The sequence below is a fragment of the Megascapheus bottae genome, chromosome 17, assembly GCF_031878675.1.
Source record: "Megascapheus bottae isolate mThoBot1 chromosome 17, mThoBot2.hap1, whole genome shotgun sequence".
Taxonomy (NCBI): Eukaryota; Metazoa; Chordata; class Mammalia; order Rodentia; family Geomyidae; genus Megascapheus; species Megascapheus bottae.
Window position 1 is genome coordinate 36601970 of NC_143525.1, and position 70948 is coordinate 36672917.

At 44.7% G+C, this 70948-nt stretch overlaps 1 protein-coding gene across 2 annotated transcripts; it reads right to left on the minus strand.

The window, feature by feature from the left end:
• Positions 1 to 215: 215 nt before the first annotated feature.
• Fam117a (family with sequence similarity 117 member A) lies at positions 216 to 52185 on the minus strand. 2 transcript variants are annotated; one of them, XM_090350958.1, is made up of 8 exons: positions 51981 to 52185; positions 21388 to 21557; positions 10831 to 10926; positions 8471 to 8581; positions 7939 to 8058; positions 6462 to 6636; positions 4673 to 4823; positions 216 to 1412 (listed from the first exon to the last, which is right to left on the minus strand). In XM_090350958.1, exons 1-8 carry the CDS (start codon positions 52174 to 52176, stop codon positions 1112 to 1114), a joined length of 1320 nt encoding a protein of 439 aa, XP_090207084.1. In that variant the 5' UTR covers positions 52177 to 52185; the 3' UTR covers positions 216 to 1111. The 2 variants fall into 2 exon arrangements, with proteins under 2 accessions (XP_090207084.1, XP_090207085.1); XM_090350959.1 differs by lacking the exon at positions 10831 to 10926.
• Positions 52186 to 70948: the final 18763 nt, after the last annotated feature.

Genomic DNA, 70948 nt, shown 5'->3' on the forward strand with positions numbered 1-70948 from the left:
CCTGAGTTCAATTCCGCAAGTCTACATACACAGAAAAGGCTGAAAGTGGTGCTGTGGCTTAAGCGACAGAGTGCTAGCCTTGAGAAAGCTCAAGGAGAGTACCCAGGCCCTGGGTTCAAGCCCCAGGACTGGCAAAAAAAAAATAGTACAATATTAAACAATCAATATGATACTGTCCATCTCTACTCCATTCCTCCCCTATATTAAACAGAATCTCAAACTGCTGGGAATACTTATTTATTTGGTCTATTAACACCAAGATCTGCAAAAACAAAACAAAACAAGAAAACGAGAACATTAACATTCTTCTTCAATTTTGTGTAAGCTCTGCAATATGGAAAATATACAAACTTCAAACAGCTGCAAAAATAGTGTCTTTGGGAGAAAATAGAGTTTCTACATCAATACAAGAAAAATAGGCATTTTTCTAATCCAGCCCAGCCCTGGGATGGGTAGGTGGAGGGTTCAGGGCCAGCAGGTCACCTATAGGAACACTGGCTCTCCCTCTCCTTCTACCACACACTCAGGAGCTGGGCTGCTGCTTAAGACAATCTTTAGTCAGGGTGAGATGAAATGCCACTTGGGAAAACAGTTGATTCCCCACACTGCCAGCAGCTGAATTGGTCAAGTGTTATGGCCCTTTAGGGCCGCTTTGGTCAGTCTCCAAGAGAAGGAGGCGTGAGGGTGGGCACCTATCTTCTGGTCTGCTCTTCTGTGTCTCTAGAGGTGGAGTAGGAAGACATCTGTGCATCCCCTCTCCCTCAGTCACAGCTCCATGCCAACAAGAGCCTCCTCTAAGTCAACTGCACTCACCCCGGGAGGGGAGACTCAGGACCTGGGTGAGTTTCACCGAGTGAGGGACGTGGCTGGTACACAGGTGCTGAGTTGTGAGTCGCCCAGGTGCTAATGGAGAAAGCAAGTCCCCTCACATTTAGAGAGGCCCATATCCATCAGAAACAGGACGTGGGGCTTTGACACAATAGACAAAAGTGCTCGAAGGTCAAGAGGGAAGGGCCTTCCCATCCCTCAACTCAGGGAGCTAACGAAAGGCCTGCCACCAAGGCACTGGTCTCCATAGTAGAGTATGTGTTAAGTGTGGAGGGGGGTCCCCTCAGACTACCAAGGAACTCTGGAATAGCACGGACTCTTCTGATGGCGGGTTGTGCTGCCATGGCTCAAATGGCAGTGGGGAGGCCTTGGAAGCCTCTGGATCCTTCCGAGGTGGTGCCCTGGGGCTGGCAGGAGGAAGAGGAGATCCTGGATTTGAGGGGCAGTTGCGGAAGATGAAGCCCATGCTGGGGAAGAGGGGCTTCATCAGACTGACAGGGCAGAAGGCTGAACCGGTCGGATTGAAGTGAACTTTGTTCTTGTCAGGACAGGAAGTCAGAGAGGCCAGGTCAGGACCTGGGGACCTGGAGAATGAAGAAACACACATGTACACATGGAGAAACAGCCAGTGAGAAACGGCAGGAGATATCATTTCAGCAGGGGAGTTGGGTCTCTGCTCAAACAGATGGCAACTTGACCAATGCATAAAGGCTATAGGCTTTAGGGTCCTCAGATCTTTGTTATCATGTTTGTGCAGCACTGGGGATAGTACTGCATATCTACTTTGCTCATGTTAGGCAAGTATTCTCCACCGAGCCACTTCTCTAGCCTGTTTACTCTTAGTAGGACTAAACCTCAAGAAATACCAGACAGCTAGAAACTGGAGGGATAGCTCCCCAATAGTGTGATTTCTAGACGAAGAAACCAAGGGATTCTTTCGTTTGAAAGATATTATCAGGGAAATGTGTCAGGAGCAGACTATTTGCCAAAAAGCAGAGATCCAAGTTCAATAGCTTTCTTAAATCTGTAGTCTGAGGTGTGGCTCTCAGCTTTTGCCATTCTGACATTTTGAGCTAGATAATTCCTAGTTGCAGGGGTGAGGTAGGAGATGTACTACTGTGTGGATCATGGGATATTTAACAGCATTTCTGATCTCTACCCACTAGATGTGAGTAGTACCAGAATGCCCCAGGCTGTGATAATGTTCATGGGCTAGAGGTCTAACTTAGTGGTGAAGCTTGCATGTGTTTCCATTCCCAGTACCACAGGGGGGGGGGGGGAAGTAGAGGAGGACTCTTGACATTGTTATTGCCTCCTGGGGGTAGAGGGGGACAAAAATGTCTCCCTCTGAAACTTACTGGCTACAAGAATCTAGTTCTTGAACTCATTTGAAAGAAGTGACTGTGAAATATTTTGCTGGAAAGAAAAGTAGCAACAACCATCAGGATGGCAGTTAGACCCTCTCTGAAGACCTAGGTTTTAACTTACCATGTGATCTTGGCCATATCTGTAACCTTTACAGAGGAATGGGCTCTGCTCTTCTCATTATTTGGGGAAAATGGAAGGATGGAAAGAAGTTAAGTTTGCAAATTCCTGAGTGAGGAATCCTGATGATAAACTAGAAGAGTGTGTATTCCTAGAGAGAAGAATCCTGAGGAGTTGCTGGCTGTAAGACTTCTGGCAAGAAGACAAACGGTGGAAAAGATGGCAGATCTCTGTCACTAATGGTCATTGTTGAATGATTATTATAGGCACAGAAATATATACTTGGTATGTAGACTGACACATGGACTTTGATTTCAATCCTAGAAATCCATAGTTTCAAGACCCAGGCAAAGCAAGGTGTCAGGTACAGTAAGAGAAGTGGTGGCAAACAGTGGCAGACTCATGTGCTGGGATGTGAGCAAAGGCCTGAGAGTACAGACACTCTGCAAGGTATCCTGACTCTTTGGGGCCAGGAGTGTGGCCTAGTGGTAGAGTGCTTGCCTAGCATGCAGAAAGCCCTAGGTTCGATTCCTGGGTACCACATACACAGAAAAGCCGGAAATGGGGCTGTGACTCAAGTGGTAGAGTGCTAGCCTGGAGCAAAAAGTGTTCAAGGACAGTGCCCAGGCCCTGAGTTCAAGCCCCAGGACTGGCAAAAATAATAAATAAATAAATAAAAGCATCCCAGTTTGACCAGATGCCACTGCCGCTGCCGGTGGCTCATGTCTTTAATCCTAGCTATTCAGGAGGCTGAGATCTGAGGATCTCAGTTCAAAGCCAGGAAAGTTGTAGCTCTTATCTCCAATTAACCAACAGAAAACTGGAAGTGATACCCTGGTTTGTAGAGGTAGAGCGCTAGCCTTGAGCAAAAGAGCTCAGGGACAACTCCCAAGCCTGAGGGTTCAAGCCCCACAACTGAAAAAAGAAAAGAAAAAAAACAGTCCTACTTTGTGGAGGGGTGGGGAATGGACAGGAGAAGAGATGTTCTGGGTGTGTGACCGATCAAGAGAACACAGAGCAATACTCAGAGAAGACGAAGGCAAACAGTGGGACCCTAAGTAGCTTGACAGCTTCCCTGAGAAATCCAGGCCATCTTAAGAGATGGTAGTAGCTATGACAAAGGAATTGCTACATACAAGAACTTCCCAACAGGTAAAATGCAGAGACCTCGGGAACTGCACACTTCCACACATAGATCATGTTAACAAATAACTGACGGACCTGGTGGTCTGACATATGGATCACAAAGCTGCAGGCGTCACTTTAAGACCACTTTTGACATCAAGAGCCTGCGAAAGAATCGGGGTAAGCAACAACCCAATTTCTGCCAGCATTTACAACGTGGACTGAGGGAAAGCGCAAAGAGCCCAGTCTGCTTGAGCTACAAAAGCTGGTCTCTTCCTGCATAGCACTCCCGAGACCCAGGGGTCTGAAGCATACCAGGGGCAAGGATAGTACAGTCCTGCTAGCAATGGTTTTCTTCAGAACTCCTTCCTTCTGGGTTTCCTCTCCCTCATTTGAGATACAAATGGTGCTCTTAATGCCCCAAACACTCCCACACCATGACTAAACTTCCTGACTGCCATCAAAACCACAACTTCCAGTGTGAATCTGCCCAGGCCAATCTGGAGCTGCAGGAGAAAACCAGAGTTCTTAGGCCTTCTGAGGGAGACAGTGTGGGCCTGGAAAGGTCACTTTTAGTCCTTTGCTAAGGGGAAGGAACTGGAAAGAGATCCAGCAGAATGGCTTCTGAACTACCCAATCAGGTATGAGAATATTCTTTAGTCCCTACTTGTAAGGACTGGAAATTTCTGTCTGGGAGAGACAGAAACAGATATCTGAGGTTAGCAGACACAGAAAGATCTCTCTCTCTCTCTCCCTCTCTCTCTCTCTCTCTCTCTCTCTCTCTCTCTCTCTCTCTCTCTCTCTCTCTCTCTTTCTCTCTTCCTCCCTCCCTCCCTTCTTCTCTCCCTCCCTCCTTCCCTCTCTCCCTCCTCCCCTCTCTCATTATGGTCTAGCAAATCCTCATACCTTCCCCCAGGGATGGGATAAAAAAAAAATAGAAGAAACAAAGGGCTTAGGTTTCAGATAGCTTTCTTTTCCAGCTCCTGCTGTGTTTGTGGCTGCCATGTGGGCAGAGAGCAGGTTTCTATGGAGATAATGATAAGCAAAGATTTAAGTGCTCAGAGTAGGTAATGTCAACAAGTTTGATCATGGAAAAAATGGTAATACTCATAATCTGATGTTGACCACACCTCTAGAGATAGGAGACACACCACAACTGGAGAAGGGTCTGTCAGGTGGGATGACATGGGGCTGGCCCTCCATTCCCTCCCACACCTCCATTTGATGTACTCACGTGGCCTCCTCAAATACACGCACTCTCTCACAGCCTTCTGGGGGCTCCCGTTTGAAGACATAGCTGTGATTGGGCCGAGGGGAGGCAGCAAAGGCAAGGACTGGAGACCGGCTGCCCTCTTCAAGGAAGGTTGGGTGGCCCAGAGAGGAGGCTGTAGACAAAGCAAGACTGAGTCCAGTGAACAGGAAGGAAAGGCCTCTGTTTTTCTCAGCTCAGGCCTTGGGTATAAAAGGGGCCAAGTGGCTCTATTAATCCGGTTGGTTTCTTAAAAAACCCCTCTTACTAGCCAGGTGCCAGTGGCTCACGCCTGTAATCTTAGCTACTCAGGAGGCTGAGATCTGAGGATCACAGTTCAAAGCCAACCTGATCAGAAATATCCATGAGACTCTTATCTCTAATAAACTGCTCAGAAAAAGTTGGAAGTGGCACTGTGGCTCAAATGGTAGAGTATTAGCCCTGAGCACAGAGAGGCTCAGGGACGGTGCCAGGCCCTGAGTTCAAGTCCCAGAATTAACAAAAAGAGCAAACAAACAAACCAGGTAAGGGGGCTGTGTGCTGGTGGTTCACACCTGTAATTCTAGTTATTCAGGTGGCTGAGATCTGAGAATTGTGGTTTGAGGCAGGAAAGTGAGACTCTTATCTCCAATTAGCCACCAGAAAACTAGAAGTGGAGATGTGGCACAAAATGGTAGAGGGCTAGCTCAGGAACAGTGGCCAGGCCCTAAGTCCCACAACTGAGATAAAAGAAAAAGAAAAAGAAAGCAAAGCCAAGGGCTGGGGATATGGCTTAGTGTTAAGAATATTTGCTAAGCATATATGAAGCCCTGGGTTCCTCTCAAAGCACTCTCCCTCCAGGAAACCAAAACCAAAACCAAACAAAAACACTTGATGGGAAGAGACTTCATAGCAATTCTACATTCCAGGAGGCAGATGGGGATTGGACCTCAAGACTTACAGGGACCCTTCCTACTATCCTTCTGAAACTGTCATGCCCTGCCTGCCAGAATACCCCAGCTTCTTTCTGGTCACAGTCTGGAAAATCTAGCCCTGCTCTCGGAGAATGCTCCTGTATCAGCGCCAAGAAGCAACCTGACTCAACCTCCCTCAGAGGATGAAATTCCTCTCACTTTCCATACCAGGAATGTACTTTGCCTAGGTTGTAAATATTGACTTTATCTGTATTTATTGCACACTTACTCCTCCTTACACTACGTTCTATTTATCTGCAAGTATCGTTAGGTCATGCCTTTGGCCTTGTGATAGGCTGGGAACCTCACATCAGACAGCGTGGATAACAGGGATCCCTGTCGTAACCTGTCTGGGAAGAACCGGGGTACAGGGAGAAGCAGAGATTTGAAGTTGGAAAGTTCAAGTGTCAGCTTGGGTCAGTCTGAGGAATGCTGGACAAGACACACGTTCTCCTGCTTTATATCATTTACAATGGCCTTGAGGCCCCTTGCTAGGAATTGAGTAGAGGGGACATCTGAATGGAAATGTCCTGGCTTTCCATGTTAGTCATAACACCAGGATAGAGGGATTGCTTTTCTAGATTCTACTGAAGATTAAGTAAAAGTATAGGTGCAGAGACGTTATAAGCCACAAATCAGAATGTGCTGTAAAGCACCATTATTATTTTTGGCACAGTGGGCAAAGGGTAGGTGACTCACAGATAAGTCTAGTTGGCTTGGAAGTCACAATGCTGGCCTGAGGCTGGGGAGGGAGGAAGGGAGAGTGAAGCACCCCCTTTATCCTGAAGCTAGCCCCCTGCCACCTCAGCTCCTCAGCTTACCTTTGTCACTGGGGAAGGATGCCAGCTCCTCAAGGCTAGCCTGCCCAGAAGGCTGAGGGGATGCCAGGACCATGGAGGGAGAACTGGCAAGGTTGCCTGGCTCCAGGAGAGGATGATCATAGCTGCCTCTCTGCAGAGGAGCGGGTGCCCGGTGTCCATCAGGGACTTCAAGGATCTAGCAGGGAGGAGGGGAGACAATCAGTCTAGGCCTTCTCAGGTCTGTGGCACTGCAGTTAACCCCAAGGTACTCCCCGTGCCTTTCCTGTCAGCCTGTATTCATAATCAACAATGACCACAGAACACCATTTCCTAAGACATTTTTCTCTCTGGCTTTCTTCACTCTAGGAGATACATACCTGTTCCTCCCATCACACTTTATTCCTTTCATTCATAACAGGCATAATCATTTGTTCATGTGTAGAGTGTGATCAGTGTGTCACCTCACCAGGCTGTGAGCCTCACGAGGGCAGGGACTCTTGTGTGCTGTACTCTGCAACAAAACACTGAGTGACAAATGCAGAGGGACATTCTAGAGGCAAAGTGCCAGGATACAGTACCTGCTGTGAGCCATTGCAGGCAAGCAGCAGATAGTGGTTCATGCATGTGTTTGTATGTATATTTGAAATTTTGCATGAATTCAATTTAAAAATCAACCAGGGGGAAATCATGCATGGGAACATGTGGTCATTAGAGTTATATTAATTCTGGATCAAGGTGTAGTGGTTCATGACTATGCCTTCAGCTACTTGACCGGAGTGTGGTTTGAGGTCAGCTTGGGCAAAAAGCCAGTGAGACACTTGCCTATTATGAGTTTTTGTTTTTGAGACATTCACCTAAACAAACAAGTTGAACATGGCGGTACACGCTTGTATTCTTAACACTGCACGAAGCAGAAGTAGGAGAATAGTCTAAGGCTGGCCCTATCTGAAAAGTATGAGAGTTTATCTGAAAAGTCACTAAAGAGAAAAAGGCTGGGCACATGTCTCAGTGGTAGAGCACCTGTCCTAGCAAGCACAAAGCTGAATTCATGCTCTAATACCACACACACACACTACTGCTCAGCTAAGCTAGGCAGCTCATGCCTGAAATCCTAGCTGAGGAGGCTAACATCTGAAGATCAAAGTTTAAAGTCAACATGGGCAGGAAAGTCCATGAGAAAAGAGCCAGAAACAGGGCTGTGGCTCAAGTGGTAGCACATCAGCCTTGAGCAAAAAAGTTAAAAAGAATAGCACTCAGGCTCTGAGTTCAAACCCCACTATCAGCACACATACCAAAAAATACTGTTCAACTGGCATTCTTCAATTGTACTGTATCAGTATGAAAATGAGCCTGAGACTGCAGGAAAAAGTAGCATGTAATTCTGTCCCAGAGGGGGTGGGGAGGTTTCCATGGCAACTGTCCATGAAGGACAGAAAACTGTCACCAGGTAGAGATGGCATGAGCTCCTTAAGAGTACCCTGGGCATGGCCACACTCACTCTCAGCAGCTCCTCTTCACCCTGCTCCTTCACAAACACCTCCTCCAACTCTTGGTTGAGTCCTTCCAGGCTCTTATGCAGACAGGGGCTAAGTCGCAGGACGGGGGATCCTGAGGACATCTGTGGAGAGGCAAAGGAAAGAATTTCATGAAACCCTACCATGTCCTATCCAGTTCTTGGTTCTGACCAGGGGATGATGGCCACGCCCACTCAGAATTTCAGGACAGCTTACCATAGGCCCATCCTAGTGAGCTTTCTCTGGAAACTAGGGCTTTCAGAGGTCAGTCACTGCTTCACTTACACAGAGATGAGGGCGGGGGGGCGCGATGGCAGAGATTCAGAATGGCAAGATCAGGTAAGTCCATTTTTGAACTAAAATCTCATCTGGCCACCTATTTGGCCACCAAAGCACACACTATGGTAGGGCTCAGTGTTGTAAGAGCAAAGAAAATTCCATTCAGCAGGGAGCCTGCACTGGAGGAGCCAGTCAAAAGTAATACCCAGAAGGGAGCCAGTCAAAGGTAATACCCACCCTCACTGTTCCTCGCACAGCATGGTCCCCTTGGATGGGGGATCCCCGTTCCTTCTCCCTCCCACTGCGGCTCAGCTTCGTCCTCTGCAGTTGTTGCTTCAATTTGGTGATCTGGCAGTGGAGAGAAAGAGACAAGAAACAGAGGGGAGAGGAGGTGAAGCAGAGCAGAAAGGCCTTGAGCCCTGCCTCTCAGATATGGCCCCCCAACAACTGGCTGGTGATGATACATAAAAAGAACATGGAGGGACGCGAGTTTGGCCTAGTGGTAGAGTGCTTGCCTAGCATGCATGAAGACCTGGGTTTGATTCCTTGGTACTACTATATAGAAAAAAGCCAGAAGTAGTGCTGAGGCTCAAGTGGTAGAGCCCTAGCCTTGAGAAAAGTCCAAGGACAGCACTCAGGCCCTGAGCACAAGCCCAGGACTGGCCAAAAAAAAAAAAAAACATGGAGCCAGGTGTGGTGGCTCCATGGCCTGTAATCCTAGCTACTCAGGAGGCTGAGATCTGAGGATCGAGCTTCAAAGCCAGCCCAGGCACAAAAGGACCTGAGCCTCTTATCTCCAATTAACCTTTAGAAAATGGGAAGTGGGACTTGGCTCAAAGGTAGGGCGGTAGCCTTGAGCACTTTAGCTCAAGGACAGCGGCCAGGCAGAGTTCAAGCCCCATGACCCCCTCCCCTCCCCCCAAAAAAGAACATGCAAGTTAATTTTCTAGAAGACACCAGCAGTATTAAAACCTGTGAGGATCAGATCCTCAGGCACGATGGATAACTAGACTATTTGATTGTTTCTTGAGGTACTACCTGTCCCCAAGATGGATCTGTCTCCATCCAAGTAAAAGTACACAATGTTGGAACCATTTTGTCTGTCCCAGATTACAAAGAAGTAGAATGTTATGCTGTTAAGAGCAAAAGAAATTAGTGTTTGTGAATGCCAAGAGCAGTCCATTCCTTAAAGGTCATTCTTGACTATTTCAAAGATCCTGAGACCAGGAAAAGCTGAAATATAGCCTCCCATTTTACGGTAGACCATACAATGAATACCACATTTTGACTTGACCCTGTAACAATTAGAGAATACCATTAACAATTCCAAATATTATCACTGTTCCATTTATAATTTTGGACCTTCTTGCTATCTGCTGGCAAATGCTCAGCGATGCAAAATTACATAAATGGGAACAAAAAATGGAATTCAGAAACTAAGAGCTGCTGTGCATAGCTGCAAAATATGCAATAATAGCCAAGGATAAAGTGCTTTTCGAATTGCCACTGGGACTCACTCGTATCTTGACTCTATCTTTAGTGTGAATAAGTTGTTTGCTGTTCCTGACACTGAAAATGTTAAATATTTATAAATTTCATGTTATCATTAAACTTCGAGTGCATTTACTTCAATTTCCTCACTGTTCTCAGAAATGAGGAGGGTGAAGACAACTTCCTTTTCTGCAGGAGTTGAGGATAAGTCCCGGCAAGTAGACCTTGTTTAAGTTACCTTGTAACATGTGAGCAAATGCTAGTTTGGGAGCCAGGGAATTCCAGCCTACATTGTTCTTCTTTCTACTCAACTTCAGTATCTTGGTCCATTCTGAAGCAGCAGGAGGACCAAGGACAAAGTGTTTAGGAACACAGGATTGATTACTTTTGTCTTCCATTGAAAAGAATGCTGGGGCTGGATGTCAATGTCTCACATCTATAGTTCAAAGCCAGACAGGACAGGAAAGTCTATGAGACTCTTACCTCTACTAAAACGAAGAAGAAAGAAGAAAGAAGAAAGAAAAAGAAGAAGAAGAAGAAGAAGAGAAGGAGGAAAAGGAGGAGGAGGAGGAGGAAGGGGAAGGGGAGAGGGAGGGGAGGAGGAGGAGGAAGGGAGGAGGAGGGGGGAAGAGGGGGGGAGGAGGAGGAGGAGGAGCAGAAGTAGAGCTGTGGCTCAAGTGGTAAAGTTCTAGCTTTGAGCAAAAGAAACTTAGGGATAGTGCCCAAGCCCTGAGTTCAAACCCCAGAACCAAGTCAAAAACAAACAATCCCAAAAACCAAAAATGTAAATGAGTCTGGGGGCTCTTGGTTCACAGGAAATTGTTTCCTGTCTTCCTTTAGTCTTTGAACCCCTTATCTGGATCCAAGCAAGGTGAGAATGACACAGGAAGGCATCAGAACGACAGGCTCAGCCTTTCACTAGCAGGAGGCTTTGGGTCTGAAACCAAGGTTATTGGGAGGATGGGATTCAGTGACTCTCCTGAGGATAAGAGTGAGTGCAGGCAAAGGAGGTGAGAAATGTGGCTGCCCTCTGGGGCACAGAACTGTGGTGCCAAGGGACAAAGAAGAGGCAGCTATCCTGACCAGATAGTCAAGAGGGTAGTTACCTCTTTTCGATGGTCTGTGCTGCCCCAGGATGCTGAGCGCTTGTGGGTAGAGGAGCTGATGGGTTCACATTCCGGCTCTTGCCAGGACAGGGGTGTCTGCAGGAGAAACAGTAAGAGAGAGTAAGAGAGAGAGAGAGAGAGAGAGAGAGAGAGAGAGAGAGAGAGAGAGAGAGGAGAGGGAGAGGGAGAGGGAGAGGGAGAGGGAGAGGGAGAGAGGGAGGGAGGGAGGGAGGGAGGGAGGGAGGGAGGGAGGGAGGGAGAGAGAGAGAGAGAGAGAGAGAGAGAGAGAGAGAGAGAGAGAGAGAGAGAGAGAGAGAGAGAGAGCAGCTTTGCAACAGGCCTGGGAAGCGGACATGCTTTCCTGTGTTGCGGGTGTGGCCTGTGAAGTCCTCTTGCACCTGCTCATCAACCTGCTGAACACGCCCAGCCTGTAGTATGCCCTCCAGGCTGAATCACCCCAGCCTGCATCCTCCAGGAAGCCTTTCTGATGTGGCCTAATAGAGCTGCCCTCCTCTTTTCTCTTTTATGGCTTTCATATAAGTTTTATAGTCAGACTTAGTCCAGATGCTCCCTAAGGATGGGCCAAGTATTATCTTTCCTCAATCAACCAGCTGTAAACCAGCACAGCATAAGGAACTCTACATCTTTCTCTCTTATACCCCATGTGTGCAGCACAGGCCTAGGAGCCTGGAAATCTTAGGAAAACAAGACAGGAGGCTCCAACTTCATCCTTTTCTACATACAGTATGACTGCAGGAACCTCAAAGTCTCCAGAATGAGCAGGGAAGAGACATTTCTAGAAAGGAGGGAGCCAGAATTCTGCCCTCTGAGTTCTAACCCTTTGGCCTGACTATCTGATGATAGCCACTCCTTATCCTCATGCTCCCCTTTCTCCACCCACTATTTCTTCTCCTTCTCCTCCCCAGCCTTCCTAGCCCCCAAAAGAGCTTTCCATGTACCACTTCCCTCCTCAACTGCATGAAAACAAGGGGCCCAAGATGAAGTCAGGGGTGGAGGGCTTACTGCCGGAGCACCCCCACCACCACCAAGGGAGAAAGTCATTAGCTCCAAGCATGAAGTCAAAGAGGCCCACATCCCTCCCTACTACCAAATCCTACTTCATTCCAAGAGGGGCCCAAGGGGCCGTTGCAATGTGACTGGTTCCTCTTTAAGTTCTGTGCACATGCTGCCAGAAACACGAAGGCCTGGGAATCATCTCCTTCAAGAGGTCTGCTGACCTCCCCCAAGAGGCTGCTGTACACAGAAAGGAGGGGGGGATCAGGAAAACACAACTACTCACCACCCAACAGCTGCTGAGAGGAGCTTGTGGGCTATCTAAGCTGATTGTGAGAGCAGGCTGCTGTGTACGACAGCTGTGTGGAGCGGAGCCACTGCAGGCCGAACCCCTGGCTCTTCCTGCCCCCAGCTGTCCATCTTTATAGCCTAACTGTACAACACAGCCAGTGTGGGATGATGTTCCTAGCCTCTGTGCCCTGATGCTGGCATCACCAGGGAACATATCCTGAGATGCATCCCCTTATCATTCTTCCTTTAGGAAAAGGGCAGCCAGCATGTTCCTGCAGCCTGAAGTATGGGCACATACCCCTACTCCTCAGGGGACACTGTCTCTCACAGTCTCTGGAAACCGAGCAGCCGGTGTTCTTTCAAAGGCAAACATCAGAGTCTCAGAAGAGGCTGCTACCTTTCATGCTGAAGGGGAGGAGAAGGCCAATCTCTCCCTTCAGTTACTAGGACCTGACCAACACACAACCATCTTCCCTTCCCAGGATACTAAAGCCAAACCCATAGATCACCATTTCTACTAGTGAAGCTCTAAGGACCATGGAGCCTGCCATCCTGGAAAGGTGGCAGAAGCCAGGGGAGGATGGCAAAAACAAAATGATGATGTCATTTCCCTTCATTCAGTGAGGTGGGGAAGAAACAGCTGACTGAGGCTGTCACTGGCTACTAATGCACATCTCTTCACATTCTTCCATTTCTTTCTTTTAGTATATGTGAGCAGGTGGAAGGAGACCTGTTGGCTGGCGTGGGAGTTTAGGAAAAATATGAAAATCAGAGCATCCCAGGCCACATCCTCTATCAATACATTTTACTCCACTTCTATTTGGCAACATTTTCCACTATGCATCAATCTGAATAGATGTTCTCTACAGCTATTATTTCTTTGTTAATTTTTTTCTCTTCTTTTCTGTGTGCTGGCACTAGGGCTTGAAGTCAAGGTTTCACACTCTTGTTGGGTGTTTTTGCTCATAGCTAGGGTTCTACTATTTGAGTCAAGCCTCCAGTTCTGGTCTTTTTTTCCCCCTGATTAATCAGAGATGACTTGATTGTCTGCTTGAGCTGGCTTTGGACTTTGATTCTCAGATCTCAACCTCCTCAGTAGCTAAGATTATAGGCATGATTCAATACCCAACAATCACTGTTTAGTCTCAACACCCACCCCCTACCTATAGGTATTACCATCCCCGGTGCTTTGTCTTGACCAGACAAATCCATCTCCTTTTCTGCCCTCACCCTTGGCTCCAAGCCTGGGGTGAGGGCTTGGAGCCATCTAAGATGCTATGCTCTTTTTCTATCCCCAACCTTGTCAACGGGGACGTCTGCCATAAGTTGGCTGCTTTGTGTTGGGTGCTGGCTGCTCCATCTCCTTTGCCCTTTGGGCTCAGCATTCATACACTGAGTATCTATTGAATGTATAGTGTGTGCCAGCTGTAATTCCAGAAGCTGGAAACACAACAGTGCATAGAACAACCAAAGGCCTCGACTACTGAAGTTTGTTGTGGACAGTGATAAATGTAAAAGCTTAAACACAATCGATAGATAAGATAGAAAAGGATAGAAATGCTGAGCAGTGGGAATGCAATCAGAAATGCCAGGAAGTCCTCATTGGATAAAACCAGGAAGCAGGTGACGAGTGAGCCAGATGGACCTGAGAGGTAGAGCCACACAGTCAGGAAACAAAGAGCAAATGCAAAGACCCTGCAGCAAGTCCTGTGTGTCGGGGGATCATGACAGATGAGTAGAGGGAAACTGGGCAATAGTAGTGGGAGAGGTCAGTAGGCGGGAAAGGTTAAAATGTAAGTAGTAGGGGGCCAGGAGTTTGGCCTAGTGGTAGAGTGCATGAAGATCTGGGTTCGATTCCTCAGTACCACATACATGCAGAAACCCAGAAGTGGTGCTGTGGCCCAAGTGGTAGAGTGCTAGCCTTGAGAAAGCCCAAGGATAATGCTCAGACCCTGAGTTCAAGTCCCAGAACTGGCAAAAAGAAAATGTGTGTATATATATATATATTTATATACATATGTAGTGTCAAAATGTTTGGTATTTATTTTTGTGCCAGTCCTAGGCCTTGAACTCAGGGCCAGGATGTTGTCCCTGAGAGAATTTTTTTGCTCAAGGCTAGTGCTCTATCACTTAAGCTACAGCTCTACTTCCACTGTTTTTTGTTATTTGTTTTTTGTTTGTTTTTGGCAGCTAATTGGAGATAAGAGTTTCATACTTTTGTGCCTGGCTGGCTTTGAACCACAATCCTCAGTCCTCAACCTGCTAAGTAGTTAGGATTACAGGCATGAGCCACCAGTACCCTGCATGGGTGATTTTTTAATTTCTCTTTTATGTTTTACAGGATTTTGCAATCACTAGTGTTTTGTATCCCCATAAACAATAATATTGGTTCTCTTAACTGTAAAATAATATATATCTACTGTAAAATATCAAACGAAACAAAGACAGGAGACAAAAGAAAATGTAATTGGTATATGAAATTGTGGAGCAGTTGTGTTTTCTCCAATTATATTCTGTTAATCCTCTTAATGGGATTAAAAAAAAGGGGGGGAAGAAAATGAAAAAAGGATGCCCCCCCCCACCAGAGATATTGGAAGACTGTAAATATTACCTTATATGGCCAAGTTTTTGCAAATGTGAATCAAGATCTTCAGATGGGAGAATTACTCTGGGATTATCTGGTTGGGACCTAAATGCCATTCTATGTGTGCTTGTGATAGAGGGCCAGGCAGAGGGAAAAAGATAAAGCAGGGTGACCACAGATGAGCGTACTGCAGTGATGTGGCCACAGGATACCAGCAGCCACTGGAATCTGGAAGAGACGAGGAGCAGGCCTTCACAAGAGCAAATGAACTGGGTGTGGTGCTACATACTACAACCCCAACACTTAGGAGGCGGAGAGAGGGGGGGGGAGTTGGAGGCAGAGAGAGAGAGAGAAAGAAAGAGAGAGAGAGAGAGAGAGTCCAACCCAGACTACATAGGGAGACTACCTCAACAAATAAAGAGGTGGGCCGGGAGTTTGGCCTAGTGGTAGAGTGCTTGCCTAGCATGCACAAAGACCAGGGTTCGATTCCTGGGTACCATATACATAGAAAAAAAAGCCAGAAATGGTACTGTGGCTCAAGTGGTGGAGCACTAGCCTTGGGAAAAGTCCAAGGACAGTGCTCAGGCCCTGAGTTCAAGTCCCATGACTGGCAAAAATAAAAAAAACTAAGGAGGTTCCTGAGAGCACAGTTCTACCAATTACTTGTTCTTGGCATGGAAACTGAATTTCAATTATGATCTATAGAACCTTGAAGAGAAAAAACAAAAAAACTTCTGTTGTTTTAAACTGGTAAATCACAAGGTAATTTGTTAAATCAGCCTTAGGAATATAAGATAGCAGGTTGGCCTGAGATTGAAGCTGTTTACATTCTGGCAAGCATGTGCATAAGTGTGGGCTTTAGCTTTAACTGCACTGGGTGTGTTAAGAATGTCCCCCTTGAGCTAGTGACTCATATCTATCATCTTAACCATTCAGAGGCTAAGATCCCAAGGATCACAATTCAAAGTCAATGCGGGTAGAAATATCTATGCGATTCTCTCCAAAATAACCAGTGAGGAGCAAGGCTGGAAGAATGACAACCAAATTGGTAGAGTACCAGCTAAGCAAGTAAGTTGATGAGTATAAGGCTCCAAGTTCAAACCCTAGTGCAAAAAAAAAAAAAAAAAAGTACCTCTTTCATTTTAGGTAGTCCTTGTTGGACAAGATCGTTCTTTATTTCATTCATTCATTCTTTTTTGTTGTTATTGGTGTTATTGGTCATGGGGCTTGAACTCAGGGCCTAGATGCTGTCCCTGAGCTCTTTTGCTCAAGACTAGCACTCTATCACTTTAAGCCACAGCACCACTTCAGATTTTCTGGTGGTTAATAGGAGGTAAGAGTCTCATAGACTTTCCTGTCCGGGCTGGCTTTGAGATAGGATCCTTAGATCTCAACCTCCTGCATAGCTAGGACTATAGGCATGAGCCATCAGTGTCTGGCTTGTGACTCCCCTTTTCCGAGTTTCACAACAGAGGTCCGAATCAAGATCTCCTTGGCGTACAGTAAGCCACAACTAAGATCTCCCTTCCAGGCAATCACCCTGACAGTCAAGCCAGGCTTCATGGTATCACTGTAAATGATTATTCTAGAAAACCAAGCTGCGGAGAGCTTGTGTTCAGAGGAACAAAAGCTCAGTTTGCTAAGGGACTCTCACTGGAACAGCCAGGTTTATTTCACATCCTGGCCAGAAGGAACAGCTGAGAGAAAAGCAGCACTGCTTACTGACTGTGAGTGGCAGCAGCCAGCTGCGTAGTGGATGCTCTCACAGTGTGCCAAAGCGGACATGGTTATACCGAGAAAGCCTTGCCTGGAATAGAGTTCCAAGAGAAGAACTTGCAGAAGGATAACTGGGCCTGCAGGAGCAGGGTACCTGCTCAAAGAGTAGCCCTAATATAGTGAGAAGAAGGGCAGGATGGACCTGAAAACCTTCCACCCAGGAATGTCTGTCTCAGTTTCCAATCCATCTAAGTTTCTATCTGGATTTATTTATTTGTTTATTTATTTATGCTAGTCCTGGGGCTTGAACTCAGGGCCTGGGCACTGTTCTTGGGCTTTCTCAAGGCTAGAGCTCTACTACTTAAGACACAGTACCACTTCTGGCTTTATGTGTGTGGTACTAAGGAATTGAACCCATATTCGTGCATGCTAGGCAAGCACTCTGCCACTAGGCCAAACTCCCAGCCTCTATCTGGACTCTTGTGACCAGCAGCAGGAAGAGTCCTTATCCTCACTGTTGTCAGTACAGAAGCTCCCTGTGCAGAGCTGGGCTGGGCCCTGGGACCATAACCTCCATACCTGTGTGGAAGCAAAGGGCAGCATGATGCCTGGCCTGGAAGAGACGTTACTGACTATGTGAGGAACTGAAATGCAGTCCCTTAGGACTCTAGACAAACAGTAAGGCAGGAAAACACTGGCAGGAGGGGGAGATCTGCCAGCACTGAGAATCTGGGCTGCAATTGGCCAAGACTACCATTTCTGGCCCTATAATGGCTAGGAAATTCTTCAGATTTTCCATCATCACCCCATTTTCAAATATTTGCTGGTGTTGTCAAACCATATATTCAACAACTGGCTCTGGTCATCACTGGAAAACAGGCGGTGTGCCCAGGCCCCTTCACCCACCATAAAGAAAAACATGTCTTTTTGTTTGTTTATTTATTTGTTTTAAGGTCTGTGATGGTAACACTGAATTATATGTGATTACTGAATGTTAGGACACTAGCCTGAGAACAGGGAAGGATCCCTAGCAAGCAAGAAGAGATAGGAAGATCTTCCAAACCAGCAGGCCTGCTTTTGCCTCTGGCTTTCAGGGTGTTCCAGGAGATTTGAATAACCAAACCAACATCCACCACAGGGGCTTCCCCCTCTCACCTGGAGAACGTAGAGAAAACAAGGCTTGAAAGGAGCAGAGGACTGATACCACAGGGTATGAGCAGCATAGAACCAGCAGGGGAACTTCGCTCAAACAGTCCTCCCAGCTGTGGTGAGCCCACTTCCTCCCTCCAGAAATGTACAAGACTCAAATGTTTTGCACAGCAAGAAGAGAGAAGGGTGACCACAGCCACCAGTATGTGTTACCATCGCTAGCCTTGGCCTGGGCCCAGGCACTAGGAGGGGCCAACCCAAAATGTTTAGTGGCCAACTCTATGGAACTAACTGACCTGGGGGAAGGGTGGGCCACAGAGAGAAAAATGTATCTGTATAAGCTCAGGAATCCAGCAAACATCCTCCCGGTTACCAAGGTACCTCCAACAGATAATGGTGATACCATTCAGGGCTCTTCTTAGCCCCTTTGACCACCTGCTCTCTGTCGGCCTCTTGCTGAGACCAGACTCTTTCCTGTACCCACTTTGCAGACTTCCAGGACACCTTTCCCATTGCTCCTCCTGCCTCAGTCACCACCCATGGTGACTCCTCCTTTCTATAACAGCCAGTTCTCAAATAAGAACCATCCACACCCTTCCTGTTCCCCTTGTCTCAAGTATGTGGGTAATCTAGCTCCCCACATCAAATCATAAAAGTGCCTGAAGACTACCCACTATCCCAGACTCACATCTTTAAACATGAGTCAGAGAGGAATTTTGGGATTTGGGGAACACTGCAACAGACTCAAGAATGGAAAGATTTTACCTCCATCTTCTGTCCCATAGAGAAGTCTCTAGTACACAGCAAGCCAGCTCTCTGATGGTGGGTTGGCTGTGCTTGCTACCCAGGTCTGAAACTGGTTTGGAGTGAGCAGGACACTTACTCTCTCTAGGGAGGCTGGAGGAAGTACTGCTTCACCTTTACCAGACTTACGGATGCTAACGCCATTGCATGGTAGGCCTCTGGGAGTACCAGAGTTAATGTGGACTCTGGCTGCAGGCTTTGGGTGGCAGGAATCAGGGCACATGAAAAGTAGTAATGAGTGCCTGCCAGTTGCAGTAGATAAAGCAAATAATAAACCACTCTACTGCTGTGCCTGAAAGAAAAGAGGCACAAGACAGAGGAAGCAGTAGGAATAGCCCACTCATGCAAATAGAGAAAAACTGGGTAGAGGTCTGCAATCCATCCATGTTTACATCCTGTAGTTTTCAGTAGGCTGAGGCTATAGCTCAGTGATAGAGCCCTTGTGCAACACCCTGGATTCTCTCATTAAAAAACAAAATCTTTCAAGGATTTGCACAGATGCTCCCCCTTTCTTCATATTCCCTCCATCTCCCTAGTAAACGCTCTCCTTCATCTCCATCATTCCTGGGTAACAGCTCAAAAAGGAAGGAACATGTTACTTAAGAAGCTAGCAGGAGAGCCTCAGGCCTTCTCAGTGTAACACCAGAGCTGAAGAAGGTGGCTTGTGCCAGGCCGGAGCCTCGAGCAGGAATTTGAACAAAGCCCAAACCTAGAAGCAGAAACTTCCCAGAAGACCAGGCATGAAAGATGGGCAGAGCACATATTTTGGTTTGGATGCCTACACTGATCAGAATTCACCCACCTCCTGACTGCAGCCACAATATTGACAGGTTGCTAAGAGTTCCTCGAGGGCTGGAGTCTATCCCAAGGAAAGAGGAAAGCTGGATGGCTGGGCCTTGCCAGACCCATAGAGGCGCATTGCTGACCTCCGTCTTGCTGTGGCAAGAAGCCCAGACTTGTTATATAAAAGATCTGGCCTGCAGCTGGAGCCTGAGCAAAAACACACAGCCTAGAGGCTATGCCTCTCCACCCGGCCAGGGAATGTCAGAGGCCAACCCTGCCTTGGGTTGACAGAGATCTAACAGAGGAGAGGGATAGGGGGCTTCCTTGAAGTCTGCAGCAGGAAATGATAGAGATAGAGATAAGCTACCTGCTTTGGCCAGAATGGCCACCTCAAGCTCTGTACCTCCAGGAAGCTCTCTTAGAGCAGGTACATCATCTAGCCTAAGCAGTCCCTCCAAAAGTTACACCAAAAGTGGCCTGTGCTCCCAAGGCTTAGAAGAGAGAAGCAAAGCATTCTATTTTCCTGGTCTGCCAAAGGATAAAGAGAACTCAGCACTGGGGCTCCCAGAAAGTAAGCCCCGCTCCATCGGCTACCAGCAGTGTGCTCTCCCTTTATCTATTCACAGAGCTAATGACAGCCCTCAATGTTGACTTGTTTTAAACTTATTGATTCAAGGTGGGGCATTCCCAGGAGAATCCTGCTCCTCTTAATTCTGTCAGATATTTGGTCCCATCTGATCCTTTGGCTGTCTTCATAGAACTGGAATCTAAGCTCAGAGGCCAAATCTTGTCCTCACTTCCTTATTCTTCATTCCAATACTCCAAGACCAGGCATAGGCATTCAAACACTCATTAATAACATTTGAAAATGGATTTCATTTTTAAAAAAAGAAAGGAAGGGGGCTAGGAGTTTGGCCTAGTGGTTAAAGTGCTTGCCTAGCATGCACGAAGACCTGGGTTCGATTCCTTGGTACCACATACTTAGAAAAAGCCAGAAGTGGTGCTGAGGCTCAAGTGGTAGAGTTCTAGCCTTGAGAAAGTCCAAGGACAGTGCTCAGGCCCTGAGCTCAAGCCCAGGACTGAAAAAAAAAAAAAAAAAAAAAAAAAGGAAGGAAGGAAGAGAAGAGGAAGCAGAGTGAATTGCCATAGGAAACACATCACCTGCCTTCCCATGACCTCAAAGTGGGCAGGGCAGGCACACTCCACTTAGTGTTCAATTATTACTCAGAATAGAGGGCTGATGGCTATGCCCAATATTCTTTCTTCTGTCTCCATCTGTCCAAGCACAATGTCAGAATCAGCTTCAACTGCATCTGAAGGGAGCCTTGACTCTTACCAACTCAACTGCTAAGAATGTTCAAATCCTGAATCAGATTAAGAAACCTTTTCATGTAATTCCACAAATAAGATGACTTCTTGTTTAGCCTCATACTATCTTACCCCCAAACTAACACATGCACAAGATTCCTTCCAGGCTCAGAATTAAATGAGCTGGGCATTGGTGGCTCCTGCCTGTGATCCTAGTTACTCAGGAGGCTGAGATCTGAGGATTACAGTTCAGTTCAGCCTGGGTCGGAATAGCCCATGAGATCCTGATCTTTAACCACCAGAAAACTAGAAGTGGCTCAAAGTGGTAGAGAGCTAGTCTCGAGCAAAAGAAGCTCAAGGACAGTACCCAGGCCCTGAGTTCAAGCCCCATGACCACCCCCTCTCCAAAATGCTTAAATGAGAAGACCAAGCTAAGCAAACATACTAAAGAGAAAGAAGAACATGGTCTCCACAGGACACACAGGGTACCCTGGAACCCTAGAGAGGGCTGTTGGCAAGGCATTATCTAAAGCTTCCCACTCCTGTTTCTCTATTGGGGTCTATCCTGGGTCAGCACACTCACTGGCCATTTCCTCCAGCTGTGTAGGGAATACAAACTCAAATGAATGTGGGCTTTAGTTTAATTTTAGCAAGGAAAGTCAGCTGTTGATTACCCACACATGAGCCTTGAATGCCAAACCGATGCCGTTCCTCCACACTGGGCAGGTGGAAGGCAAACTCACTTTCATCTAAGTTGACGAAGAAAAGGAAGCTGATAAACAGCAGGTGACAAAAGCCTCTATGTACAACCAAAATCCAGGACAGGCCATTTTGATAACAGAGTTGACGGGTGGGCTGAAGACCTCCCGGCCATCCCTCCCAATCCCAGTACTAGAGGACTGCATTACCTGGGTGGCCTTGTCATTGGTACAGCAGGTGAAGGCCCCATCGGTATCCCGCGGCCACTGGCCCAGAAGGTAGGAAGTGAGGATGGTGTCCAGAGAGAATGTTCGTCGGACCTGGGGTGGCTGAGGCCTATACACTGACTTTTCTGGGGCCACCGAACATGGGACACTGGCTGAAAGAGAGCAGAGCCCGCACGCCTTCACGTCAACATAGAGGAAGGAGATACAGCAGCCAGCTTTCTCTCTTCTGGGAAGCCTCTGGCTGCCACATCTTCACTCCCTCCTGAGAGAATTTGAAGCAGCCTATAAAACACATACAGTCTTAAAAGTTTTCCTGGCTTAACTTTATCATTAGGAATAACTCAAGGTGTTTCAGTTTGGATTTACTTCCTTTATGTGTGTTTCTATCTTTATCCTATTCCTGGTATATGAAAAACTGGAACTCCTAAGTCTGTGCAGTTTCCTGAGAACAGCACTATTTCCCATCATGAAAAAGGGAACTTCTTGTGCATGGACAAAACTCAAACTTTCTTCCCTTTTATCTTCTGCCCTTTTCCCTCCCACCAGCTCCATGGCAGGGCTCCTACATACAAATCCCACTCAATCAACTGAAGGATGTTTTTGTATTTCCTTCAGGCCTAGTTCACTTCAGGGAGCCTGGGTGACTGGGATGAGATAACTGTGTAACTACTTTCACTCTCCAGGACTGAGGGAACCAGTTTAGGAAAACATTTAAGTGCCTTCTATCTAAATGAGACAAAAATAATGCCATTGTAAGTCCGTTCATTTACACAGTTGGTAAAGCTTAAGGGCTCTGGATCATCTGCAAGTTTCAGTGGTCCAGGGTTAACTCCATCTTCCACAACAATATTCAAAACATTTCACTAATATAAGGTCTCTAAAGGTTCTCTCCTTTAAACGGTACAAATACTTTCACATCTATAGTAATCCCTTGATAATCTATGTGTACATTAAGCACAGCAAAATGGATTGGGAACTGTGGGTATAAATACACTTGAAGGACTTTATATTAAAAAGACACCAACAGATTGACAGTCCCGCAAAAAGTTAAACTTAGAATAGCTAAGTATCCAGCAATTCTACCTTTAGGTACATACCTTCCAAAAAGGTGGAAACCGAGGGCTTGAAAAGCTATGTGCACACAGGTGATCATCGCAGAATCAATCACGAATAGATTAAAAAGCGGATGGGCCGGGAGTTTGGCCTAGTGGTAGAGTGCTTGCCTAGCATGCACGAAGACCCGGGTTCGATTCCTTGGTACCACATATACATAGAAAAAGCCGGAAATGGTGCTGAGGCTCAAGTGGTAGAGCTCTAGCCTTGATAAAGTCCAAGGACAGTGCTAAGGCCCTGAGCTCAAGCCTAGGACCGACAAAAACAACAACAACAAAAAAAGTGGAGGCACCGCAAATGATGCTAAGTGAAGTAAGCTAGACACAAAAGCAAACGCTATGTTCCACTCCTATGGGGTGCCTAGAATAGGCAGGCACATTCCTAGGGAAAGTTGAACAGGGGTTCCCAGAGGGAATGGGTTATTGTTTAACAGACACATTTTCTATTGGGAGGATAAAAAAACAAAAACCTGGAGCCAGGTGGTGGTGGCTTACAACTACAATCCTAACCACTCAAGTGGCTGAGATTTGAGGGTCATGGTTTGAGCTAGTGTCTTCCTAAGTCAGACCAGGCTGATCTTAAACTCAAGATCCTCTTACCTCTGCCTCCCTAGGGCTGGGATTTCAGGTTTGAACCACCAGGCCTCCCAACATGTCATTTTAAGTGATCTTAACATTTCCATACTGAAACTCTTTAAAAGTTCTTTCAAAGACTGAAGTGAAACACTTTATGTTATGTCCTCTTTTCCTTTATACATCACTTCTCCTCTGGATGCTATCCTGGGCTTTTCCTCTTCCGAGGTTTGGCACAGAGCTAAAATCAGGGCCATCTATCAAGCTAGCTCAATGGCCTCCACCTCTACTCCACCAAGCCTCAAATCCTGGGAATCCCCTGCTAGGAGCGTCTAAAAATTTTGTTTCCACAGTATACATTGCACACTTCCAGGACATGCCATCACTCTTGGTATTTGTGACTCCTAGGTAATAAACAGCCCGAGGCTGAGGCCTGCCTCTGATTTCTCCCCTGTCTGATGTATCCCATGGAGAGCATAAGGCTGGTAGTTGTCAGGTACCCAAGGATCTGAAGGGTAAACCTTCTAGGTGCTGATGGCTCATGCTACTCGGGAGGCTGAGATTCAAAGATGACGGTTCAAAACCAACTCAGGCAGGAAAGTCTGTGAGACTCTTATCTCCAATTAACCACCAGAAAACCAGAAATGGAGTTGTAGCTCAAAGTGGTAGAGTAGTAGCCTTGAACAAAAGAGCTTAGGAATACACCCAGGCCCAGAGTTCAAGCCCCATGACAGATCAAAAAAATAAAAAGGGTAAACCTACTCTAATTATACCATAGATTCTGGGTTTGTCTGCAATATGGATCCATGCTCAGCCTGCTCATTTTGAGTAAAGACTCCATCATTATTGCCTTTTGTCCCCCTTTCTGAGGCTCTGCAGGGCACAATCACTTCCCTTCCCTGTGATCTTGTCACCCAGTAAGTTAGTGGCAAGCCCACTAAGTGCAAAACCCAACTTCAGCTCCTACACTAGCATTTAAATCACTCATTTCATTTTTCTGTGCTGGATTCAAGATGAAAAGGTGCCAACCCAAATTTCTAAGAGCTTCTGCCCATGTAAGAAGCCAGCTCAGACCCTGTGGGCTTCCATCCTTAAGAGTCCTGTGATTAGGGCCGGGAGTTTGGCCTAGTGGTTAAAGTGCTTGCCTAGCATGCATGAAGACCCGGGTTCAATTCCTTGGTACCACATACATAGGAAAAAGCCAGAAGTGATGCTGAGGCTCAAGTGGTAGAGCTCTAGCCTTGAGAAAATCCAAGGACAGTGCTCAGGCCCTGAGCTCAAGCCCAGGACTGGCAAAAAAAAAAAAAAAAAAAAAAAGAGTCCTGTGATGAGGCAGGCAGGAGCTCTGGAAAGATGCTTTGCAACATTACATAAAAGATAATCAAAGATGCAGGTGGCAAGCAGGTGAGCAAGTAATAGGCATACAGGCTAAAATATGATCCTAAGAAGCTGCCTCAACCTTGTGTCAAAGGAAGGAAATGGACTGAAAGGCCAAGAAATAGCTATGGGAAGAAAGACCTTTTAGGGTCCCCTAGTTCCCCTCTCCCAACTTCTTTACCTAAGTCACTGTGAGAACCACCTTTAGTATTTTCAATTTGGCCCCATCCGCACAAAGTACTTTCACGAGATGTAACATTTTACTCTCCTGTCAGCTCTAGAAAGGGCTAGGAAGAGACTGATAAAGCAAAGGTGGGCATCAGTAATTCATTCCTGTAATCATGGATACTCAAGAGGCTGAGATCTGGGAATCATGGCTCGAAGCTAGCCTGGGCTTTTCCTGTGACACTCTCATCTCCAATTAACTACCAAAAAAGTGGGAAATAAAGCTGTATCTCAAATGATAGAATGCTAATCTTGAGCAGGAGAAAAAAAAAAAAGAGGAAAGAGAGAATTATAATCTGTGATGCTACTCCAAGCTAGCTCAGTCATGCAACGACTCACTGAGAGCTCAATGCCTCTTGCACTGCAGACACTCATTGAGGTTTCAGGGACACCTGCCTGGATCCCTGGAGGATGCACAGCTTTTTAAGCCCCCTTCAGGGACAGAGCATGTAGGAGGAAATAGGTCTGATCTGGAGTTGTCAACCTCTTTGTGTTTTGTTTCTTGAGGAAGTTTTGGGAACCTGCTGTCAAAGATTCCATTTGTTTGGGACAAGTTTACCACACTCATTTTATCAGTTCCTGTTCAATGAGTTAAGAGTTCAGTCTCCAAGGCTCAAAAGAGTTCAGTAATCCTAGTAGTATTTTGTGCTCACAGTAGTTGAGAACACTCAGAATCCTGAAATTCAGTTTGAGAATGTAACTACTCAAATTTTGCTCAAGTCTACATTCTTTCTGACCATCTGACTTAACAAAGATTCTGTGGTCTTTATGGATCCTGACTTCTCTGTATCTATTTTCTTTCTATCTATCTATCTATCTATCTATCTATCTATCTATCTATCTATCTATCTATCTATCTATATGATCATAGAAACTGTACAAGGGAAATTTAAAAAAAAAAAGGGAAAAGAGGGCCAGGAGTTTGGCCTAGAGGTGGAGTGCTTGCCTGGCATGCACAAATACGCGGGTTTGATTCCTCGGTACCGTATATATAGAAAAAAAAGCCAGAATTGGTGCTGAAGCTCAAGAGGCAGAGCTCTAGCTTTGAGGAAGTCCAAGGATGACAGTGCTCAGGCCCTGAGTTCAAGGCCCAGAACTGGAAAAAAAAAAAGGAAGAAGGGAGGGCCAGGGAGAGAGGACTGAGCTCTAGCAGCCCAAGCACATGGCAGCCTCTGCCTCCCTCCCTGCTGCAGACATTCTAGGACCTCCTTGTATCTATGTCCAGCTGGAGTCTCTGCATCTGCTTCGTTTCCTTAGATGAGGAAATGACTGGGCCTCAGTCTTCTCTCCAGAGGGACCAAATCCCTGCACAGGGGGCTGGCTTACCACCTAACTTGCCATGAGACAGAAGTACCTCTGTCTCAGAGCCTTCAGCAAGGCACCAATGCCTGCCGCCTGCCCACACTCCAAAATTCTTGGCGTGTCCCTGTGCCTCTAAGGAGACTAAAATGTCATGTTTCTTTCATTCCTAAGAAATAAGGGAAGGGCCCTTTTATAAGATTTTAATAGGGAAAAAAAATCTGCCTCTTATTTCATAAACCTCTCCACAAATGGTTTGGTAAGCACCTGCTGCTTTGGGCACCAGAACTGATTAAGGGATAAACCAAGGTATTAATTTCCCCCAAATGTAACACAAACCAGAGCCAAAGTCAGACACTGATGTTGTTTTTGTGCCATCCTTAAAGGGGCCACAGGCTGGTAGGTATACTGTGGCCCACAGTATCTGGGCAAGGGCTAAGATGTGAGCAGCGTAGGTTGTCTTCTAATCCCCTTTCACTATGATGTGACTATCACCAATACTACCACCCTCACAGGGCCCACTCTCTCTCCGCACCAGGGCACCATCAGCCTGAGTTATGACCTGGGGATGCTGGGATGCAAAGAAGAAATGAAGATACTTTATTCCTTTAAGGTTGAAGGTGGGGGTGAGACAACGAGGAAAGAGAAGACTGCTCAGAAATAAATGGTGATTGTTTTAGCCACTGTACCTATAGATAGATAACTGATGCCCTTGGGTCTCCTGGAAGGCATATATCTTTAGTGATAAGAACATTTTTTTCTTCCTGTTCCTGGGGCTTGAACTCAGGCCTGGGCACTATCCCTGAGCCTCTACCACAAGAGCCACAGAGCCATTTTTCAGCTCTCATGGACTGAAGCTAGCTCAGGCTGGCTTCAGACTGTGATCTTTAAAGCTCAGCCTCCTGAAAAGCAAGGATTACAGGCATGAGCCACCAGTGCCCGGCCACATACTTCCTTTTACTAATGACAGTCTAATGCAGTCTTAGATACCATCCGAGATAAATGGTGCAGGAACAATGTAAAGGTGCATCTAGCTGGACATGGTGGCACATTAATTCCAGATCTTGAGAGGCTAAGGCAGGAGGATGGAAATTCTGAAGGTGCTCATAGACTTGGGCAGCGGCAGCAGCAGGTCACCTCTTAAGTTCTGAGGCCAACTGGAGGCTGACCAACCTCAGTTGAGAGTTTCTGCTAAGAAATCTCACATGTGAGTAGAGTTGCGGTCCAGGCCTGTGGGCTTATCCCTCCCTTGGGTACAAACTGGAAAGACGTGCATAGTGGGCTCTGCTCTGCACATGTGCGATTATGGCTAAAGGATAGGAAGTGCTGAGAGGTGTCAACGGTTGCTTGTGGTTGGAGGATGAACTGGTTTCATTTTTGGAAAGTACCCCTCTCAGATTTGGGAAATAGCACAATCAGTTCTTCTATCAGAGAAGAGAAAGCCATATCATGACAGGCCATGACAAAGCAGCAGGCGCTGGGGTACCGACTGAGTGGCTGCTGTGGGAGGGTGGAGTGTCCTGTTTACAGCACCATGGGGTATTATCGGCCCATCGCATACAGCAGCCTCCACAGCCCAGCCACCTGGCGAAGCACCCTGGCACCAGGCCAGGCCATTTCACCATGCAGCTGAGTAGTGGCGGATGCTTTGGTTCTTGGGCAACAGCAAATGGAAAAAACAAAACAAAACAGACACATTGGAGATAAGAAGCCTTAGGTACTATCTTCCAGAGCCACTTGGCTCTGTCTCCCAACTGTTATGCTTGTCTGGCTTTGAGGAGAGGGGGCCCAGCAGTCCAGTGCTGTTGAGGGATAGTCAACAGAACCAACAGCACACACAGCAGGCAAGACATTGAATCAAGGGTGGAGAAGAGCCCAACGCACAGCAACAGATGGCAGACTCCTTCAGGAAGCAGATTTGCATGCCCACTGAGCACCAGCTCTGTGTTGAACACTGCTCATACAAGAGGAGTAAAGCAAGAAGCTGCTGGCAGGATTCAAGGGGGAAGGCTGATGCAAGTGACCCATCAGTGCCAGTTACCCTGCGAGTACCCCCCTTGGAAATGCCACTTCAGAAGAGTCACCAATTCCTTTTTCCCATACCCAGTTCCTTGCTGGAAGTCAACTCAGGTCTAATCACACTAGCATATCCCCTCAGAGGAATCTGAAGGAGAAGATGACAGCTCTTAGCAGGAGAGGACTGCAAGGAAAAAGGATGATGATGATGCCATGAGACCATTTAAGCAGTTCTTCTCAATTTGGCCAGAAGCAGACTGTGGGGGAGGCAGGACTGAGGACCCTGCCAACACCAAGGACCAAGAGCTCTGGCTGGGCATCTACAGAGACCATTCTACCATTTCACTATGTTTGGGGCAATGCAGCAGAGAGAAGCCTGGGACCCAGACAAGACCTCTATGTAGGCCTCCATCAGCATAAGGCCTAATCATCCCCAAAATACCCACGAGGGACTACAAAAGGAAGAGAGACATCCAATATGGTCTTAGGCATGGCAAAAACTCAACAACTAGCTGGTTCAACAAACAAGTTGTGAGTCATCTCTTGTCGTCAGGCTTTGAAGCAAGTATTAGCACTACTCTTGTAACCTCCCGTCTAAAAGAGAAAATCATACTTATCATAACAGAAACAACACATATGTTACAGGAAGTAAGAACATGATGAACTGGGAGTGGTGGCTCCAGCCTGTAATCCTAGCTACTCAGGAGGCTGAGATTTGAGAATCTCAGTTTAAAGCCAGCCCAGCACTGAAGACCGAAAGACTCTCATCTCTAATTACCCACCAAAAAACTGATGAACCAAAAGTAAAAGACAAATTATGCAATGGTCCATGCAGAGATTACTATGGTGTCACAATTACCTCGCTTTTCCTCATGCACATATGTATACATACAGATTTTAATGAAATGAGATTGTATTACAGGCATTTTTCCATTTTTTTAGGGAGAATGAGGCAGGCACAGAATAATATGGTTGAACATTGAGGGAGCAGGTCTTGCTCTGACCTGTTCCCCTGTGATATAACAAATTTATTTAGGTGTATATCTGCGCGCATGCACTTGTATGTGCATGTACATGTACTTGTGTGTCTGCTGATCCTGGGGCTTGAACTCTAGGACGCTGTCCCTGAGTTTTTCTGTTCAAATTTACGCTCTACCACTTGGGCTTTCTGGTGGCTAACTAGATTCTCACAGACTTTCCCGCCTGAGCTGCCTTTGAATTGTGATCCTCAGATCTCAGCCTCCTGAATAGCTAAGGATTACAAGCGTGAGCCACTGGTGCCTGGTTTATTAGGAGAAATTTTAATTTGGAGAACAAAGTAAAACAGGGATTGAAAATTCTAAATACTTCCCCAAGAACAGATTTGCAATCAGCAGGGGAAGTTCCTTTGAGTAGCCTGGCAGGGATTATTATTCTATTTCAGGACATGTGTTGGGATTAAACAATGCAGGCGTTCTCTTGTGCTAACTGTGGCCCAGGGCCACCTAACGCTTAACTCAGAGACATGGGTTTTGAAGGGAAGTTGTGGTGAAACTGAAATCTTCAATATGACTATTCAAGAATTAGAAGCCTTCTGTGGAAATCCCATGGAGACCCCATTCATCCCAGCTAGTAAAAAGCAATCTGGGGTTTTGAAGAGTTCCTCCCACCCAATACTGCTAGGGACTCAACTCAGGGCTCTGAACTATATGAGTCCCCAGCCCTGAATACCTCATCCAATAACGAGTCATAGCTAATTTCACCACACCAGGTAGATCAAAAAACTAGACTCAAGAAGGAAAAATGAGAGGCTAGGAGTGTGGCCTAGTGGTAGAGTGATGGCCTAGCATGCATGAAGCCCTGGGTTCAATTCCCGGGAACCACATACACATAAAAAGCCAGAAGTGGTGCTGTGACTTAAGTGGCAGAGTGCTAGCCTTGAGTAAAAAGTGTCCAAGGAAAGTACTCAGGCCCTGAGTTCGAGCCCCAGGACTGGAGGGGGAAAAAAAGGGAAGGGGGTAATATCATGTTTCCTCTACCAAAAAGGCTAATAAAAAAAAAAAAAAGCAAACCAGGTACCAGTGGCCCATGCCTGGAATCCTAGCTACTCAGGAGACTGAATCATGGTTCAAAGGCTGAAAAAAGCTGGAAGTGGAACTAGTTCATGTGGTAGAGTGCTAGCCTTAAGCAAAAAAAGCTCAAGGAGTACCCAGGCTCTGAGTTCAAGTCTAGGACAGATATAAACATCCACAAAAAAGAGTGATGGAGGCTCCAAGTCACCTAGCTCAGGCCCACCATTTCCCTAACGGTCTGACACTCTCTCTCTCTCTCTCTCTCTCTCTCTCTCTCTCTCTCTCTCTCTCTCTCTCTCTCTCTCTCTCTCTCTCTCACACACACACACACACACACACACACACACCAACAAAAAAGGAAATGGTATTTACGTACACCCAAAGAATTTTTTAGTCAGGCCCTGACTCAGTCTCCAATGCTATATTTAAGTGTACAGCTCAAGTGGAGCCAATGAAAGCATTTCTGCATGCCTGACTTCAGAAAAATACAAAACACATCTGGAGACAGCTGGAGAGATTGGACAAGAGAACTCATTCTGTAGAAGCAAAGGTGAACACTAACTCTGCATCATCCAGGAGACAAAGGGCAATGCCAAAGTGTACATATGTGTGCAACAACAAAAAAAAAGTTGACTAGTCCCTTTGCTATTCATTCAACTCTCAAAAGCAAAAACAAAAACAAAAAACTGCATTTAGAAGAAAAGGAAGTACTTTTCACCTTTTATCTGAATTCTCTGAAGAGGAGTTCTATAGGATATCAACTTACTTAAGATAAAGCAGCAGCAGCTATTGATTGGAAAATGCTTTGCATTTAGAATGGACTGGACTTTGCAAGAATGGCATGTACAGCAAGTAACCTCACCCCTGCTTCACAAAACAAACAAACAAATAAAAACAAAAACAAAAAAACCCTCACTTCTTGATTTCTAGAGAGTAACAGATTTCTGAGTGGCCTATAAACTCAAATAATAGGTAGATACCCTTCATATCATCAAGTCTCAGTAATCTGATTCCTATACAATAGAAAAAAGTTCACAACACTCAATCACCTCTTATGTTGTTTTTTAACAGAAGTGATAAGTGAGAATTGGAGATTGGAGAAGTCTAGGTAAATCTTGCAAGATGATAATGGTGAACCTGAACCCTGAATTGTTTTAAATATATGTGGCTTACACAATCATAGATTCTTGTACGGGAGACAGAGCTTCCAAAGTATTATAAATGGTGAGGTGACATTCACAAGCAGTAAGGTAAACTGATTTCTCCAAGGTCAAAGAGCAAAATGAGGCTTTTATTTCTCAAACCTACGACTTTTCCAGTACTAAGTATATTTCCAGTACTAATGTTTCAATCAGACTCAACTGTTTTACGACTTCCTGGCTGCTTTGGTTCAGGTGGAATGGAAGTTTCTATTCCTTTCATTTGCTAGGAGCCAGAATGATCATACCTGGGTTTCTGGAATACTTTTTCCCATTGGGCATGTTGGATTGACCGAATGTGAGTTTCCTTTCCTAGTGAGGAAAGTAGGAAGAAAGCAAGTAAAAGAGCCGGCAACTCAGGAGGCTGCGATCTAAGGATTGAGGTTTAAGCCAGCCCAGGGAGACAAACTCTCAAGACTCTCATCTTCAATAAACCAGTAAAAAGACAAAACTAGAGGTGTAAATGAAGAGGTAGTTCAATAATCATAAAGAAATAAAAATCCATGAGAGGGTGATATTCTGAGTTCAAGCCCCAGTGTTGGCATCAAAAAAGAAAAAGAAAAAAAGAAAAGCCAAGAATGGTGGTTCTTGGCTTAACTACATTTGTATGTAGTCCTAGCTACTCAGGAGTACGAGATCAGGAGGATTGCAGCTCAAAGCCAGCTCAGGCCGGAAATGTCCATTAGACTCTTATCTCCAATTAAACACCAAGTGCTAGAAGGAGAGCTGTGGCTCAAGTGGTAGAGCACTTGTCTTGAGCAAAAGAGCTCAGGGACAGCACCCAGATCCTGAGTTCAAGCCTAAATACTCTCATACACCAAAATAATAATAATAATAATAATAATAATAATAATAATAATGACAGCAAAAAGGGCTCAGGATGTGACATCAAATGGTAGTGTACCTGCTTCCCAAGTGCAAGGTCCCTACTTCAAATCCCAATACTGAAAGAAAATTAAAAAAAGGAAGATAAAGATAAAATAATTATAATTTTCAAATAATCAAAATGACTTTACTTTCTTAATAATTATTAATTTTTAGTTCTATCTAGCCTACCTTTTTCCTACAAGCAAACTTCCAGGTAGCAATATATACTTAAGCAACTAATCTGTGATGTAATCAGTTCAAATCACATAGAATATAAATGTTGACTAAATTTCTTGCCTTCCCTCAATATTTCAAAAGCCACAAAAATTGTTTTTTTTATTGAACTGATCAAATCAACATTTATGTCTACTAGTGTTCATTCATAACCCTCTTTATGCAATTGTCAAAATAATATCTGAATCAAAAAGCCAATAAATGTCAGCAAGGCTTGATAGTCTAGGCCCATAATCTCAGCACTCTGGAGGCTGAGACAGAATAATTGAAACTTCAAGGCCAGTCAAGGCAACATAGTCTGGTTTATGTTGTTGTTTTGTTCTTTGTGTGTTGTGGGGCTTGAACCGAGGACCTGGGTGCTATACTTGAGCTTTTCTGCTCAAGGCTAACACCCTAAAAACATTACCCATAGCTCTACTTCCAGCTTTGTGGTGGCTAATTGGAGATAAGAGTCTCACAAACTTTTCCTACAATCCTCAGATCTCAGCCTCTTGAGTAGTTAAGATTATAGGCATGAACTACTGATGCTTGGCTTTTTTATCTTTTAAAAAAATATATAGGGGGGTCTGGAGTTTGGCCCAGTGGTAGAGTGCTTGCCTAGCATGCACCAAGACCTGGGTTCTATTCCTCAGTACCATGTAAATAGAAAAAAGCCAGAAGTGGTGCTGAGGCTCAAGTGGTAAAGCTCTAGCCTCGAGAAAGTCCAAGGACAGTGCTCAGGCCCTGAGCTCAAGCCCAGGACTGGCACAAAAAAAAAAAAGTATGTATATATATATATATATATTATATTTGTAATCCTTACTACTTAGGATTCAAAGATCTGAAAGATAAAAAGTTCAAGTTAGTCTAGGCAAAAAGTTCATGAGGCCCCACTGCATGGTGGTACCTGTATGTTAGCCTAGCTACAGGGGAAGATCAATAGCTGAGCATAGAAGTGTACAACTACAGAAGTAAAACAGCCAATGACTGTCATCTTAATTACATAGGGGACAGAAATAGGAAGGTGACAGTCCAATCCAGCCTAGACATAAAACAAGACTTATCTTGAAAATGGCACACAAACAGGGTTGGAAAGATGAATCAATTAGTAGAACACCTGCCTAGCAAGTATAAGACTCTGAATTCAAACTGCAGTATGGCCAAAATTTAAGCAAGACAAAACAAAACCCAGTCAGTAGATATCAAAACCACTGGGCCAAAGGTCATCTACAAATAGAGCATATTTACACAATGCCAAAGTATCACTTCATAAAACACTTTCTAGGAGAATAATGTACTTTTTTTTATAATGGAAAACTTGCTGGTCATCACTTGAGTGATCAAGCTTAGCATAACTAGGCTGGAGGGTAGCTTGGGGGCAGAGCATGTGCTCAGCATGTGTAAGGCTTTGGGTTCAATCCCTGGCAGCCCTCACTCCACCCTCAAAAAACTTTAGTGTGATTAGTTATGGACATTCTTGCATTATGTGCAAAATGTCCTCAAAATAGTTATTATGAAGCCTACAACTTAACCCAAGAAATGTTCTTGTCAGGAATAGTCAACCTGATTCCAATCAAACCTCAGCCTGACTTCCCATTTACAGGAAACATGGACTAAAGAGTGAAACACCACAATGAGGAAACAGGCAGAAAAAAATCCAGAGTATAGAAGAGTTGTAAGATTATTTCTCAAAGTGTCATAAAAACAGAAAACAAAAATAAAGGATAGAGATACTTCTAGATAGAGAAGTTTTTAACCACATATATTTTTAGTCCTAAATCACAACCACAGCAACTAAAGGGGAAATTTAAAAAGGGACAGAGTATTAGAAAATATGAAATCAGTTAAAAAAATTGTCTTTAATCAGTTGGTGGCTTGAACTCTGGGTCTGGGTGCTGTCCCTGAGTTCTTCAGCTCAAGGCTACCCCTCTACCACTTGAGCCACAGTGCCCCTCTGCCACTTATGGTTTTCTGGTGGTGAATTAGAGATAAGAGTTTCATGGCTGGGCACAGTGGCTCACGCCTGTAATCCTAGCTATTCAGGAAGCTGAGATCTGAGGATCAAGATTCAAAGCTAGCCTGGGCACTAAAGTCTGTGCGACTCTTATTTTCAATTAACCACCAGAAAACAGGAACTGGCACTGTGGCTCAAGGGGCAGGGCAATAGCCTTGAGCTGAAGAGCTCAGGAATTATACCCAGGCCCGAACTTCAAGTCCCACAACTGAAGAAAAAAAAAAAATAAGAGTTTCATGGACTTTAGTGCTGGGGTGGGCTTTGAACTGTGATCTTCAGATCTCAGCCTGAGTATCTAGGATAACAGGTGTGAACCATTGTATCTGATTGAAATCAGTTAATTTTCTTATACATAGTAGTGATGATATAGAAAAATGTCCTTATGGGGCTGGGAGTTTTGCCTTGTGGTAGAGTGCTTGCCTAGCATGCACAAAGACTCAGGTTCGATTCCTCGATACCACATACATAAAGCGAGAAGTGATGCTGTGGTTCAAGTGGTAGAACTGTAGTCTTGAGAAAACCCAAGGACAGCGCTCAGGCCCTGGGCTGGGAATGTGGCCTAGTGGTGGAGTGCTTGCCTAGCATGCATGAAGCCCTGAGTTCAATTCCTCAGTACCACAATACACAGAAAAGCTGGAAGTGGTGCTGTAGCTCAAGTGGTAGAGGATTAGCCTTGGGAGAAAAAGCTAAGGATGCTCAGACCCTGAGTTCAAACCCCAGGACAAGTACAAAGAAAAAAAAAATCACCACTGAAAGCAGGAGGTACCACCAGATGAGCCCATGCATCCTCCTTCTAAAATTCCTCAGCTATACAAGGGTAAGTCAAGATGGCTATGGAACTCTCAGAATCCCTGCTACTATCTGGGGCAAGATGAATTAAGGAGAAAGAGAAAGACGGCATAAAGTCAAAAAGGAGACAAGGAGACCTGTCTTACCTAGACTGCTTAGACAGCTGTGTTACGGCCTTCCAGACGATCTCTCCCCATGGAGAAGAATATAAATAGTGCTCAATTTACCTGTGGCTAGCCACAAGCAGAAGGCCTGGTCACATGACTGAGCAAGCTGGAGTAAACCACCATGCAGACCTCAGAGGGCAGCCAGGTTTCCTAAACTGCACTAGCTTGGACTCTGTCAGGAACCTCTGCTCTTAACCCTGATTCTGATTCATTCTGCCCTGTGCTTGGGGAGGAGGGAACTTGTAAGGACCAACTGTGCAATTAGGTTCCTCGGAGCTAAGGTCAGAATCACAGATTCTGCTGTCTTCAGGATTATCAATCCTGCCAGGGATCCTTTATGGGTGAACTTTCTGCTCCCACATGCACAAAGTCTTCTCTGATCATCTCTGATCTGTCAGTTATGGGGCTTGGACTCTGGGACTGGGCACTGTCCCTGAGCTCTTCAGCTCAAGGCTACCACCCTACCCCTTGAGCCAAAGTGCCACTTTTGGTTGTGTAGTGGTTAATTGGAGAAAAGAGTTTCAGAGTCTTTAGTGCTTAGGCTGGTTTTGAACCGCAATCCTCAGATCTCAGCATTCTGAGTAGCTAGGATTACAGGCGTGAGCCTGGCTGTCTTTCCTTTGCATTCCCAGTTTAAAGAGGAGACACCTAAGAGAAAACTACATCCTACAGAGCATTTCTTTCCCCGGGTCCTGGCCTTCTAGAGCTAACCTCAAATGAATGGCAAGTTCCCATGCTGTGGAAAAAACCCAAAGTGTGCTTGCTGGGAGACATTCCAGGGCAGCTCCTGCTCTGGAGCCCTTGTTCAGATTTCCTAAGAGAGGCACAAAGGTTATACCATGCCTCTAGAGTAAACTAGGCAAATAAGCAAATACCCCCTCCAAAAATAGTCTTGAAGGAATTGCATCGGAAAGACATTTTTCCTATCCTCAACAGATGTCTGATGCTACTGATGGCCTCCTAGCAGAAGACTGCTCTGGAATTACCTCTCCACATGGGCTTCCAGAAGCAGAGGAGGGTGTGACAACATACATCACTGGCAGGTGATACCATCTTCCCCCGTATGCAATGGATGGGCTTTGGATCTGGTTCAAAAATCAGGAGCCTCTTTTATCAGTGAGGTAAATAAAAGACTTCTCGTCTTGAAGAAAAAGGACAATTTAATCCCGGGAAACAGTATGGCATGTTAATTACCCATTAATCCTCTTTAGCTCTCTGGGAACTGGAAAGTAAAGGCTCAGCTGTCACTATCATCTCCAAGCAGATACCATAGCCATTTGTAAAGCAGCTCCAGCAGAGCTATGAAAGATTCAGACAACACCCCCTCCCCAAATACCTAGGGGACAGACTTCTTTCATCCGCCTCCACCTTTCTCTGATTTTGGTTGTCATCCATCCATCATATAGTTTGGAGTAGGAAAGAGCAGTGGAAGATATGAACAAGGTGAAGAGAATCCTGGGGATAGTACGTAACTCAGTAACTGAACTGCCCAGCACAAACTATGAGTGTACAGACTAGGGTGAAAATATACTCCATGCTCATAGAACTGTATCAGGTAACTGACTGGGCCGTGGAAAAACCTTTTGAGGATAACTTAACCCAGCCAGGTTAATCAAGGCTATGGCAGCAGAAGGTAGACATTTCAGATAAAGTATGCACACTAGAGCTAAAGACTTTTCCAGGTATTGGTGGTTCACATCTATAAACCAGTTACTCAGGAGGCTGAGATTCAGAAAACAAGGCTTTAGGCTACTCCAGGCAGAAAAAATAGGAGTCTCCATCTCCAAAATAATCAGCAAAAGTAGGTCTGGAGGTGTGGCTCAAGTGGTAAGAGTACCAAGCAAGCAAGCATGAGGCCCTCAATTCAAATCCTAGTACTGCCAAATAAAAATTGTTTTAAATTCAAGTAAAGGGCTGGGAGTTTGGTCTAGTGGTAGAGTGCTTGCCTAGCATGCACAAAGACCCAGGTTCAATTCCTCAGTACCACATACATAGAAAAAAGCTGGAAGTGGTGCTCAGGCTCAAGTAGTAGAATGCTCTAGCCTTGAGAAAACCCAAGGACAGTGCTCAGGCCCTGAGCTCAAGCCCAGGACTGGCAAAAAGAAAAAAAAAAAATTCAAGTAGATTTTTAAAAACCTGTTTTTTCCCCCCCTTAGGCTAACAACAGTAGGCCTTACCCCAAAGCCCTGGCAGTTGGGGGAGAAGGGGACATACTACAAAGCAATAACGGAACAATTCAGTGTCTTCAAGGAGCACAGACAGATGCTCAATGTGGGCTTTGTTGTAAAAACACAGGGCTGGAACCCAGCAGGGTCTGATCTTCTAACTCTGCCTAGCAATGATTCTCACATCCAGCCCTCCTTGGGCTTGGGCTAAAAGGAAGCCTGACTGAAAGGAACCATTCCTTTGTATATGAAGTTGGAACTCCTGATCCACTTCGTGTGATGTGATGTACTGAACCACACAAATTCCCTCCCCCATGACCTACCACATTCACAAAGACATGAGTATACCAATTGTCTGGTATTGTCTGGGCAAAAGGAAGCTCTCTGACCCTAGGCCTGTAACCTAGCATCATTCTCTAAATGGAACTTGCTGCTTTCACCCTCAAGTCCTTTACTGTATAAAGATGAAGTATCTATTACTCCATGGTTGTGACACAGAAGAGCCTTCCAAGTCTGTGTTTTAAGAAATGAAGAGCTGAGTCAAGAGCACAGTGAGAGTGCTTAATCCCGAAGTAGAGGAGGCAGCTCTCCCTCCAGGGTACCTGGCATCCAGAGCATTCTCAGTGTGACACACCCACTTGGCTATTAGGACAATATAGGGGGGCATGGGGTGCTAACTCACAGCAACAGATACCTACCCAGTCAGCTCCCAGAATCTGATGCGAACCCTATCCAGCTTGAGAAGTAAAAAGACAAGCCGCAGTCTCCTGAGGGGTGGCCTACTACAGGTTCAATACCTGAGCCCAAATTCTACCTCTGTCTCTGCCCAAGTGTTAGGTGAACTCAGAGGAGTCCCATAGATTCTCTGGATGTCAAGTGTTTCACTTGTTAAATGGGGGATATAAGAAAATCTCCGTTTAAAAAACTTCTAGGCCAGGAGTTTGGCCTAGTGTAGAGTGCTTGCTTAGCATTCATGAAGACCAGGGTTCCATTCCTCGGTACCACATACATAGAAAAAACCAGAAGTGGTGCTGTGGCTCAAGTGGTAAAGCTCTAGCCTTGAGAAAACCCAAGGACAGTGCTCAGGCTCTGAGTTCAAGCCCCAGAACTGGCAAAAAAAATAATAAACAATTAAAAAAAAAAAACTTCTAGTAAGCTAAATTCATTTAGCACTTATTCATGGTTCAGCACTGTATTTGGAAATAATTTAAGATCCACAGATACAAGAATAATAAGAATAGTAAACAGAATACCCATATAATCTTAACCTAGATTTGCCTCTTGCCATTTGTTGCACTGCTTTTTCTTTATGTGCATGATTTTCTTATACACGCTCACATTTGACACCCACATATTCCTATCACTCATTCACACACACACATACACACACAGTCCTTTATGAATTTTTGCATGGTGTTGTATTTGAAAATAACTGGGAACTATATAGGAGGCTAGAAATGAAGAGAAAGCAAAGGCAGCCTTGTTCCCAGGCTCTCGTCCGGTCCTTGCCTGCCATGCAAACAGCAAGCACTCAAGTGTTTTGCTTCAGAGGTGAATCACTACACAAGAGGGACAAAGACTGCAGAAAGCACAGGAAAGTAACATGAGATGGTTGGGTACTTTTTCTTTCTTTCCTTTTTTCTTTCTTTTTCAAAACAAGCCCCACAAAAAGACAACAACAAAACATTCATATGAACCATGGAAACAACTTTATTATATACAAGCGGTTTTGTGTATGTGTGTGTGTGTGTGTGTGTGTGAAAGAACAAGAGAGAGAGAGAGAGAGAGAGAGAGAGACAGAGAGAGAGAGAGAGAGAGAGAGAGAGAGAGAGAGAGAGAGAGAGAGAGACAGAGAGAGAGAGAGACAGAGAGAGGTGTGTCCTGGGGCTTGAACCCAGATCCTAGGTGCTGTCATTGAGCTATTTTTTGCTCAAGTCTAGCACTCTACCACTTGAGCCTCATCTCCATTTTCCATCCTTTTGATGGTTAATTGAAGATAAGAGTTTCAAATACACTCCTGGTTGGCTTCAAACCATGATCTCAGCCCCCAGAGTAGCTAGGATAATGAGTGTGAGCCACCCGTGCCAGCCAGAAGTATTTTTTGTCATATTTGTTGTAGTGAGATTTTACTTGATGAAAATAGGAAGTAATTGGGAAAAAGCTCACACAAGCATATGGGTGTTAGAACATTAATGCTATATGAAGTCTGCTTTGGAGGTTAGAACTACCCATAGGGGGATGGGAGTTTGGCCTTGTGCTAGAATGCTTGCCTAGATGCACAAAGACCCAGGTTCGATTCCTCAGTACCACATACATAGAAAAAAAGCTGCAAGTGGTACTGTGGCTCAAGTGGTAGAGCTCTAGCCTGGAGAAAGCCCAAGAACAGTGAATTCAAGCCCCAGGAATGGCAAAAAAAAAAAAAAAAGAACTACCCATAAAACTCCCCAGAAGGCTAGAAATCTCCAAGAAGGAGACCAGGCGATTTTCCTCGACACCAAAACTAGGGCTTTTTCACAAAATTTAAGTTACTGCTATTCTGTGCTCTTTACTGGCCACAAGCATATATTTGTAAGGACCTCAATCCCAGTTAAACTGTAGAAAGCAGACATGCTCCTGCAGATCACATGCCTCAGGCTTCTTTCCCACCGAAAGTAGGGGAGGCTACCACCTCCTTGTACATTCCCTTACACAAAGTACTAAGTTGTCATCATGACACAGTGCCACTGCAACCACCCCCACCCCACCACACACACATAGGCATCACCCACATCTTTCCCCAGGTGCTTTTTTGAGTTCATATAGTCACACACAAGAAAGGCACTCTGTCCTATAAGCCCCATCTTAGTATGCCTTCATAACATGGCCCCAGATCAGTAACCATGACCCCACAAAAGCAGAAACAATCCATCTTCCCCTAAGCCATATCTGCCTTTTATTATCTACTAATGCCATATGAGAACTACATATCTCAAGTTAGTTAGAAACACTCAAAAGCCACTACTACATCATACAAAGCATAATGTAATCACCATCATCTTCCAACTATCTATACCTATTCAGACCCCACAGTGAAAACAGGCACGAAAAGCCTATAATGTGCACAGTCTGTTTGGGGGATAAAGGAACAGACTACTTTGCAGCCCATTCGTACCACAGCTTCACTTCCAGCTTTTTGGTGGTTAACTGGAGAGAAGAGTCTCACAGACTTTCTTTTCTGGGCTGGCTTTGAACTTCAATCCTCAAACTAGTATTATAGGCATGATTGACCAGCACCTGGCTTCTTTCTCTTTCCAACTTTTGACACTCATTTTGTGTGTGTGTGTGTGTGTGTGTGTGTGTATGTGTGTGTGTGTGTGTGTGTGTGTTTAAATTGTATTCTATTGTTGGGGTAACATACAGAGGGGTTAGTTACATTCGTCAGGTAGTGGGTATTACTTCTTGAACACTGATACCCCTTCTCGTGTTTTTGTCCCACTTTCCATCTCCCCACCCCCTCCCAATCATCTTTTTTCCCTTTCCCGTCCCTATTTCAAATGAACTAATGAACGTATATACAATATACCAGGTAACAAAGTCAGATACAGTAACAACATAAGATAAACCATAGGGGGAAAAAATAACTTCACATAGTACATGAAGAACAGCAATCACAAAGATAAACCTCTTGTTTCTATATCCTAGAGTTCATTTCACTTAGTCTCATCCTATATGGCCATATGTACATAGCTTTGTAGCTATTGTGAACCTCTGCTAGGAGAGTCCTAATGTGTACTAATTATTACAAATGAGGGAAACCATACAGCCTATGTTCCTTTGGGCCTGGCTTACTTCTCTTAGACAGACGGTCATGTTATGCAGAATTTGCTGCATAGTACAAGCTGTTCTCAGACTTAAGGTCCTCCTGCCTCAGCCTCTTGAGTCTTTGCTTCTAGAATACAGGTACACAAATGGAGGGAAAACAAAGAGTGGAGATGTACTAGATAGGTGGCAGGGATGCTAGCCTAGTATGAAATGTGCAACAATCGCAGAAGTGGCGCTGTGGCTCCAGGGGTAGGGCAGGAGCCTTGAGCTGAAGAGCTCAGGGATCCACGATCAAAAAAGAAAGAAAGAAAGAAAGAAAGAAAGAAAGAAAGAAAGAAAAGTTATGTGCAACAAATTCCCCATATATATGGGAAGATACTTTTGCTTAACAAAACAAAAATGCTGTTATCAATCACATGGTCTTGGCCAAGTTACTTCCTTCCTGGGCCTGTATCTCCCAATTTGCAAAAAAAAAAATCAAGGAAATGCTACCTACACCTATAGGACAGTTGTAAGAATTAACAAGAAACATCTGAATACTGATTGTTAAGTACCAAGAGCCAAACAAATGGAACACACTGTCAAAACTGCAGCTAGCTACAGCCCAAGTTCTCTGAAAAATACAGGTGGATTTTGGGACTTTCCAGAGTTAGAATTCACAGGTTCTTTCTGTGGAAGCAGCTGTTTCATTTTCTGCTGTGAATATAAAACTAACTACACAGGAATGACTGTTCCAGGTGCTGCCGTCAGGGTTAGGACGCGCTCAACCCTCATGGACGTAGCTGACACAATCTACCTCTCCCCATGCTCTCAATCCACAGTATGCCATACTTACTGTGAAAACCCTCTGGGTGCATCCTTGTCTGTCATCCACATGTGATCCACGCCCACCCCACTCCCAGCTTGTATGTCATATCTGATAGGCACGAGTTAAACAGACAATTCCCAAACGGGGGCTGTGAGGCAGGTTTCTGCCAGCCTGCAGCTGTGGGGCAGGGAATGCACGTGTTATCAGCAGTGGTTCTTTCAAAGCCGTGTGGGCGATCAAACATGCAGAGAGAACAGAAAAGTCTTAAAGGGAAGGGAGTGTGAAGGAGGGAGGAGGAGGTAAGAGAAGCTGCCTATTCTCCTAGTCACAACTTCACTTTGTTCAAAGTTATACTCAGCTGGTTAGCCACTTTGACTAATACCAGGTCCATGGTTGGTAACCTTAGGACAAGGAACACAGACTCTGGATGACAGCTGTGTCTAGCGTCTGGGAAAGGACAATGAGGCTACCCAAGGGCTTATAGGTAATTCTCCTACCTGACCTTACTTGCTATATGATATAGCACCACTAAGAAGTTGGCATCAATCAACCTAAGCAAAAGACATTCAGCCCTTGTCTCCTGTCTCCTTGGCCCATCACCCATATCTACTTCTAAGCCTAAATCCAGATAGCCCAACTTTTTAACAAAATCATAACATAATCCTACACACTGGCTGTTTCCATGGATCAAACCTGGTTAACTGCCCAAGTTCACCCTCTGGCTCAAAGAGAACCTAGAGCTCTAGCAATGACATCCATGGAAATGCCACGTCTTTGCCACCAGCTGGGCTTCAAGCCCAATGACCAGGATGAATAAGAGACCAGTGATTTAAAGAAAGAGAGAATGCTAACACTTGAGGTGGGGGTGAAGGAAGGGGAGGAGTTGCCTTGCAAGTAGCTGGAGAGAGGTATTATAGGGGGAACAGTGTGCAGGGACTAGAAGTGGGAAAGACTAAATATAAGTGAGACTGGGGGGAGGTGTGGCTCCCTCTCCCCACCCCATTGCCTTTCCAGCAACTCAATCCAGCAAGTATTTATTGGGCATGACACTCCCCATCTGCCCTGGCCCTCCCTCTGCAAAAACACTCAAATCTGTTCAAGCTGCAGGGTGAGTTCCATTGCACTTGAACTTGAAACATGAGGTGCCTACCTCTTAAAAAGGCAGGCATACAATTTCCAGGATGGAGTAGAAAGGACTATAGAAGTTTGAGAAAACTAAGGAACATAGTAGATGAGACAAGACCACATTAGGTTTTTCTTTTTTTAAAAAAATAGTGCTGGGTATCAAACCCAAGGCCTACCACATGCTGAGCATATGCTCTACCACTAAGCTACATTCCTGGCCTCAACAATGTCACTTGTGAAAGGGAAGAGAGAAGACAGTAGAAGCTTAATTTAACTTTAGAGAGAATACAATGGCCAATTTAAAAAATCCTATTTAAAGCATCCTTGCAGTTCTGTAACTCCAGCACACACTGGGTATTCCTGCTTTCTCTGCCTCCCCCAGCTTGAATTGGCACTTTATTCATTCTGGGATGCAACAGCATCTGCCTTTAGAACTGTGTATCTGTCTTCCTTGGGCCTGAAGGAGGCAATACTTCAGTGTTCTCCACAGGTCTTCATTTAGTCTAGATCCACTGAAGAAGCTGCCAGCCATTCACAGGATAAGGAGGGCAGGTAGAAATACCCCCCAATTTATAACTGTCTGGCCAAATATTGCCACATGTGGCAGCCCCAACTCTCAATCACAGGTCAATTGCAGTAGAGCAACCAAAGCCCTCAAGAATCTTCCCAAGTGCCCCAATCCTTTCATTAGGGAGCTGGAAACATAAAGTGCTAATGTGCACTAAGCCAAAAGCACTCTATCCACCCCCAATGTCAGCTATCTGCTCATGACCAAACCTACAGGCTCCTGTGCCTGGACAAGGCAGGATAATGGCTTGGACTTCAGTTCCAGACCCCCTGAGGCTAGACTTGAAGTTTTCTTGTTATAAAACACTTTGATAGCATTCTTTTAAGTTCATTAAAGCTGCCCTTGATTGGCTGTGTTGCTCCCACACAGTAAGTCAATTGAGGCTTATTTGGGCCTGAGGATAAACACTTAAAATGACTCCAGAACTAGGCATTCAGCTTTGTCTCCCCTGGGGGAGAGGGAACCATCAGAAAGCCAGGTAGTTTGGTGGGCACTGTGTACTCGCAGCCAGCTGTGCCAAAGCTCCCTACCACATAGCTGTGCTCATGAATGACAGGCCTGGCCTGAGCTCCACATGTGTGCAAAAGAACTGGAGCACAGATAATTTATGAACTTCAAACAGCATCCCAAATTCTTTCCTCTCTAAAATCAGAATTTGTTTCTGATCTAACCATGTGAAGAGATTTGGCTAATGTTTGGTTAATTCATACTCTGCAAGACAAATAATGAAATCCTCTGTGAGGATATAATTCAGGCAGAGAGGAAAGCTGACCAGATTTTCTATTCAGCCTTTCTTGGCTTCTACTCATCCTTCCCTACTCCCTTTTCCAGGACAGGGAACAGCAAATTCCATCCTGGAAGAGGGCAGAACTTATGAAGCCATGAAGACATTGTCTACTCTCATTAAACTAACTCCCTTGTGGGAACCCACTTGAATTCTGAACTGGGAAGGACATCCCAAGTTTTCTCTTCCTGTGTTTATAAAGGCTGCAAACTGCCCATGGAATGAAAGCTGTCTAAGTCAGAGCACTTGAGCAAGGGTCAAACACAACTTTCACATATGTATTCGTAAGAAATCCAAAACCTGATTTGCTTCCAGAATATGCCACACTGTGAAGTCTGAATCATTTGGTGGAAAGATTCTTCTTGATACTTGTAAGAACCTACAGGTGATACATGGGGTGCTGGTGGCTAAAGTCTGTAATCATAGCTACTCATGAGGCAGAAATCTAATGATCATGGTTGGAAGCCAGCATAGACAAGAAAGGAGAAAACTGGAGACTTTTGGAAGCCAGTTTTGCCTAATGCTAGATTGCTTGCTAAGCATGCGGGACAACTGCCCTGAGTTCAAGCTCCAGTACTGGTACAAAATTTAAAAAAAGAAAAAAAAAAAGGTGGGGGTTAGGCTGGGAATTTGGCCTAGCGGCAAAAGTGCTTGCCTAGCATGCACGCAGACCCGGGTTCGATTCCTTGGTACCACATACATAGAAAAAAGCCGAGAGTGGAGCTGTGGCTCAAGTGATAGAGCTTTAGCCCTAAGAAAGCCCAAGGACAGTGCAGGCCCTGAGTTCATTCCTCATGACTGGCAAAAAAAGAAAAGGGGGGACTTTGAGTTTGGCCTAGTGGTAGAGTACTTGCCTAGCACACAAAGACTGGGGTTCAATTCCTCAGTACCACATACATAGAAAAGCCGGAAGTGGTGCTATGGCTCAAGCGGTAAGAGTGGTAGCCTTGAGAACTCCCAAGTACAGTGCTCAGGCCCTGAGTTCAAGCCCCAAGACTGGCAAGAAAAAACAACAACAAAAACACTAGATGTAATCGTTCTATTTTTTTGGGGGGTGGGGGGATCAGTCATGGGACTTGAACTCTGGGCCTGGGCACTGTCCCTGAGCTCTTCAGTTCAAGACTACTGCCCTACGGAGCCACAGCACCACTTCCAGTTTTCTGGTGATTAATTAGAGATAAGAGTCTCACAGACTTTTTTAGTGCCTAGGCTGGCTTTGAACCTCGATCCTCAGATCTCAGCCTCCTGAGTAGTTACAATTACGGGCATGAGCCACCACGCCCAGCTTTGGCCTTCTATTTTTAACAGTTCCTCCATAGCCTGGCTGTGTGGTCCATCATGCCATTCAGTATGCTCTGATCTCAGCACAGAATTCAAATAGGTGTTCTTTTGGCTATTAAAGTCTACCAGCCACTTTGACAACACTTCACCTATCACTGTGAAGTTTTATAATCCTGCCTCAAGTTTCCCACAGATACATATTTGGGACCAGAGGGAGTGATGTTACCTTACCACCACACCCTACTGATATACTCACCTCTCCTCTACAGACCTTAAAGGAATTAAGATCTCTTACATCTAAGGTTATATAAGTCAAGAATTTCCCATACTGTCTAATCCTATGCTATCCAAAAACACTCTGAACACAGAGAACCCTCACTCTTTTAGATACAAAGAGTTAAAGACAGTTAGACAACTAGCATCAGTGCTGACATCCTAGAAATAGGAGGTATTCAATTTCAAGGATGTCATCACTGGTGGTAATATTTAAATCAGGTTCTTCAGCAGTACATTTTGCTGACCATGGACTTGGAACTGGCAAGGTTGTCAAACAGCAGTTAGCAGTGTCAGGTTAGAAAGAGCCTGGAGTTTTAACACTTCCTAAATAGAAGCTGCCTCAATCACAGGATGTAGAAGGGCAACTACAACTTGTATGGAATTTTAACTGTACCCCCAAGTCTCATTATACCAAGAATTCCCTGCTACAGACAATTTCAACCTTAATCTCCAAGTCTGTTTTGACATCAAGAACCAGAAGGACCAGTCTGAAGAGGGTTTTTCTCTCTTTCTTTCTTTCTTTATTTATTTTTTGCCAGTCCTGGGCTCGACTCAGGGCCTGAGCACTGTCCTTGGACTTTTCTCAAGGCTAGAGCTCTACCACTTGAGCCTCAGCACCATTTCTGGCTTTTTTCTATGTATATGGTACTGAGGAATCGAACCCGGGTCTTCATGCATGCTAGGCAAACACTCTACCACTTGGCCAAATTCCCAGCCCCAGTTTTTCTCTCTTGATCATTAATACATCACTTCTTTTATATGGCTCATACCTATCTAAACACTCATCCCTAAAAGGGATAAGTTTTCAAAGCATTTTGAGGAAAGAAGTTTAATAATTATCAACAGCTCTGCTAATAACAATATTGCCTTATATTCACAAAATTGCCATTCTGGGGAACTTAAATTACATTTGACATAAACCGTACTCCTCATATCCCTATGGGGAAACCAGGATCTTTTTTTTTTTCTCTGAGTATGGGCAGAACCATACATTTAATAAGTCCTTTAGCTAGCTATTCAATGCTTAAGTTTTTTCTTCTCCATCAAGATAATTTTTTTTATCGTTAATGTAACTTTGTGTGAACGCTTTTGGACAAATTCTTATTCAGATTTCACTTTGTGTTTTTTCAGGCTGTTCATTCCACTTAAATTCTTCCCTCTTAGCTACATGTTACCAAGTCCAGAAATATCCATGAACCACACACCAGTTAAGAACAATCCATTCTGGGCCCTGTGTATTCTGCCACTTAACAATTCAACATCCAGCACATTGTTCCCTGAGTAACCTTGCTTGGCATTTGACCTGTGAGGAGGTGAGCAGAGATTGTTTATTATACCTTTTGAATTTTCCACAGAACCAGAATCTTAGAACAACTATGACTACTGCCAGCTCTCAATGATCAACTCAGAAAACTAAAAGATGAGAAAAATTTAAAATGGGAGAGATGCCTGAAGTGATTTCCATCTGATTTTGAAATGCATTCACTGAAAACAGTTGGAATTGTGAGATGAAGGAAAGGAGAAAATTTGCCTGACAGTTAAGTTTTATGTAAATTCAAATTTGCTATGTCTTCTGAATACATGTTACTTGACAACTGGAAGGTTAGGGGGAGTCTGGAGTCATACATGCTGATCCTCCCCAAAGACAGAGAACTGACTGGAAGCAGATGGTCCCCTTTCTCCTAAAATATGAGTACAGGATTATTACTTTTCTTTCCCATCTCAGGGTTTTATGAGGAAGTCTGCATTCCATTCATTTGAAGCTGATTGTTACATAGGAGTAATAATAGTCAGGTATATTGTTAAGATAATGGTAGGCAATACTTTCTATAAAGAGTCACACTGAATTAATTAGAATCTGTAGATACTCAGTTCTGCCACTAACAGCATAAAAGCAGCCATAGATAATACCTTAAATGAAAGTGGCTGTGTTTCAATAAAACTTTATTTTAAAAAGCAGGCATAGGACCAGATAGTTGCTCAAACCTATAATCCCTGTTGCTTGGGAGGCAGAGATTGGGGAAATCATGGATGGAGGCTGGTCCGAGCATAGAAGTTTGAGAAACTCCATCCTACTCAATGTCTGGGAGAGGTGGCAAGCACCTGTCATCCACAGTAACATTCTCAACAACACAGGAAGCATAAGCAGTGGGATCACAGCCTAGGGCAGCTCAGAGCCAAAGCAAGAACCTACCTTGAAAATAAAACAAAGCAAAAAGTGGCTGGAGGTATGGCACAAGTGGAAGAACTTGCCTTATAAGTATGGTGGAGCTGGTCTATTGGAGGGATAATTAGCAAAGCTATATTAAATTTATCTTCATGGGGCTGAGGATATAAATCAGTAATAGAATTCTAATCTAGCACACAAAATGTCCTGAGTTCAATCCTAGCCATACAAAACAAACAACAACAAAAATAAAAATGCATTATTTTCATTCTAGAGATGGGTAGACTGGAACCCAGAAAATTTCACCTCCTAGTCTTGTTTTGTCTATCGTTAATAGTCCTGGAAGAACACAAAGTTAACACAAATTCACAAAAGTGAATTTAATTCCAGGGCAAGTGCAGTACAAAATTCATCCTGGTTCCTATTACCCACTCTTGGCTAGCTCTTCACTTAGACTTGACCCTTGTTTTTCTCTTCACTCTCTCAGTCTTGCTAACTCCTTGCCCAGGCTCATAAAAATGAAATTGTTCCTCACTTTATGAAGACATTCCTTATAGATGAATGGTCACAGAAGGTAAATTCACTCTTTACACCATAACCCTTTATACAAGGCCTAATCTATCTTGTCAAGAACACAGCAGGGTGTGCAGTGTGAGATAACTGCACAGTGAAGTGTTACATCATTTTGGGATGAGAAACAGAAACAGTGACGACACTTAATTGTTCCTGAAACCCAGTCCCATCTCGCATGCCTTTTCAAACAGTTGGGCTTCAGAGTCCTGTTTAGAGAGCTCATTTTAAAAGATGAGGGAATAAAAACGCAAGAGGAGGCCTTGAAATTCTGAAACCTGCAGTACTGGTTTCAAACCAATCTGGGTTTGCTCTTTGAAGCCTGAAAAGATAATGGGCTCTAGCCAACAGTGCTCTCACATTGGCTCAGTAAAGGGAATAATGATATAAGCAGCCACAAACACTTCTAATAGCATCTTCTCTGTTCCAGGCACTGTCCTAAGCACTTCGTTGATTTATTTGATTCTTAGGATGTAGACATTATCCGTAGATGAGGAAAGTGAAGCATAGAAGTCAAGTAACTTCCTCAAAGCCACACAATTGATAAATGACAGAATCTGGATTTGAAACACAGGCTTTTTTTTTTTTTTTTTTTTTTTGGTGAGTCATGGGGCTTGAACTCTAGGCCTGGGCACTGTCCCCGAGCGCTTCAGCTCAAGGCTACTACCCTATCCCTGAGCCACAGACCCACCTCCCCCTTTCTAGTGATTAATATTTTTTAGTGCCTGGGCTGGCTTTGAACCATGATCCTCACATCTCAGCCTCCTGAGTAGCTAGGATTACAGGAATGAGCCACCACACTGGGCTCCACCACCATTCTTTTAAAGGTTTAGATAGTAAGGGGTTTCCTTCTATTACATGTGTCCTACTAGTCTAAAGAAAACCATCCACTTAATGAGGTTGAGAGCAACATTAAAAGACACCAAACCAAAGACCAAATGCATTCCCTTAATTTCTGACCACAAAGAAGTTCATTGGCTCAGGCTACTCTTATTTACTTTTGTGCTAGTCCTGGAGCTTGAACTTAGGGCCTGGACACTGTCCCTGAGCTTTTGTACTCAAAACTAGCACCCTAGCACTTGAGATACAACTCTACTTCTGGCCTTTTGGTGGCCAGAGATAAGAATCTCATGGACTTTCCTGCCTGGGCTGGCTTCAAACCTCCATCTTTAGCTTTCAGCCTCCTGAGTATCTAGGATTACAGGAGTGAGCTCCTGGCACCTTGCAATCTATTCTATTTTTTTCTCTCCTACCTTACTGAAAAACCACAGATAATCCCACTATACAAAGACAAATGCTTTATTAATACCTGACCATATTACTAGGTGGAGACACAATGGATCAGCCCAATATTTAACAAGAGTCCATTGAATTTTCCCTAAGCCACCTGGCAAGTTATGCAGAGCTGTAGTTTTCATTAGTACCTTACGGCCCCTGACCCTACAAAAGGAGCAAGCCATGTAAAAGACACAAACATCCAAACCTACACTCTTCCCCTTTTTCACAGCACCTACCAGTGGTTTGTCTTTTTAATATTAGAGCTATGTAGTATTCACCAAATAATTGCTCTTAAAATATGATTATTAGTCAGTTTCCAGCTACTACACAGGCAGGCTTTCTGCTAATTTCTACTAAAAGTGCCCAAGGTTCTGGTGCTTGTTGTTCTAATAACTTCCCCTGGTTTCAAGGAAGCCCAAACAAAACCAACAGGTTTGTAGTCTTGTGGTTTGCTTATAGTTCGTGATAGGCATGAGTTTGTCCAGGCATTGCCTTCTTCCACTCCACCAGATTCTGCATATACTTTTACTACTCGGTCAGATTTTTACCAGGTTTCTGCATTCCAAGATGTGATACTAACATATACAGCGAGGTCCAGGAAAACATGAGAGCATTCTACCTCAAAGACCATTCCTACCTAGCAAGGCACTGTAACATCTACATTTCCAGAGATCATGCAGCAACTAAGATTTAGCAATTTCCAGAAGCTCAGGAGACTCTGGTTTAGACAATGTCATTAACTGTTAAGATGGCAGAGCCCATGACTTTTGTACATTTGGTACAGACTCAGGCTTTGGAAGTGTGCAATGATCTTTTCACATCTGGTGTGAATCAAATGCAAGCCTCACTTTCAACTTACTGCCAACCTCTTCACACAAGTAGGTTCCTTTTCCGTTTCTGAGAGACTGTATTTATGGGTCCCCTCATAGCTTGCTCCTCCTTAGCTTCTCCACACCCACCATAGACAAGTTTTTTTTAATTGTTTTGGTGCTGTTTAGAGTGTGCCACAGCATATTTGATTGCAGCTCTCACCCCACTGCCACGTTGGCTGGCAATGCTCAGGACAATACAACGTTGGGGGGGAGGGAGAGGCAGAGGCAAAGTGCCCAAGTCCTAAACACATGCACGCACAAACAGGATAGTTGGGGTGAGACAGCCATATTAAGCAGGTCGCCAATCTGGGAACCCACAACTGTAAGGGAATCGGAAGCGGAGCATTTGCACCGCAGTACAAGCCATTAAACTAACTTATGGCAACGGGCTGCGATACAATCTGCTCCAGAAGGTGGCTTGAAGGGAAGCGCACGTGAGGCGGTGGAGAAAGGAACCCCGGAGCCGTAGAGTGGGATGCCGGGGCCAAACTCAAGCTGGAACAGTAACACATGGCTCCATGCCCCTCCCCCTCTCGTGCGGACGCCCAGCGCCCACCAGCTCCTCGCTCCCAGTACAGTCCTCAGCACCGGGCGCGCCTCTCCACCCCCGCCACTCCTCACACCTCGCTCCCGTCCCCGGAATCTTCCACTCACCCGCGTATGACACTTCGGCCACTTTTCGGTTACGCCCCCCAAACTAGCCTCCCCTCTTGGCAGGTTCCTCTCCTCCCCTCTGCTCTCGGCCCCAAAGCCGGCACACTCAGCCTTGGCGCTGCACCCCCGCGTTCACGGCTCCCCGCTCCTCTGCCCTCGCAGACTTTGCGCGTCCTCCCCCCGCCACCACCTTTCCTCGCCCCCGTCCACTTTTCTCTAACACTTCTCCCAATACCCTTCCCCACCCCCCCTCCCGTCCTCTCACCTCTCTCCCCCTAAGTCCCAACGGCTCCTCCCCCAGCACCCGCTCCAGTCCCGGCTCACCTGCACGGCCACCCCCGTCCCGGCGCTGGTGCGGCTGTTGCAGCTGGAAGGGGACTGTGGCCCTGAGCGGCTGCAGCCCAGCCCGGGGGGAGCCGGCGGGGGCTGGTGGAGAACAGCCCCGCCGGAGCCCCCCGGCCCCTCCGCGCCCCGGCCCCCAGGCACCTCCGCCCCTGCCGCCTGCTGCGGCCCCTGCCATCACCCTCCAGGTCACCCGCCTGCCTCGGCCCCACAGCGAGCCCCACACAGCCCCCAACCCCCGCCGCAGAGACTTATCTGCCCTACGGGGCGGTGATCGGCCCCCTCTGCTCAGCCCTCTCATTGGCCTACCGAGCCCGAGACCCCACCTCTCAACCAATTAACTGTGAGAGCTCCCGTTTCCGAGGATGATTGGTCGATGAGCCTAGCGATCCAAGTCAAGACCCCGCCCTCACACCAGTCCCCGCCTGCTTCCCTGCGTCCGAGAGGTGCTGATTGGCTCTACCCGAAGAGGGCTGGGTCTCCAGCGCCGCCAATGAGAAGACTCAGGAAGGAGGAACGTTACACCCAGGCCAGGTAGTATGCAAATATGATGTCACGTGACGTCAGGCCTTGCAGGGGGCGGGCTGGGGCGTAGGTTGTAATCAAACACTAGTGAAATTTTTATAGGGGTGGAATGTCAAACTTTGAGCAGTTGGATACCAGTAACGTAAAGAAAAGGATAACTTGGAAAGGCATTACACTTAGTTTAACCCAACAACATTAGTTGTGATCCTCATAGGGTCTCTGTGGTGCTAAGACTCTGCAAATGAAGGCAAAGCTTGTAAACCGTTTGCATGTGATTTGTATTATACTCGCACGCTTGTAGCTTCCTTGACTCATGTGACACTCAACATTAGTCTTTCTCCACGTTTCCAAATCTCTACTTGGATAACAACTATTATCCAACCAACAGATTGGGACTCTGAAAGGGAGTTAGGAATTACTTATTATTTAGAGTGGTTCATCGGAAGTCTATTCTTCGCAGAGTGAAAGGAACAAAGTGACTGAGAAATTTGCCCAAGTTTGCATAGTGACTCCATTAGCAAATCCTGGTCTTCCCAGTTCAGTGCTCTCTGCCCTACAAGTCAAAACAAGACTGATGGTCCCCAAAGAGAATACATACAGTTGTGAAAATCACATGCTATAAAATATATTAGGAAAGTATGGGAAGTAAACAGCATTGAAGTACTACTAAAAGTTATTATTCTTCAAAAGAAGAAGATATTACTCTTAGTATATGTTAATTCACTGTTGTATATTGCAAAACTAGTCAATCAACCCTGGATTGTCTGTGATTAGGGACCGTCCAAATAATTGGATAATTCCCTCTAGACTTATATTTAGCTGAGTTCTATTTTTTATCTTGCTTCAGATTTCTTGAAATCTATTTCGGTTTTTGCCCAGTGTAGTGTTAAAAAGAAGGTATTCCCTAAAGCCCCACTAACTAATCAGAGAAAAGGAGGTAAACTGGGAGCGCGCTGTGAGGCAAAGAGAGGTCATTCTGGGATTAAATATTGAAAGCAGACAATACTCAAAGTGGGAATTGAAGTGTTGGTTGAATATCAAAATTAGCCTACATACACAGAACAAATTGAGGCAATAGGACATTCTATAGAAAGGTTTTCTTTGCAAACACAGTACTCTTCCAGGTGTCAGGATTTACTTTGTTAGACTCGAGTTCTGTCTCTTCTCTTTTTAATTGCCTTTAGAAATGCTGTACTTTTTCATAAAGAGGACAAGTTTTGCCAGGCTCCATGGCTCACACCTGTAATTCTAGCTATTCAGGAGGCTGAGATCTGAAGATCGTAGTTCAAAGCCAGCCTGGGCACTAAAGAACGTGAAATTCCAATTAACTATTAGAAAATGGGAAGTGGGGCTGTGGCTCAAGAGGGGGGTGGTAGCCTTGAGCTGAAGAGCTCAGGGACAGCGCTCAGGACCCCCCCCTCCCCCAAAAAAGACGTTACCAAAAGCAAGTAGAAATAAATAAAACTGATGAAGTGATAAAATTCAATCACTAGTCTGTTTAAAAAATGTTTTGGCTGCCAGGTGCCAATAGCTCACACTCAAATTTCTAGCTATTCAGGAGACTGAGGTGTGAGGATCATGTTTCAAAGCCATCCTGGGCAAAAAAAGTTTGTGATTTTTTTTTTTTTTGCCAGTCCTGGGCTTGAACTCAGGGCTTGAGCACCGTCCTTGGACTTTCTCAAGGCTAGCACTCTACCACTTGAGCCTCAGCACCACTTCTGGCTTTTTGCTATGTATGTGGTACCGAGGAATCGATCCTGGGTCTTTTTGCATGCTAGGCAAGCACTGTACCACTAGGCCAAACTCCGGGCCTCCATGATACTCTTATCTCCAATTAACTACCCAAAAAGCCAGAAGTAGAGTTGTGGCTCAAGTGCTAGGGCACTCTCTTTGAATACAAAAGTTCAAAAGCTCTGAGCTCAAGCCCCAGTACTCCCTACACACACACACACACACACACACACACACACACACACGCGCGCGCGTGCACACACACACATTGTGCACTATATTGTTTTGAAATTTCAAATTTCATTTAACTCAAAGTTTTCATACACTTTTAAAAAATCCTCATGGTGGGTTCTAGTGGTTCACACCTGAAATCCAATTACACATGAGGCTGAAATCCGAAGATTACAGTTCAAAGCCATCCTGGGAAGGAAAGTCTGTGAGATCCTCATTTCCAATTAAGCACCAAACAGCTAGAGGTGGAGCTGTGGCTCATGTGACAGAGCATTAGCCTTGAGCAAAAAAGATCAGAGATAGTGCCTAGGCCCTGAGTTCAAGCCGCAGGACCAATATAAAGCAAACAAGTAAAAATCCAAAGAGGGTGAATCTTTTTTATTCCCAGATCAGATCTCTATTTTATTGTACTAACTTCCCTGATTCACATCTTCATTAATAAAATCAGTTGAGGTAGCAGCTAACATTTATTGAATTCCTTTCTCCTTGCCAGGGACATGTTTTTAAACATTGTATGCACATTATATCATTTAATTCTAAAGATCACATCTGGGAAAATGGGAATGCTCAAGGTTATCCAGGCATCCAGATTCCAGAAAAAAGCTAACCTTTTCTTGTAAAACATTTTCCAGAACAAAGGATTGCCATCTTTATATTATATAGAATCTCCAAAGATGTAAACTTGGTTGAGATGTTAAAATTAACATTTGTCTAGTGTATTATAGTTTTCACATATATCATCTTGTTTAATTCTTATAATAGTCTTTGTTCTACAAGAAGTTAAGTTGCAGACACTAGATGTCTTAATCAAGATCTTCTAGTCAGTAAAATGGCAGGCTCAAGACTTACATCATGTCTTTTGATTGCAGATTCAAGTACTTTCCCTATCAACATTCAGACTCTCAGAGCCGCCTCATAGGAAAAGAGTACTTGGTCTCTTGACTTTGTGTGATAACATATCATTTTAGGCCCCTCATGTATAGATGAGAGAGACGGGAGTGAGAAAGGGAGGAAGAGAGAGTGGGAAAGAAAAAGGGAGAGAGAGACTTGTTTTTTGTTTTTTGGGGGTTTTTTTGTGGGTCATGGGGCTTGAACTCTGGGCCTGGGCACTGTCTCTAGCTCTTCAGCTCAAGGCTAGCACTCTACCACTTGAGCAACAGTGCCACTTCTGGTTTTCTGGTGGTTAATTGGAGATGAGTCTCATGGACTTTCATGTCCAGTCTGGTTTTGAACTGTGCTCCTCACATCATGGCCTCCTGAGTAGCTAGGATTACAGGCATGAGCCATCCATGCCCGTGGAAAGAACTGTTTTTTATCAGCAGATCCTTCTACTGTGTGTAGAGGTAAAAAGCCTTGAGATAAGGGATCTTGAAACACCTGGGCAAGTAACTGGCTTCTCTTTCTGTGCCATAAATCACCCCTATTCCATCAACCTTACAGATTTATTCTAAAGATAAAATGGTATATTGTAAAAAGGCATTCTTTCTGAAAAGAGGAATGATATTGTTCAAACTTTATTCCAAAGTCAAGGTAAGGAATCAAAGCTCTGGACAGAAGAAAAAAGACAGCAGAAATGACACAGCTAGCCTGGTACTGGTGGCTCACACTTACAATCTGAGGATTGCAGTTTGAAGCCAGCCCAGTCAGGAAAGGCTGAGAGATTCTTATCTCCAACTACGAAAGCAGGCAGGAATAGAATCATGGCTCAAGTGGTAGAGTGCTAACCTGCACCAAAGAACCTCAAGGACAGTGCCCAGGCCCTGAGTTCAACAACCTTAGGACAAGAAAAAAAAAAAGGCATAGCTAAGGAATTGAATCTTCTGCTGAGCCTAGAAAGTTATGGTCTTTCCTGATAAGTTGCTAGCAAAAAAACACTGAAGTTAATTCTAGCAAAGAACTCTGTCCTCTCTTTACAAGGTATCATGACCAACCAGCTGGCTCTTGTTCCCTTATCTATCTCTGATGGGTTCTCCTAGCATGGGCATGATCGGATAATAAGGACTTCATCTAAAGATCAGCCTGTTTCCTCTAATGAAAGAAGCCATAATTATGGCTTTGTGAAGACTGTGGAGTGCTAAGGAAAGATACTCTGTTTTATTGCTCGGCACCAGAGGCTCATCCCTGTAATCCTAGCTACTTAAGAGGCTGTGTGTGATCTGAAGATCACAGTTTGAAGCCAGCCTTGGCAGAAAAGCCCATGAAAGTCTTATTTCCAATTAACTACCCAAAACACTGGAAGTGGAGGTGTGGTTCAAGTGGTTAAAAAAAAAGTCTCAAAGACTGAGTTGGGAGTGTGGCCTAGTAGTAGAGTGCTGGCCTAGCATGCATGAAGCCCTGGGTTCGATTCCTCAATACCACATACACAGAAAAAGCTGGAAGCAGTGCTGTGGCTCAAGTGGTAAAGCACTAGCCTTGAGAAAGACCAAGGATAGTGCTCTGGCTGAGTTCAAGCCCCAAGACTGGCAAAAAAAAAAAAATCTCAAAGACAGCACCCAGGCCCCAAGCTTAGTGCACACACACACACACACACACACACACACACACACACACACTTCTTTTCTGTGTATTGGTACCAGAGTCTGAACTCAGGACATTGAACTCTCACTCAGCCTTTTTGCTGCCACATGCCATCTAGGCACTGAGGAATAGTAATAATGTTCAAGGTGTGGTCCTTCCCCTAAGTTCACAGCAGACCTTGAAGATTTAAAGCTGAAGCAACACTGGGTTACGTGTTACTCTGACTAAGAGATATGACCTAGTTTCTACTTTAAGAGTCTTTGGATTAGAGGCAAGCATTCAAAAACAGAATGAGGGGGCTGGGAGTTTGGTCTAGAGGTAAAGTGCTTGCCTAGTATGAAAGAAGACCCAGGTTTGATCCCTTGGTACCAAATACATAGAAAAAGCCAGAAGTGGTGCTGTGGCTCAAGTGGTAGAGCTCTAGCCTTGAAAAATCCCAAGGACAGTGCTCAAGTCCTGAGTTCAAGCCCCAGGACCAGAAAAATAATCAAAAACAGAATGTAGAGGATCAATGGTTTTTCACCTCTCAGACGTTAAATTTTATGGGATTCCAACAGAAAATGTTTGAATATTTGACCCTAGACCACTGTTGGGATATCCACAGTGGTCACAGATTAGTGGTGGCTCAAAGAATTGGAGGTGTCCTACAGATCTGAGTCAGAGGTATAGCCACTTCCTAAAGCAGTCCCTATATGGTCTGGGATCCAAAAAGCTGCAGGACCCTGAGGCATTACCATGGACAAAAGCCTTTGGGGGAACTGTAGCAGATAACTCAGCTGAGTTATCCAGCTAGGTACTGAATAGAGAAAGGTTAGGGTTGCCATTTTCAAGAAGAAAGTTATGAAAGTGCTCTCTGGCCCTATACCTGTGGCTCCATTTATTCTACAGCCACCCATAAGAATGGGAATTCCATATTTCCCCTTCCAAAATATGACAACAGTAGTGATTATTTAGTACAGACTAGAAAAGTTCTGCTATTCCTTGGCCTTTCCAGGATTATCTCTGAACTTCCTGGTAAATGTCTATGTGCTTACATAGTTGGCCCCTGAGTCCTAAAATAACAAGACAGAATATAAGATGACGCAGACACACGGTGTCTCTTTCTGACCTACCTCCTTTACTCAGCCTCTGTCTGAAATGTCAGACTCAGATCCGCAGGGAACGAAATCCTGAGGAAATGGGGTCAGAGCTGAAGGAGCAGAACAGCCGGAGAGGGAATGGGAAGGAAGGTTGAGGGAATGAATGAGGTTATGGGAACAGAGTAGGGAGGGGGGTTCCTATCCCTTAGTAGTTCTTCCCATTCTGGTAGCCTCCCTCCTCCTGTTACTCCCCTTCCCTCCTATTCCCAGGGTAACCAACTGGCCTGGATTTTGACCTTCCATATTTCATTTCTTATGTGTCCCACTACATTATGTCTTCTTTGTTAGCCTCTCACCCTCTCCACTTGGACTAGATGATATTCACTCCTTAATTCTCCTTTTGCTCTAGGTGAGAATCCACATTTCTTGTTAAAAGGCAGTTGTTTTTTTTTTTTTTTGCCGGCCCTGGGCCTTGGGCTCAGGGCCTGAGCACTGTCCTTGGGCTTTCTCAAGGCTAGAATTCTACCACTTGAGTCACAGCACCACTTCTGGCTTTTTTTCTATGCATGTGGTACTGAGGAATTGAACCCAGGTCTTTGCACATGCTAGGCAAGCACTCTACCACTAGGCCAAACTCCCGGCCCCATAAATGGCAGTTTTTAAAAAGACTTTCCTCATTCAAAACAACACATAGAAATTTTCAAACATGCAAAAAGTAAATGCAAGATCAAAGATCTTAAAATTCTAGAATATCAGACCTAATGACACTCCATAAAAAAGTACAACTTATATTTGTTTAAGGCCGGGAGTTTGGCCTAGTGGTAGAGTGCTTGTCTAGCATGCATGAAGACCCAGGTTCGATTCCTTGGTACCACATACATTGCAAAAAGCCAGAAGTGGTGTTGTGGCTCAAGTGGTAGAGCCCTAGCCTTGAGAAAATCCAGGGACAGTGCTCAGGCCCTGAGCCCAAGCCCAGGACTGGAAAAAAAAAAATAAGTAGCCAGGTGCTGGTGGCTCATGCCTGTAATCCTAACTACTTAGAAGGCTGAGGTCTGAGGATTGCTGTTCCAAGCCAGCCTATGGCATTCTAATTTCCAGTTAAGCATGAGAAAGCCAGAAGTGAAGCTGTGGCTCAAATGGTAGAGTACTAGCCTTGAGCAGAAAAGCTCAAGGACAGAGTCCAAGCCCCTAAGTTCAAGTCCCAGAACCAGCACTAAAACATAGAAAGAAAGAAAGAAAGAAAGAAAGTAGAACAGGCAGTAGAGATTGAATGTGAATCAAACCTCTCATGTTCAAACTTCAGTTAAGGGAAGAATGTGCTAAGGGCCCCTCAACAAAACAGAGGCAGAATAAGGGACCAGGTCTCATGCATTATGTTATTTGTGATTAGCTAAAATATAAACAACTTCTATTACCTATAAGGAGGAACAGAATACTAATACATGCTACAACATGAATGAAACTTAAAAATATGATGCCAAGGGCTGGGAGTTTGACCTAGTGGTAGAGTGCTTGCCTAGCATGCACGAAGACCCAGGTTCGATTCCTTGGTACCACATACGTAGAAAAAAGCCGGAAGTGGTGCTGAGGCTCAAGTGGTAGAGTGCTAGCCTTGAGAAGTCCAAGGACAGTGCTCAGGCCCTGAGCCCAAGCCTAGGACTGGCAAAAAAAAAAAAAATATTTGATGCCAAGCAATGCGCAGTGGCTCACACCTGTAATCCTAGAAACTCAGGAGGCTGAGATGTGAAGATCATGGTTCAAAGCCAGCCCTAACACTAAAAAAGTGAGGCTCTTATCTCCAATTAATCACTAGAAAATGAGAAGTGGGGCTGTGACTCAAGGGGTATGGTGGTAGACTTGAGCTGAAGAGCTCAGGAACAATGCCCAGGCCCAGAGTTGAAGCTCCAGGACCAACAAAAGGAAAAAAGAAAAGAAAAATAGATAAGCTTTCTAAGAGTAACAGGTGTGTTTTGGTCATCACTGTACAAATTAACACTGGGCCCCGCATGAAGGAGGTACTTCACAGGAAAATGTGGCATGTGATTTATGGTACTTTTAGGATCCAGCTGGTTTCCAGTGAAGCACTTTGAGGGAAACAGTTTGCTGCCTTCTCTCCATGTCCAACTTTCCCAGGCACTCCTACCCCAGAGAGAAAATTCTTTGGAGGGGAGATGTTGATTCAGTACATTACCAGTAGACTTTGTGTAAATCGACAGACCTATTTTCTTTACTACTCCTCTACAGTCTTCTTCACTCAATTGTTCCCACTTCCTTCAAGTTTGCCCAAAAAATGCAATTGCAGCTAGATACCAGTGATACTCAGAAGGCTGGGACATTAAGATTATGGTTCAAAGCTCATCTGGGAGACTCTTATCTCCAATTAACCAGCAAAAGATCAGAAATGGAGGGGTGGCTCAAGTAGTAGAATACCAGCCTTAAGTGAAAAAAGCTAAGCATGAGTTAAACCTTAGTGATGGCACGAATACATGTTATTATTATTATTACTACTCATTTTTCTTTTTTTTGGAACATTGTAAATGAGATTTCTCTTCTTCCTGAAACTCCATCTTCTACACCATAGATTCAATTTCCAGTTGATATATCCTCCATCAGACACTAATTCTTTGCTCAGGACTGTGGTGGTTTGTAGTTCATTATTTCACACATTTTGTAAGAAGCTTTGTAATTTCTTCTGAGCCATTTCATATATTTTTGTCCTTTTTCCAGAATTCTGAGCAAACGGACCCATGAGTTCTGGTATCTCTTGTCAGCACTGAGTGCAAGCCACTCAGCTAGCAATGTTGAGTTGATGTTGGTAAGTTAAATATCTGGCTGTTATTCCAATTCATATTTCTGATCCCTCTTGAAACTTGAGGCTAGAAGCTCTACATACTTAAAGTTCTAAGGACTCCAGGATTTTTGGAGGCATGGTTATTGTTGTTGCTGTTTCTGCTGGTCCTAGGGCTTGAACTTCAGTCCTGGGTACTGTCTCTGAGCTTTTGTGCTCAAGGCTTGCACTCTAGCACTTGAGCCACAACTTCACTTCCAGCTTTTTGGTGTTTAAGTGGAGATAAGAGTCTCATGGTCTTACCTGCCTGGGCTGGCTTTGAACTGTGATACTCGGAGCTTAGCCTCCTGAGTAGCTGGGATTATAGGCATGAGTCACTGCTGCCTCGTGGTGTCATGAGGCTGCTACTTTGTCTTTATTCTTTGGCGCATGCTAGGCAAGGGCTCTTCCTTTGGGCTGCAGCTCCAGCCCTTCTTCTTCTCCTCTTTTTCTTTTGGTGCCAGTCCTGGGGCTTGAACTCAGGGCCTGTGCACTGTCCTTGGGCTTACTCAAGGCACTCTACCACTAGTCAAATTCCCAGCCCCCAGCCCTTCTTCTTTTGCCAATAATCATTTTGGAGTTCCTCTTTAAGGCAAAGAATAGGAAACAGGTCATGGGGGTCTGTGCAAGTGAGGGGCTCTGACTTTACATTTCATTCCACCTTTGCCATTCTGCCTCTGATTGATGGAATGGAGAGTATTCATATTCTGGCCAATTCTTCAGCCCTGACTGAATTAGGTGTCTATTCCTGGCTTTTCCTGTCAATTTCCTGTCCCCAACATATCCATTCCATAAGATGGCTCTGGCTCAACAAAATGACCTTGATAGCCAAGTTTTCTGTCTAATGAAAAAGCTGAAGGACAGGATTGACTTTCCTCCTGTTTAGCAACTTGGTAGCACTTTCTTTCAGAGCAGGTGGTTTTCCTTGCTGTGCATGGCTCAGGATGAAGGACTTACAGCCAGTTCCAGAAGCCCTGATGACTCAGTGCCTCAAGGAGTTGTGTGATGCCTCAGATGACTCTGGAATGTTCCAGTACATTCCACCAGTGGCCTCTGTGACCCCCAGCTTCCATTCAACTTTGGCAAAAGCTGGGTAGTTTACAAAGTAGTTTGTATTCTGCTGGGGTAGGAAGCAGCTTGGCCCTGCTTCTTCCCTGTCACTCTGATAATATCACATAAGCTGGCACCTTTCCTAGAAGTCCCACCCCAAAAGTTCCATCTAGTTCTCTAGCCTCCTGAGAGTTGGCCTAGAATGCTGAGTCAGAGTATAGATACCAACTCAGTTGATTCAGAATTCTTCCTAAGTAGATGGGATGCTCTGGAATTCCCACACCAATGATGGCTTGACATTCTAGAGAAAGCCCAAGAAGCCTTTTCACCTATGCAACAATAACACCGAGAAGGAAGTGACATAATCACACTATGACATGTGTCTCTACTATCCAGAATAGAAGGAAACATCCACTTGTTGGGAGCACATATTCTCATGTAACCACTAGCTTCATGGCCATGTGACACAGTAGGCATCATATCACAGGTGAGGAACTTGAGCCACAGCTAGGTTAGGAAACATGTTGAAAGTTATATAGTAGAAGCAGCAGCTCCACATGTAACCAGACTGTGTGAATAATCACTACTGCAGGGTTCAGCTTACTGGATCAGAGGGAAGACCAGTCATGTTATACCCTGTTTCCCCAGATATAAACTCTCAAGAACTTGATTATGTTACTATTAGTCAGAAATTATAGAGATGTTTGATGGGATCTAGCTCCAGGAATGGAAGTTAGACTTTGTCATTAAAGCATTGTGTCTGTGTCTATTGGCTGGACTAGGGCCCAAAAGGGTAGGGAACTCCCATTAAGGAGAGGCCATAAAGGACCAAAGAGGGTGGCAGAGCAGCACTGCCCTTTAAGAAAATCTGCTAGAGTGAGGGAGGCAAAACGCTTTAGTCAGTAGTGTTCTAGGGCAAGTAAAAGAGCTCTTTGTGGGGTCAAAAAGAGAAGCCACCAGAGGAGTCCTTAGAGGAGACTTGGTAGAAAAGGATGAAAGAAAAGGTAAGAACCTATCCAGGCCTAAAAACATGTTTTAATTTTGAAGTGATCAACAAATCAAAAGAGAAAAAGCTTCACCCTCTTGACTTTGTTTCCCCACTCTCCAGTGTCAGAAAATACTGGCTACATTGCCTGCCCAGCCTGCCAGAACACTGCTGGGTAACAACTAGCTTCTGTGCCTGGTATATAAGTGACGGGCATCCCTGCCTGCTGCCCTTTCTCCTTTTTTCTCCATGCTTAATTTTATGCTTCTATCAGGGTGCCTCAGAGTAGTGGTAAGGAAGGGTAAGGGTGGAAGGCAAAAGGAGACTAGGTTTCATGAAACATCAGCAAGCTATTGACCAGAGCAAGGTACCTATTTTCTTGACACCTGTGCCTTCAGGCCATCTTTGGGGCAGGATGCTGCCTTTACCCTTCCTGGAGCCCAAGACTCTGATAATATCTTGTATGAAACCAGTGGAACTAGCTGAAATAAGGCTCACAGGCATTGCTTCAAGTCTTCAAGTTTTTCTTTAATCACCACACTGTTATGAGAGGGAAGAAATAAGGTGAGTGGCTCAGTAGCTGCTGGTTTTAGAGGATTTACTTTTTTAATGTACAAGAATTCTTTTGAACTCTCCATGGCTTCCAGAAAAACTATTTGAAATGTCCCTTCTTATGAGGCCAGCAGGTTAAGTGCCAGGATGAAGGCTAAATGCCAGGGATGCTGGTTGCATGGATTCTTGGGAGCAAGGCTAATGGTCTCCCTGCTGTGGACTAAGGAATACCAGGCCCAAACATTGGTTGCCCTGAGAGATCCAGCCACTTTTACTTCTGATTGAAGAACACCACCTTCTGGGATTTTTCCTTCTATGGTGGGAAACAGAATAGAATATATACTGCAAGGATCAAGAAGACCTGTACCTGAGTATGGAAAGCAAGGAAGGAACTCACTGTCTCGGGGAGAGAGTGAGACCAGTCTGTGATTTACAGTTTGAATTTTGTCCCTCCTGGTAGAAAAAAGACGCATTTTGTGAGAGCTGCATGGTAATTGCCCTTCATAAGGAAGAGCTCAAAAGGTCAAGGGATGAGCCTTGAATAGCCTTAATGTCCCTGAAACAGTCCATTGTGTGGCCATTGTCTAGACATGTAAAAGGAACTCTCCTTGACCCTATTCATACTTTTCTTTTGCCTCTGCAGTGTCCCTAGTGAATAACTGGATACTACCTTATCCCTAGATCTAAGTCTGTCTCCTTTAATTTTCTTTTCTTTTTCTCTCTGTCCTCTCCTCCCCCATTGTGTACGTGTGTGTGTGTGTGTGTGTGTGTGCGCGCGCGCGCGCACGTGCACACGTGCGCGCACATTCCGTGTTGGTCCTGAGGCTTGAATCATGAGGCCTGGATGCTAACTCTGAGCTTTTGCACTCAAGACTAGCACTCTATCATATGGAGTCACAGCTCTACTTCTGGCTTTTTGGTAGTTCATTGGAGATAAGACTCTCACAGACTTTCCTGCCTAGGTTGGCTTTGAACAGTGATCCTGAGATTCTAGTGTGCTGAATTCTAATAGCTAGAATTACAGCTATGAGCTGCAAGCACTTGACTTAAATTTCAACAGCTAAATACTTCATGCACATCTCTTGAGCCCTTACTATGCGACAGGCATCATGCTAGGTTTGAGAAATATGCAGATAATAAAAGTCCCCTCTCTGGGGAATCCACAGTCTGGTTTCCTAGCAATGATATTTGGGATATGGCAAACTACTTCAAATCTTTCCTTTATATGTCATGTGCATGGATCATAACTTCAACCTTCATTTTTCCAGTCTTTTGCATTTTGTTTCATATAGCAACTTCCACTTTAACCAATTTGGATGATCGTCCTTTTTTTTTTTTTTTTTGCCAGTCCTGGGCTTGAGCTCAGGGCCTGAGCACTGTCTTTGGACTTTGTCAAGGCCAGAGCTCTACCATTTGAGCCTCAGCACCACTTCCAGCTTTTTTTTCTATGTATGTGGTACCGAGGAATCAAACCTGGGTCTTTGTGTATGATAGGCAAGCATTCTACCACTAGGCCAAACTCCTGGCCCAAGTCCTTGAGTTTTTAAATTAAGGTTGGCATTCCATCACTTGAGCCATAGCTCCACTTCTTTTTTGTTTGTTTGATATGTCTTTCTTGGCAAGAATAACCCGCTAAGGAATATTGGCACTAAATTTCACATGCGAATACTCTATAAATGTGTGGATATATTGATCTCTTTTATTTGCATACTCATCATTTATAGACTCAGTAGTTACTGAATACCTACTAAGTGCCACATACTGCTAGATGCTAGGAATGTAATGGTTAAGTAGTATGAACACTGTTCTTACTATTTACCATATTGAAGTATGGCAAACAATACAAATATCTCACTATAAATGGAGAAAAGTGCACTATGCCATCAGGGTACACGTGGGGACTCTAAAGGCTCAGAGAAGCTTTCCCAAGGCAAACAACATTTTAGCTGAGATCCGAAAGGTGAACAGAAGTAGGCAAAGCAGGGGCCCGGAGTTTGGCCTAGTGGTAGAGTGCTTGTCTAGCATACACCGAAACCAGGATATGATTCCTTGGTACCATACACATAGAAAAGGCTGGAAATGGTGCTGTGGCTCAAGTGGCAGAGCTCTAGCCTTGAGAAAGCTCAAGTTTAGGCCCTGAGTTCAAGCCCTGGGACTGACAGCAACAACAAAAATCTGTCCAGAAGTGGAAGTGGCTTTTTCCCAAGTTACCAGTGTTACTTATACTTGTCTTAAAGGAGCAGTACCGAGTCTAAGCTGTTAGCAACTTTCCTAGTACCCTAAAAAGATGGGGCTATATCTGGCTGGCACTAATGGACCAGATCCAGCTTACAGCTCTCAGGAAAGTGACAGCCTCTTCCAGGGTAGACAGAAGCAGGGTGGAGGAGGGTGGGTGGAGTACTTTTGCCAGAACTATCAGCCTCACAATGACGTTTGGAACAGCCCCAAGACTATAGGCCTTGTTGCTGGATAACTTTATCATGTGCACCCTCCACTTTACCTCCTTACCCTGCCTTCCCTCCTCCAGCAGCTATATTCCCCATCTAATCCAGAGAAGCTCTCTAGACAAGAACTTGAGTGAGTTAAGGGGACTCATCTATTGGGAATCATGTATATATACATATATCAATAGTTTTCCAGGTTCTAATGGAAGCCATGGGCGGGGGGGGGGGGGAGGCGTGTTTAAAATGGCTGAATTTATGTTGAGCCTTTCCTTTTATCCTAGATAAATCTTTGGAGGATGTGGCTTGGTATAGTGACATCTGCTGGCAAGGCTTGGCAGGTAATAAAATGACCAGATGCCCACTCATCCTTATGGAATTTCCATACTAGCAAATCAAATAAAAAAAAATTCTTAACACTTGAGATTATGCTAGAGTCAATATAATGTCAGATAGTTCCTGAACAACTAAGAGAAAGGCTAAGAAGTTCAAGGTTGCATATTTGAGCTATGTATAAACTACTCTGTATTAAGTACAGAAAATGTTTTTACCTAGCTGTAGCTTATATCTCTCACATTGGCCAGTTGGTTGAATGGCGGAATATTTTTCAATCTACTGTGGTTAGCTTGGGACACAGTTTTTCCAGGTCATCAGGCAAATGGTGTCTACAAAATCACTTTCACAGTTGTCATAGTGGGTGAGAGAAACCTTGGCTTTTAAAGTAGCCTCTCAACACCTTTTCCTTTTTTATTACTGTTTATTTAGAGTTTTCATTGTGATATATCATACACATATATAATGTACTTTGATAAAACTTACTCTATTGTTTTTTCTTATTTCTTTCCCTCCTTTTTAAAACAACTTTTTTTTTGGTCATGGAGCTTGAACTCTTGACCTGGGTACCACCCCTAAGCTCTTCAGCTCGAGGCTAGTACTATACCACTTGAGTCACAATGCCACTTCTGGTTTTCTGGTGGTTAATTAGAGATAAGAGTTTCATTCCTGGGCTGGCTTTGAACTTTGATCCTCAGATCTCAGCTTTCTATGTAGCTAGGATTACAGGTGTGAGCCACTGGTGCCCAGCATTATTTAAGGGGTCTCATTATTCCATTTTCATATATGCATCTAGATTAAATTCCAGGTGAGATAGTGCATAACCAACCATAGGCAAGCTTTTTTTTTTTTTTTTTTCAGTACTGGGGTTTAACTCGGGACCATGGGCTGACCAGGTAGGTGCTCTACCATTTGAGCCACACTTCTAGCTCTCAATATTTCACTAAGATCAGCGGTAACCTGCCTCACTGCTGTCCTCTACATCAGCTATGCAGACTGTTCTCAACCTCAGTGTCTCTCAACAACAAAAAATATACTTGGCAGTTTACCACTAGTGTAATTGGAAGGTCAACAGGAAAGAGGGAGCCAGTTGTGGGTGTCTTAAACCTGTAATCTTAGCTACTCAGGCGGATGAGATCTGAGGATCACAGTTCAAAGCCAGCTTGGACACTAAAAAAGTCCATGAGACTCTCTAATTAACCACCAGAAAACCAGAAGTGGTGCTGTGGCCCAAGGGATAGGGCATGGACTTGAGCTGAAGAGCTCAGGAACAATGCCCAGGCACAGAGTTCAAGCCCATGACTGACCAAAAAAAAGGTAAAAAAATAGTATTACTACACTGGGTTAGTGATCTTTGAAGAGGTGGAAGGGGCTGAGGATGGTAAAAGTCATGCTCTTCTAAGGCCTTCTACATATACCTGGTCCTAAACTGACAGAAGGCACATGGGAGCTTATGCAGTGTACATGCAGCTCCCAGCTCAATATCTAGCCAATATCAGATGCTCAGTAAATATTTAGTTAAGAGAATAAACAAAAATGCCTTCAATATAAAGTATCAACCCATGGTTTTTGGGTACATGCCATTCTTGGAAGTAAGGAAGAATTTGGTTTTACTGAAATTAAAATATGAAGGCCCATCCATAATGGCAATTCCCTAGTCTTCTTGGTAAGTAAACTTGAGCTTGGAGAACCCAGGGAGAGACAGTCTGTTAAGGAAAACCCAATTATACTGAGGAACATATGTTGCCCTGAGGCCTCTGCTGCCATAACAACATCATGTAACTATAACTACAGCCCCGAGGGCTCTGGCCCTGTCAAATATGGAAAAGGATGTCTTCATCCTAAAACAGCTTTGTGCTCAGACTGACTCCCCTAGAGGGCTTGGATCAGGGAAGCAGATAAGTGGAGGAAAAGGGGAGATGAAGGGTAGGGGTGGGAAAACTATTGAAATAGGATAGTGAATTTTCAAAAAGCAATTTTCAAAATGTGGTTATTTGATTGTTTAGCTTTGGTGGTTATTTATAGGCACAGGAACCCGCTGGGATTTGTCCAGTAATTTCCCCCCCAGGGCCGCCAGAGGTAGGGGCTAAGGTGATTCCACAGCCATATTAACAAATGGTCAGACAGTAAGAGGAACTCCTGGCTATCTCCTATAAGAAAAGAGAAAGAGCCCATTAGGGATTGTTCAAACTTCAGTTTTAAGGTGTAACAAATGAAAAGTTTTTAATATTCCAGCCTGTATTACAACCTTTGATACTGTCCCAAAGGGACAGTCCAGGGGCTTGAACTCAGGACCTGAGCGTTGTCCTTGGGCTTTCTCAAAGCTAGAACTCTACCACTTGAGCCACAGCACCACTTCTGGCTTTTTCTATGTATGGGGTACTGAGGAATGGAACGGTGGTCTTCGGTGCATGTTAGGCAAGTATTTTACTACTGGTAAAACTCCGAGACCTTTTGAAAAGGTCTAGCCAGGCATGGTGGCTCACACCTATTATCCTAGCACCTCAGGAGGCTAAAACCTGAGGATCATGGTTCGAAGCCAGCCTGGGCAGTAAAGTCCATGAGATTCTAATCTCCAATTATCCACCAAAAGATAGAAGTGGAGGTGTTGCTTGTGGGAAAGAGCTCTTGAGTGAAAAGGCTAAAGGACAGTGCCTAGGCCTAGAGTTTAAGCCCCAATATTGACACAAACAAAAAGGGATCTAAGCAGGCTTACCTCACAAAGACAGTTTATCTGCACACAAAGTAAATGTCCTTAACTCTGCCTAGGCTCATAACTGGGCCAGAAAAATCTTAAAGGATTTAATTCCCCAGTACTGGCTGTGGCAGGGGGGTAGGGGCAATTAAAAGGAAGGCTTAGAGAAAAGAGGATGGCTGAATCCTTGTCTTTCCTGAAGCAACATTTTGCAGGATGAGATCAGGAACATTAAAGTTAGTGACACTCCATTTACTGAAACAAGCAATGATCATGTACACTTGCACTTGAAGTGTGACACCTATCATTTTACTGCTGAGAGAATATTTTAAAGGAAATTGAGGAATCTTTTTTGTGTGTGTGTGAGGGGTCATAGGGCTTGCATTCAGTGCTGTCCCTTGTTTGCTCAAGGCTAGCACTCTATCACTTAGAGCCACAACTCTTCCAGTTTTTGAGTGGTTATTTGGAGATAAGAGTAACGCTGGGACTTTTCTGCTTGAGCTGGCTTTGAACTCAGATCCTTAGATCTCAGTCTCCTGAATAGCTAGGATTACAGATGTGCATTGCACCACTGGTTACTGGCTAATCTTCCCTTTTTTTTTTTTTTAGTCGGTCGTGGGGCTTGAACTCTGCGCCTGGGCACTGTCCCTGAGCTCTTTAGCTCAAGGCTACTTCCCTACCTTGAGCCATGGCACCACTTCCACTGGCTAATCTTTTAGGCAGCTTACAAACATAAAGAGATAATGACACAGTCACAAGTAAGAAAATATACAAGGGCACACACAAAAAGATTGACATTACTAACAGGGCCAATTTCAGTTCTTCCCTAAGGGTATTTATTACAACAGCATTACAACTCCTGCTTCTAAATTCTGACACTCTCATCATTCCCCTAACTGCTTCTGAAAGAGATCTCTAAAATACAAGTTTGATGATGGGTTTGCACTGCTTTAAGTGTCTGCTTCAGAAACTGTCCACAATCAGTTTCTCAGGGACAGTTCTTAGGCCATGAGTTCACGCCCCAGGACCTACATTCATACACACACACACACAGAAACACACAATGTTTGTTTTTTTACTAGTCAGGAAGCCCAAACATCCAAAGGTTATTTCAGGATCACAACAGTAAGTCCAAATAAAAGCATATTGTGAAACTAAATGCATAAGTTCTGAAGGGATACAAAGAAAGAAACCTAAACTTCAATTAGGTTCTTATGTGCAGTTAAACTCAAGTATATTATTCAAAACTATTTATAGTAAGCACCAAACGCTAAGCACTAAATAATAAAAGCTGCTCATGTCAACAATGGCCCAGGAGATCCCCAAGGACAGTGCTGGCTAAAGGTCTGGAACTAAGTTTTTCCTAGAGCCATCAATCAGCTTATCTTCTGCTGCTTTGTTCTTTAAGTTCCAGAATCCTAACTTAGTAACTGTGCTTGCCTGGATTCCACCCAGCTGCTCTTGGTCGAGCCTAGATTTTTTTCTCAAGGCTTTTCCTCCAGGGAGGTTCAATCTTTTAGTGCCAGGTCTCCACGTCCCAGCCTTTTTTCAGGACTTTTCTTCCCAGCTTAATAGCCTAGACCAACTAACTTCTCGTTGGTAGGCATCCGCATGCTTTAAATACTCATTGTGCTTGGGGATTAAACTTCACACATACACACTCCTTCGTCTTTCTCTGCCCCCAACTCTTGATTTAGCCCATCTGGATTCCAGAGATCATTTTGAATAAATGTGATTAAGCGATCCTATGACAGTAGTACTGTACCCTCATAGAGGGTACCTCTGCGCGGCCACCTAGTGCCATCCAATTTTAAAAAGCAGGGCCAAATGGTGGACGCTCACACCACACCACCCTGGAAATTCTTAGGAACTACAGCTTTTGGAACACGGCTCTGCACCATCTTGCAGGGTGGACGACTGCCTGACTTGCTGTTCGCTTCCTCATGATGGCCGCCACCCACTTTCGTTCTTTATAATCCCCATC

Coding starts and splice junctions, on each gene's coding strand:
- Fam117a (XM_090350958.1), bottom strand. CDS start 52,176: ATGGCAGGGGCCGCAGCAGGCGGCAGGGGCGGAGGTGCCTGGGGGCCG. Junction 21,558..51,980: donor GGACGGGGGTGGCCGTGCAG/GTGAGCCGGGAC, acceptor GCTCTCTTTCAG/CCAGTGTCCCATGTTCGGTG. Junction 8,582..10,830: donor GCACAGACCATCGAAAAGAG/GTAACTACCCTC, acceptor CTCCACTGCCAG/ATCACCAAATTGAAGCAACA.